The sequence below is a fragment of the Diadema setosum genome, chromosome 17 (genome assembly GCF_964275005.1).
Source record: "Diadema setosum chromosome 17, eeDiaSeto1, whole genome shotgun sequence".
Lineage (NCBI taxonomy): Eukaryota > Metazoa > Echinodermata > Echinoidea > Diadematoida > Diadematidae > Diadema > Diadema setosum.
In genome coordinates, this window is record NC_092701.1 from 602,397 (window position 1) to 663,344 (window position 60,948).

General features: G+C 37.3%; 1 protein-coding gene and 1 pseudogene across 1 annotated transcript; one reads left to right on the forward strand and one right to left on the reverse strand.

The window, feature by feature from the left end:
* Positions 1-25,361: 25,361 nt before the first annotated feature.
* Positions 25,362-56,713, reverse strand: LOC140241084 (uncharacterized). Its single transcript, XM_072320851.1, has 3 exons — positions 55,955-56,713; positions 28,454-28,615; positions 25,362-25,517 (listed from the first exon to the last, which is right to left on the reverse strand). Exons 1-3 carry the CDS (start codon positions 56,711-56,713, stop codon positions 25,362-25,364), a joined length of 1,077 nt encoding a protein of 358 aa, XP_072176952.1.
* Positions 47,385-48,176, forward strand: LOC140240857 (uncharacterized; annotated as a pseudogene).
* Positions 56,714-60,948: the final 4,235 nt, after the last annotated feature.

The window sequence follows — 60,948 nt, forward strand, 5'->3', positions numbered from 1 at the left end:
TAAAGAATGTTACTTTTGGGAGCCCTGGCCCATGTGTCACTCCCTTACATTTTATATATGTATACCCCTGTATAATGTTACGTGACATTGTTTTGTATTGACATCGCAATTGTATGGCCAAATAAATAATAACAATAAATAATAATAATAATAATAATAATAATAATAATAATAATAATAATAATAATAATAACAATGATAATTATAACAATAATAACGATAATGATGATGATAAGATTGTTATTACGGCGTTGTTATAAAGGGTTAATTCAGGTAAATATTGTTCATTTACCCAAAGTTCCCGATCCCGATGTTGAATCCTTTTTAATTGCGCCCAGATCATGCAGCAACAATGTCATTAATGATAGGTTTCTCGAACCCCATTGTACAAAGATGAGCTCAAAATTGTTTTTTGACCATATCAGCTCCGAACCCCCAACCAACGAAATACGAAATGATGAAATAGAACAATATATATATAAATGACGGCATAAGAAAATATACATTTTCAGTATATCTTTATACATGATTCCTGGGACTGTTTTTAGGTGCATATGGGATAAAAACAAACGGACCTTCTGTTTTTTTCTTGCAGCTGGTGTGATTTCTAATCTCTTCAAAAGATTTCGTGATCACAAAGACCTGCAAAGCTATAAATAGTGAAGTTGTGATCCTGTTGTTACATTGTGAAAATATTTCAATAACTGTGCATTGTTAAAGGATGTTATGCGCAAAAAGCGTAATGTTCATAGGGGAAAAAACAGTGTTTGATTGCAGCAAGCTTGGGATTATTTGTCAAAGAAAAACTGTCACCAACAAGTCTAATGAGATAAGTCATGATTCAATTTAATACCTATCAAACGTAGCTTATTTTCAGGCAGTCAGTACACTTTACGTGCTGTCAATCCTGTAGACAACTTCTAGTTCGGGCTGCCAGCCGGCATTTCTTGTGCATAACATGTGGCGTACGTATACGCTTATACGTACAATACTTATATGTGCGGGATTTCCGAGTGCGACGTGCGTAAATGTTTGGGACGAACATCTTCGGACATCTTGACTTTTGAGCGAGTGCTACATGTAGCTGACTGGTATTGACCCACAAAGGTACGTGACAAATGCTGTTAGTTTTCGACCCATTTTATAAATCAAATAGTACACAGGTTTAAATTCGTGACGTCTCGGGTATTTACAATGCAGTGCAACATACACTCGGCTTCGCCTCGTGCATGTTTCACAATTGTAAATACCCTCGAGTGTGCTACATCTCCACTAACGCACTCTCACCTGTGTATTATTTGAATATTAACGCTACTTAAAAGCCGCATTGGCAGAGCATTCCATTAAGTTTTCACGGTTAAATACTGCCAATCATATGCCAATCAACAAAAGCAGAAGGTACGAACAAAGTCTGTGTATACATAAATACAACAATAATGTTGTAAGATTATTCCTACAATTTTGTTAAGAATTGATGGAGGTAAATATTCCTCATTAAGTTGACCAAAATTCATGATCTCAATGTTCTAACCTTTTTAATTGCGCCTAGATCATAAATCCACAATGTCATTAATGAAAGGTTTGTCGAACCCCATCGGTCACATAAGCAGATTTTTTTCTATGAGCATATCAGCTCCGAACCCCTAATCACCTGAATACGAAATGATGAAATAAAATATAATACAGACAACGGCATAACAAACATTTTTTTTTTTAATATTCTTAAACATAATTCCTGGGGGTTTCTTATAAAGCTGTTCGTAAAGTTAGGAACGACTAGCGAGCGACTGACAATCAGTTCCTATGCTGAATTATGTACATTCTGATAAGTATAGCACATCAGAACTGATCACGAGTCTCCCATAAGTTGTTCGTAACTTTACGAACAGCTTTATGAAACAGGTCCCGTGTACTATTTTCAAATGCGATAATAATAACAAACAACAACAAGTTGGTTTTTTTTTCGGATCATGTAATACAAGATTGCTGTTACTATGTTTTTGGATAGATATGGGATAAAAACCAAGCGGACCTTCTTTTCTTTTCTTTTCTTTTTTTGGAGCTCGTGTGATATTCAATCTTCAAAGGATTCCGTGATCGTCAAGGCCTGTAAAGCTCTTAATAGTGAAGTTCTGATAGTGTTGTTGCATAGTGAAAATATTTGAATAACCGTGGGGTAATAAGAGATGTTCTCCGCAAAGAGCGTTCTATTCATGGGGGGGGGGGAACCATAACAGTGTTTGATTGAGGTAAGCTGAGGATTATTTGTCAAGGAATTTCTATCACCAACAAGTCTAATGACACAAGTCATGATTCAATTCAATACCTATCGAACGTGTTTTTTTGTTTTTTTTCTCAGGCAGTCAGTACACTTTCCAATGACAAAAATGGACGAATTATTGAAACGTTCGAGGCACTGCATTCCGGTGATTAATGTAGCCACATTCTTTTCTGTGCTTATAGTTAACAGTGAATTCGTAACATTTCGATGAAGTATATGACAAGAATATACATAATTTTTGTAAAAAAAAAAAAAAGAAAGCAGACTGCGAGTGACCAGAACTTAGTCGATTGAGTCAGTAATTAAATTTTTGCATTTCTAAAGATTATCTTCGCTTTCCCCGTCTGTCGTCTCCCTTCCGTCTGTTTGACAGTTTCATCTTCTTTTCTTGAGAGTCAAGACGAATTATGGTACTTCCCAAACTTTGACATAATATCTATACTATGCATTCAGCAAGAGCGAGAACATTTAAATTAAAAGGAAGGTTAAGTCCGTGGAGGACGATGGGTATGAAGTCAACACACCATGAAATAACCTTGTCATTGTAAACACTGCATACATGCGATGTTCACTCTTCCGCTATACTAACTCTAACAAGTATTCAACTATCGAATATTTTTGCTTTTCTGTTTCCTTTTACTTGAGGTCCCTTGTTGCGACACGGATTGTCGCCCCGACACGGATTGTCGCCCCTACACGGATTGTCGCCTCCTGCTGGGGGCGACAATCCGTGACGGGCGCTGGCGGCACGGATTGTCGCCCCCTACACGGATTGTCGCCTGGCGACAATCCGTGACGCTTGTGCAGTTCCCAGTTTTTGACCTCGAAGGCGACAATCCGTGTTGGCAAAAAAATTGTTGCGACACGGATTGTCGCCCCGTCACAGATTGTCGCCCCGGGCTCGGGGTGGTTCCTCCGGTGTTAAGCTTTGGTGGGATGGGTATGACTGGTAAGTTATGCGTATGTGTGTGTGTGTGTGTGTGTGTGGGTGTGTGCGTGCGTGCGCGTGTGTGTGTGTGTGTGTGTGTGTGTATTGTGAGCTGCATGATATGTGATGTGTATGATTTCTTGTTGTGTGTGTGTGTGTGTGTGTGTGTGTGTAAGTGTGTGTATGTGTGTGTGTTTGGAGTAAAATGATACAATATTATGTAGAAACTGTGCATGTGTGGTGGTCATAGTGGTAGTGGTTTGTTTGTCTGTCTGTATACGTGTGCCTGTATGCTTACGTGTGTATGTGGAATATAGCGACGCTACTGTGGCAATACAAACGCCTTCAGAGTGTATGAGCACGTGTTAAAAAAATTAACACCAGCGTTGATCTAAAAATAGTATGGGTGTGTGAACCAATATCAGCGGTGAGGCAGGCTAGGCGAGAGAGAGACCGAGAGAAAATACATACGAGGGACGTACCATCCCCAAATGTTATTTGTCTTTGTTCATTTTTCACTGCAGTTATTTTCTTCCATCAGTCTTATAAACTAGAACGTCCATGCCACTATTCTTTGTCCCAGAATAGGTTTGGCATGCTTTATGCATGAGCGAATAATTTCCACACGCCGTAAAAAATTTGTCAATCGTTAGTTGATTTTAGCACAAACGAACTGCCATTGCACACCGCTAATACATACGTAATACAAACAAACACTCAAACAAATCCTCATAATGCAAATAAACCAACTCAACACTTGTTTCCTTGATATGCATTGATTTCATTCAAATCATTCATAAATCGACTCATTCTGGGTGTAACATGAAAAAAAAAAGGTTACAAATGGCAATTCGAAACAGAAACAAATCCATTTGTCAATTTATACCACAAATAATCTCACTTCAACATAGATAACTCGATTATAGACCAACCCTACTAACAATTTCTTCACGAGAAAGTTTTGACATGTAGGGCCCTACCAAACCTATATTCCTTGAATACATTGATTTGGATCATGTAACACCTTCTTACTTACAAGGGCATACACATAAAAAAAACCCACAAATACATTACACGAATCTAGAATGAAATCAGTCATAAAAAACCCGACCACCCCTTCCCCTCCCCATTCGAAACAAATCTAGGGCCTACATCTATCCTAAATATTAAATCCTACCAACATCTGTCATACCATTTATAACTATCCTTCTTCAAATCCAATCCCCAACCCACCAACCCCTGATTAAACAAAACCTAAATCATCCCACCCCCACATTCACCAACCCAAATACACACACACACACACACACACACACACACACACACGAAGGTTCCGTTATTCCGAAGTTTCGTTTTTTTCCGAGGCTTCATTTTAATATCCGAAACACACAATTCCCTATAATACCTAGAGGTTCGTTGATCCAAAAATGAAATTCGGAATAACGAACCTTCGGAATAATGAGCCTCCGGACGAATGAGCCTTCAGAGTAACAAACTTTTGCAATAACGAAATGTAACCCCCTTCCTACATACCGACGCACACCCGAACCGATACCACATTCCTTCCTGATGAAACGATTTCCCAATGTTAATAAATAAGACATAATGGACCGTATGCAGAAAAGCAGCATCTGCCCGCACGCAAGCTCCACTCCGAAGTCATAACTATACAAATCTGCCAAACAAACTCATCAAATTCAAAGGTGCTGATAAAATCAATATCAACGTTTATGCCAGCAACAGCTTACTAGTTATCCCTCCCCACGCGCAGCTAAAAACACATACGCAAAAAACTGACATAATAAACACATTCTTCCATCACACACACACACACACACACACACGCACAAACGGACACTAAATTATCATGTGCACGCGCACATACACACTTCCTTGAAACCTCACCATGACTTTTTACATGGCATGTTTGCATGGATGTAGCCATGTAAGTTATGTGTTAGTATTTCAATGATTATGTCCAGAACGATATTACCCAGCAAAATGTGCTTCGACGGCGGGCGACAATCCGTGTAGCGATCCGTGTAGGGGGCGACAATCCGTGTAGGGGCTCGCCCCGAGCAGGAGGCGACAATCCGTGTAGGGGCGACAATCCGTGTCGCAACATTCCTCTTGAATCACTAACAAGTCTAATGACACAAGTTATGATTCATTTCAATACCTATCGAACGTGGTTTATTTTCAGGCAGTCAATACACGTTCCAAAGACAAAAATAGACGAATTTTTGAATCGTTCGAGGCACTGCATTCCGGTGATTAATGTAGCCACACTCTTTTCTGAGCTTATAGTTAACAGTGAATTCGTTAACATATTGATGAAGTGTATGAAATCACTAATCTAAGAATACACATAATTTGTGTTATAAAAGCAGACTGCAAGTCACCAGAACCCAGTCAATTGAGTCATTAATTTATTTCTTTTCTTTTTTTTGCATTTCTAAAGATTATTGTGGCTTGTTATTCGTCTTTCCCCGTCTGTCGTCTCCCTTCCTTCTGTTTGACAGCTTCATCATCTTTTCTTGAGAGTTAAGACGAATTAGGGTAGTCGGCAAACTCTGAAGTAATTATTATCCGTACCAGTGTATACAGCAAGAGCAAGAACGTTTACATAAAAAGAAAGATTAAGTCAATGGAGGACGATGGGTATGAAGTATATTGTATTGTCAAAATACCATGAAGTAACCCTGTCATCGAAAACACTGCATACATGCGATGTTCACTCTTCCCGCGCATTATTCCAATTCTAACAAGCATTTAACTATCGAATATATTTTGCTTTTCTGGTTGCTTTTACTTGAGGTCTATCTTGAATGACCGTACAAATAATATTCTGTTTTTACATAATGTGATCAAAAGTCTCAAGAGTGTCGAGAAAAAAAAAAGAATCAAATAAGGATCATAGGCATGGAAAATAATGAATTATGCATAGTTCTTGTTGATTATACCCGACATGATGGTGCTGAGTCAGCGGCTGTTGAGAAGAACTTTTCAGGCCACAAATCGCAGGTCAGAGTGAATGTCCAAAGGTATGGCAATGTACACACCCATTGGGCCAAGTCTCTTCCTATCGAGGAGGGATATTTACAATCTTTGTCACTGCTCTGAAAATGCAACGTCAGATTGGAAATCTGTACAAACGCAGAGAAATAAACCAAAACATGTCATGAGAAGCAACAATATTATGAAAATAAGGAATAACAAAGCAGTGTTATTTAAACATATTGGTGCAATACAAATGAATAAAATAGAAAGCGCCTTCCATATTCGTGAAATTAAAGCCATCGGTATATGAGATAAACCATTCACTCCCTTCAACTGTGAGAGTTCCTTTTCGTAGGCTCGTAGTTATGTTTTGAATTAAAGCTACTTAAAAGCCGCATTGACAGAGAATGTGAATAAGTTCAGATAGTTAAATGCGTTCCATCATATGCCAATCAACAAAAGCAGGTGGTATGAACAAAGTTTGTGTATATATGGATTCAACAATACCGCTGTAAGATTATTCCTACAATTTTGTAAAGAGTTAATGGAGGTAAATATTGTTCATTTAACCAAATTTCATGCTCCCAATATTCAAACCTTTTAATTGCGTCAAGATCATAAATCCACAATATCATTTATGAAAGGTTTGTCGAATCCTATCGGTGACATAAGCAGATGAATTCGAAATTGTTTTATGACCATGCTCCGAACCCCCCCCCCCCCAAAAAAAAAAAAAAAAATCGAAATGATGAAATGATGTCAATACAAACAACGGCATAACAAGCAATATGTTTTTATAATAACAAACAACAAAGATCATGTAGTACAATATTGTTGTTGCTATTTTTGGATGCATATGAGATAAAAATAAAAAGGACCTTCATTTTCTTCCAGCTTGTGCGCTTTTAAATCTCTTCAAAGGATTCCGTGATCATCAAGACCTGTAAAGCTCTTAATAGTGAAGTTCTGATAGTGTTGTTACATTGTGAAAATATTTTGATAACCATGGGGGATAAAGAGATGTTCTCAGCATAGAGCGCTGTGCTCATGGGGTAAGAGGACCATAGTCATAATTTGTTTGCAGTAAGCTGTGGATTATTTGTCAAGGAATTACTATCACAAGCAAGTGTAATGACACAAGTCATGATTCAATTCAATACCTATCGAACGTGCTTTATTTGCAGGCATTTAACACACTTTCCAATGACAAAAAGAGACAATTGTTTGGGTCGCTCGAGGCACTGCAGTAAGGTGATAAATGAAGCCACATTATTTCCTCTGCTTATTGTTAACAGTGGATTCGGTAACATTCTCATGAGGTATATGACCAATCCCTAATCTAAGAATACACATAATTTGTGTAAAAAAAAAAAAAGGAGACTGCAAGTGACCAATACCCAGTCAATTGAGCCTGTAATCATTTTTTTGGGGGGCATTTCTAAAGATTATCGTTGTTTGTTATTCGTCTTTCCCCATCTGTCGTCTCCTTTCCGTATGTTTGACAGTTTCATCTTCTTTTCTTGAGTTTTAAGACAAATTACGGTACAAGGCGAACTTTGACTAAACATTTATACCATGTGACTGGTATTCAGCAAGAGCAAGAACATTTACCAAAAAAAAAAAAAGAATAAGATTAAGTCAATGGAGGACGATGGGTAAGAAGTATGATATATTAACACACCATGAGATAACCCTGTAATTGTCAACACTGCATATACGTGATGTTCACTCTTCCGCTTCATTATACCAACTCTAACAAGCATTTAACTATGGACTATTTTTGTTTTTCTGTTTGGTTTTACTTGAGGTCTCTCTTAAACGACCGTATAGATAAATTGTCTGATTTTACATAATGTGATCAAAAGTCTCAATTATGGATCATAAGCATGAAAAATAAAAGCTATACATATTTCTTGTGGATGATACCTGACATGATGATGCTGAGTCAGCGGCTGTTGAGAAGAACTTTCCAGGCCAGAAATCGCAGGTCAAACTGAATGTCCCAAGGCGTGGCAATGTACACACCCATCGGGCCAAGTCTCCTCCTATCGAGGAGTGATATTTACCATCTTTGTCACTGCTCTGAAAATGCAACGTCAGATTGGAAATCTGTACAAACGCAGAGAAATAAACCCAAACATGTCATGAGAAGCAACAATATTATGAAAATAAGGAATAACAAAGCAGTGTTATTCAAACATATTGGTGCAATACAAATGAATAAAATAGAAAGCGCCTTCCATATTCGTGAAATTAAAGCCATCGGTATATGGGATAAAACAATCACTCCCTTCAGCACTCTGCCTTTCGTAGTTCATGGATTTTGTGAACGTTCCTTTTCGTAGACTCGTAGTCATATTTTGAGTTAATGCCAATTAAAAGCCGCATTGGCAAGGAATTCAAATAAGTTTAGATAGTAAAATACTGTCCGTCATATGCCAATCAACAAAAGCAGGAGCTACGAAGAAAGTCTGTGTAAATATAAATACGACAATAACGCTGTAAGATTTCCCTACAATTTTGTAAAGGATTAATGAACGTAAATATTGCTCATTTAACCGATTTCATTATCCCGATGTTCGAAACTTTTAATCGCGCCCAGATCATAAATCTTCAATGTCATGAAAGAAAAGTTGTCTCACACCATTATTCACATAAGCAGATGAACTCGAAATTGTTCTGTGGGCATATCAGCTTCGAACCCCCAACCAACCAAAAAAAAAAAAAAAAAAAAAAAACTAAATGATGAAATGATTTATAATACAAACAATGGCATTGCAAACAATATCTTTTCTGCATATCCTGAAACAGAATTCCTCGGGGGTGTTTCAAAAAGCTGTTCCTAAAGCTATGAACGACTAGCGAGCATTAGTTCTTGTGCTGAATTAGGTAAATTCTGATAAGTATAGCACATCAGAACCGATCACCAGTTGCTCATAAGGTGTTCGTAACTTTACGAACAGCTTTATGAAACATGGCCCAGATACTGTTTTCACAAACATTAATAACAACAAACAACAAGTTTCTCGAGATCATGTAGTTCAATATTCCTGTTACTGATTTCAGATGCACATAGGCTCTATTATGTGATAAAAACCAAGCAGACCTTCATTTTCTTGCAGCTCGTTGGTTTTTAATCTCTTCAAAGGATTTCGCGTTCATCAAGACCTGTAAAGCTTTTAATAGGGAAGTTCTCATATAGGCTATGGGGTGAAGCTGAAAAGAGGTTAAAAAATGGGTTTCGTTCCAGCAACACTGGCACTACTTTCTGAATGCGGAAATGTGATGTTTTGTACATCCTAAATATCCCGTAGTTTTCGCGCAAATCCATATTTTAGGTTTCCATATTAAACTGCGACCAGCAGCCCAATACGCATAGCGTAATTGGGCTGCGGATTGTAGCATTCAGGATCATGACAGAGTAGTATCGCGGACAAATATCAACCTAAAATCGAATAATTCTTCAATTGAAGACTTATAAGTAAAGTTGAAGTCTTGACAACAGGGTTCGTGCAAGGTTTAGTTCTACAAATAGTCCTTATCTGTTCGAATTGATGACTTAATGTGACTAGGTCGAGAGGAATCTGGGAGCTAGAGCTACACTAAATTGACTGCCAGCGCATGCGCATACATAACGTGCACACAAATTTCGAATCCACTGACTGGATAAGATGTCTATGTGCGCATGCCCTGGCCGCCACTTCAGTGTAGCTCTCCCAGGTTCCTCTCGACCGACCCACATTAAGTCATCAATTCGAACAGAAAGGGACTATTTGCAGAACCAAACCTTGCACGAACCCTGTTGTGAATACTTTAACTTTAATGGTAAGTTTTCATATTGAAGAATTTTTCCGATTGTAAGTTGATATTTGTCCGCGATACGACTCTGTCATGATCCTGTATGCTACAGTCAACTGCCCCATGACGCTATGCGTATGATGGGGCTGCTGGCCTCAGTTAGTTCCCATAGTGTTTCTAAGCTAAAATACATATACACATTAAAAGCACTGCTTTTAGTCATATACCTAGAAAAAAAAGTTTTGGTTTAATAGTTGCACTTTATCGGATGTTTTATCGTTTCCTGAGGTTGGCTATGCCAAGGAGGACAAGAGCAAAGTGCCTCGAGACCATGAGAGAGAGAGAGAGAGCACTGACTGACAGTCCGAGGTTATGCACAAGGCAAATGCCTCTGTTCAACGACATGCTCAATCAAATGACTGATCATTCAAGGCAAAAAAAGGGGGAAAAACAGTGTGTTTGTTTGCGTGTTTGTCCGCGTGCATGTGGGAGAATCTTATTGTACACAAACACACACAGACACACACACACACACACACACACACACACACACACCCATAGGCACACACATAGGTATGAAGATTTGATATACGCAAGTGTATTAAAATATTATTCTACATGCCTTGGCCATTTGTCCCATTATCATAAACATGAATACACAATGACATAATACATGTATGAATCAGTGCATTACACATATACAGGTGCTTACAAACACTGACATACATTATACACTCACACGCACACATACAAACTCATTTACACACATGAGACAGTACTATTGGACAGATCATATTGTTTATCAGTAAACGTGTTTTTTTTTTCTTCTTCTTCTTAAGAAGCTTTAATATATTTAGATCACATTGCAATCACATTGTTCATGAAATATCATACAGTTCTTTCGAAAATTTAATTTTCATCAAATGTCCTGAAGTGTCATTGCTATCATTACGACATGGTGGGACACTATACCTCCTTTCCTTACACGTAAGATAGCTCAAAATAATAACCATTCACATTTTCTAGTTTTAATAAACTTCCTGGAACATTCCATGGACCAAATATCCTTGAAAGGGTGTATAATTTTTGAAAATGCCGATATACAAAATAAAGGCAAAATTATAGTTTAACCATTCATGAGTGAAAACTGTTGGATTCTGTTTCGGAGGTAATGTGTACCTGAAAATCTTGGAAATAATCAAACAGGTTCGGCATTAAGAATTGTGATAACATTGCCATTAACTTTCAATATCAGAGGATGTGTGCAACCTGACTTAACTTATGCACAATCTTTATTTGGCTGGTACTAGTTTTTGCAAACTGATTTTGTACTCACACCTACTAAACTTTCTACCTGAACATTCTGTCTCAGTATTGATAATAGTAACATCTTTTTTTTTTTTCCAGAGTGGGAGAATTTTTTTTTTTATTTTAGTCACTCAGTTAAAAAAAAACACAGACACTTAGGGAAACATCTTTGTTATTAGCTCTTTATGTGCCATGGTGGAAACCCCCTGTGTGCCACGTTATTCCGAGACACGAAGTTAGTCATGCTTTGAGAAAGAATTCTATTTTTGTAATTTGTATAACCTCTACAAATTTCTGTTAGGATAGGCATAATAGTAGGCAAAGTTAAAGAGGAATGTCAAACTTTGTTTCGATATAACTTGTATGACGAATCTATTTCAAATTTCTCTTTCGAATGACCAGTTGCTACATTACTGTAAAGGCATGACTTCTGCACAAAAAACCGTGACAGAAACTTAAAATGTACGAGCAAATCTAGTTGGGAACACCGCGTGATAGTCAATCAATACATAGAATGCAAGCCGTGTATGAGAGAAACAAAAGCACGAAAAACACTTTCATTGTGCCGCGGGATTTAGCAGTGATTAGGGATTTATCGATCGGTTTTGTTTGTTGAGCAGAATATGCGAAGTTGGCATGCCGTCTACTGAGCTGGACGTGCGAACGTGGCACATAAAGAGTTAGAATACTTCAAACCTAATCAAATCATAATAGTGGGCAGAAATGTTTGCTACAGGGCGAACAATCACATACTGAGGCAAGGAGCCAAAACATATTGCATAAACATTGGCATTCAAAATACAGGATACAACATATTACAAAGATATTTCATCATGCACAACTTTGGTAAGATGTAAATTCTTGAATATTAATCACATTGACAAAAGCATTGGTGCATATACAGTACATTCTGTTGTTTTTGAACTTTGCACTGAAGTTCTGTGTGTGTGTGTGTGTGTGTGTCTGTGTGTGTGTCCTTAAACCATCACTTCAAAAATTTTGCTACTTAAAATATAGCAGAAATATATGGGTCTACTTCTTTCATGGACAACTCATGGTAACATGACGATGTATTCTTTCTTGAATATTAATCATATTGACCAAAGCATCAATGCATATAAACATAATGTTGTATCTGAACATGGCACCAAAGTTTCTTCGCATGCACACATGAACGGGTCTACATTAGAGCAATTACCACCTGGGCAATTACCCCGTACCCTCCCCCTGGCCCTAATCATAATCCTTATTTTGAACCTAACCCTAACCCTAAACCAAACTCCTAACCCTAAACCTAACCCTAACCCTAATCTTTACTCTAAACCTTACCACCAACCAGTAATTGGCCGGGGGGTAATTGCCCTCTGGGGTTAATTGCCCGGATACCACATGAATACCATCTCTTCTCAAAAAGAAGTTAAAAAGAAAATTTATGTTAAAAACTTCGCTACTTAACATAAAACAAATATATTGCTCCATTCGCCATGGACAACTTATAGTAACATGACAATGTATTCATGCTTGAATATTAATCATATTGACCCGTTTCCCTGAGCAAGTGATGAGCAGGTTGACTCTGTTGCAAATGATGCATTTTACAGGCAACACAGCAGAACCTGAAGAGCTTTCAGAAGAAAATCTTGATCTTGATGTGAGCGTCTTAGGGGAGGAAGCAGATGCTTCTGCTGACGGACCAGGCTCCTCCTTCAGCTTTCGTTTCCTAGCAACTTTCAGGCGTTTGCATTCTATAAATCTCTTGTAGCACATTTCATGGAATCCTTTATGATACAATGGAGAAACGAATAGGGATGATTAGTCGCTGGATTTTGTGAGGGAAAAAAAAAAGCTTAAATGCTAGGGGGAGGGTTGAACATTACACTCAATATATTTTTTAAATGTACGGTAGACTATTGACTGCCAATATTTGAATCTTGTATTTCCCAATAGACCCTAGTACTATACCAGGTATCAGAATATCCATACCAAATTAATCATTAATTACAACACTCATGATCATCGTCATCATCAACTACTTCAGCTTGTACTTGCAATCCAATTACTGATTTTAAATTACATCTTCAGCTTTTAGCATCTGATTACAATATCAATTATCATAATTATGAATACAACAACTGCCTTATCATCATTAATACTAGTAATCCTTTCACTATCACCACCACACACTGCTTTATAATATGGCACAACATAATGGTAATCATCTGTTTTAGGGAGTTAATTGCTGAAATTATATTTTTGCCATTGTTGTTTTTAAGACCTATCAAATATTGATAAGTTCATTCAATGAGACACTAAATGTGTGTTTTGAGGGGGTTTCGCCAATTTCGAGCTGAGAGAAAATAGACTGGATGGGGTTTTAATATTAATACCCCCATATGATTATGAAAATATAAAGTTACATGCAGTTTAGACCTTTTTCAATCCAGTCCTGTGTGTCAAGATTTCTACGATATCAGCTACAATGTACATCATTGTCATCAACCTGACCATGGAACAACATGTAAAATTACATCTACATTATAACGGCGCTATGCCATTGTGAAATTCAAGATATCCTAAAAGTAACAGACACACTAAGTTACTGCATTAGCGCCCATTTTATCATACACAAGCAACGTTTATAGCTAACGTTAGTCATTACGCAACATAGGCGAAGCCAGGCATAGACAATCGACTGTACGTAAGTAAAGTTTAAACTAACCTGTATGGGCTGTATGTCAGTTTGATCCACTCTTGGCACACAAAATAAATGTCGTCTATCTTAGGCTTGTCATAGCTGTGAAATTTTCAAACTTCATCGATGCTACTTGCATAACGCATCTTAAAAGTTTCTGCAAAGCAGACGACGTAGACGCGTCAACAGGCTCACAGGGGGCGGCCATTTTGACTCGTAATAAAAATGTAAACATTGATTCTCGATTCGGATTGGGTAACATACATCACATGATCGTTCGCGAATGAATATCGTACACAGCAAAGTGTACATAATATTGAGTGACAAAAAAAAAAAGTTCACAGTTTCCCCCCAAATTAACTTTTCGAACTTTTTCCTGTCGCCTCTTTTGTTATTTGTTTACACGTAGCTGTTGAGACATTTTAGTGCCGCAGTTGTCAGAACGAAACAAGCGAAAAAAACCAGCTCATCCCACTGCCTAATAGTGTTTTTACATTGTGAAAATATTTTGATAACCGTGGGGGATTAAAAGATCTTCTCTGCAAAGAGCATTGTGTTCATGGGGGGAGGGGGTATAACAGTATTTAATTGTAGTATTAAAGTTGAGGATTATTTTTCAAGGGCTTATTATCACGAACAAGTCAAAATTATTATGTAATGATTCAATTCAAAAACTATCCAAAGTGCTTTATTTTCAGGCAGTCAGTACACTTTCCAATGACAAAAATAGACAGATTATTGATCAATCGATGCACTGCAGTCCGCTGATTAATGTAACCACATTCTTTTCTCCTTGCATATAGTTAAAAGTAAATTTGTTGACACTCTGATAAAATTATAACCAATGACTATTGTAAGAATAATCATAATTTGTCCCCCCCCCCCAAAAAAAAAAAAAAAAAAAAAAAACGACACACATTGCCAGTGACCAGAACCCAGTCAATTGAATCAGTATCTACTTTTTTTTTTTCATTTCTACAGATTATTATCGATTAATTCGTCTTTTTCCGTCTGTCGTCTCCCTACCGTCTGTTTGACAGTTTCATATTCTTTTCTTGAGAGTTAAGACGAATTATGGTACTCGGCAAATTTTGACATTTCATTTATACCAGTGTATTCACCGAGAGCAAGCATATATACATAAAAAGGAAGGTTAGGTCCGTGGAGGACGATTGGTATGATGTATAATACATCAACACACAATGAGAAAACTCTGTCATCGCAAACACTGCATATGCGATGTTCACTCTTCTGCTATATTACTCCAACTCTAACAAGCACTTAATTAACTATAGAATATTTTTGCTTTTCTGCTTGCTTTTTACTAGAGGTCCCTCTTCAATCACAGTACAAATAATATTCGGATTGTACATAATGTGATCAAAATTCTGAAGAGCCCCCCCCCCAAAAAAAAAAAAAAATCAAATGAGGATCATACGTATTAAACTTGTATATTATGCATACTTCTTGTTGATTTTACCCGACATGATGATGCTGAGGCAGCGACTGTTGAGAAGAAAATTTTAAGCCAGAAATCGCATGTCAGACTGAATATCAAAAGGCATTGCAATGTACACACCCATCGGGCCAAGCCTCCTCCTGTCTATGAGTGATTTTGCAATCTTCGTCACTGCTCTGTAAATGCAACGTCAGATCGCAAATCTCGCTCAGGCCCGGTTGCGTTCATGACATTCAGTGTACTCTTTAAAAAAGATCGAGTGAAAATATTCCCTCTTAAAGGAGTGAATACAAAAAAAAAAACAAAAAACAAAACAAAACAAAAAAACAGCGAGTATAGCGGCTGCCCTCACAATCGGGAGGTCGTGGGTTCAAACCCCGGCCGCGTCATACCAAAAGACGTTAAAAGATGGGAGTTGCTGCTACCTTGTTTGCCGTTCAACAGTTGAAAAGGTTAGAGCAACGTCGATCTGGCGCTGCTCATTGGCTGCCGGGCCCACGATCAATTGGGCAAGAAGAATTTCCATTCTCGGACAATAAAATTCGGAGTTTGTATCTTAACAATTATTATTATTATTATTATCATCATCATCATTATTATTATTGGTATTATTATTATTATTATTTAGAGTGTAAATTGGAGTAAATTTCGAGTGAAAATGTTCATTTTCACTCATTTTGGAGTGATCCCTGAGGTCACTCCAAAACGAGTGAAAATGAAAATTTTCACTCGAAATTCACTCCAATTTCACTCTAAATTCACTCTCTTTTGTATTCACTCCTTTAAGAGTGAATATTTTCACTAGAATTTTTTTTTAGAGAATAAGAATTAATACAAGAAGTTCATTTTGATAACACAATTTTAGGCAAAGTGTTCAATAATTATCTACATCAAAAATTACTGGCACCTTTAATAAGTGGGAGTGTTTAAAGTCAGTAAAACACGCAAAAACATGCATCAAATTACACCATTTACAACATCGAAATGCAAATACTTCCCCCTTCCCCAGATAAGGGGGGGACATTCCCCTCCCACCGCTAATACCCCCCCCCCCCGCTCCCCCATTCAGGGCAGTGCTATACATTTTTGAAGAGTTGGGGGGGGGGGATTCAATATCGCCTGTCAGTCAAATGAGAAAGACAATCAAAAGCCTAGAGAAATAACAGCAACAAAGTCTTTTTTTCTTTTTAGGTGTGATTTTCGCCGAAAGTCGCCGGACAAGCAATAAAAAGCATTGCAAACAAACAAACAAACAAAAAGCAAAAACAAGAACAAAAATTCTTCATATTATTGCTGCCACTTCCCGCCCACTGCATATTTCATGCAAAAGAGTGGGGAATGCAAACATTCAATCCCTGTAAAGTGTGTGAGTGTGTGTGTGTGTGTGTGTGTGTTTGCGGGGGGGGGGGCAGCCATCCCCCCCCCCTCCTGCTCCGATTATGAGCTGATTGTGACTATGATGGTGACTATCGCCGAACATCCCCCTCCCCCACTCCTCAGTACGGATTTACGCCGTTGCTAATGACGCCAGTCATGATTCAATCCGATACCCATCGAACGTGCTTTATTTTCAGGCAATCAGTACACTTTCCAAAAATAGGCGAATCATTGAATCTTTTGAGGTACGGCAGTCTGGTGATTAATGTAGCCACATTCTTTTCTGTGTTTATAGTTAACAGTGAATTCGTTAACCTTCTGTTGAAGTATATGACCAATATCTAATCTAAGAATACATTCGTCATATGTGTTAAAAAGAACACACTGCGAGTGTCCAGAAACAAGTCATTTGAGTCAGTAATTAAACTTTTGCATTTTCTACAAATTATTGTCGCTTGTTCTTCATCTTTTCCCGTCTGTTGTCTCCCTTTCGTCTGTCTGACAGTATGATCTCCTTTCCTTGAGAGTTAAGACGAATTACGGTACTCGACAAACTTGTATATATCATCTATACCGGTGTATACAGCAACGCCACGGATGTTCGGATTAACGAACCCTTTTTCATTTTCAGATTAACGAACCTCTAGGTATAGGGAATTTGTGTGTTTCGGATAAGCGAACCTTCGGAATAACGAACAGCACCCAGTCGCAGTTATGGTCCAAGTTATGCAACGCACTCATCAAAGAAACTTTTTAGAGCGCATGCAACATTTTAACTTTTGATCTCGAGATTCTCCCAAACAACTTGTCATCCCGCAGAATCACGTCAGCCAATTAACTTTCTCTGGAAACTCTTTAGATATATAGTATTGCTAGCAAATATGAAAGGGTGCCAGACAAGTTCTTAAACCCTTACCAAAACTATGTTTTTCACTTAAAAAACTGCCCATCATATGCCAATCAACAAAAGCAGAAGGTACGTATGGATTTAGTGCATTCAACTCATTTGTGAAACAGCAGGAAGATGTTTCATGACCAAGGGAATGGCATATCGTCGCTCTGGAAAAAAGGCGGTTATTTGGTGTCGCATGTTTTTCACTAACACAAAGTCTACATACATATATATATATTATATATATGTATATACATACAATGCATATAATGTTTAACTAAAATATTGTAGGATTATTCCTATGTTATTTTGAGGTACAATTGGGTAAATATCGCTCATTCAACCAAAGTTCCTGACCTAAATGTTGAATCAAACGATTGATAAGAATGTCTGACCGGAGGGACAAACTAAAGGCAAGCTCGACTTCAAGTAGCTCCTAATTTTTGCTTAGAATTCACACTTCCGCTATCACAGATATGAGATGATGTGACACTCGATAGCCTTTTGGATGCTTGGAGAATCTTATGTGGTGAGTACGCTTTTTTAAATCGTAATTTGTGCACACTTTTACCTACTTTATACTTAGTAATCTGACAGCATATTTGGATTATGGACAAGCAGCAGTCCCCCCTCCTCCCCCCTCCCAAGAAAAAAAAAATAAAGATAAATAAATAAATATATATATATATATATATATATATATATATATATATTCATGTGGTCTAACTGGATTGTTCATCTATACAAGACCTGTGTTGCCTTATCGTGCCCCACTCATCCCATTGAAATTGCCTCTGCTTGCTCCGCTGATTCTAATGAAGTTGCCTAACTGGACTGTGTAGTATTATAGATTGTTCTTGACAACTGGTTTCCTTCTCAGCGATACAATGGCCGGTACTCGGACAACAAAGAACCTCATTAGATCCTCCAGGATGATGACCTGCTGAAGGTCATGAAAGAGGCTGTGATGCAAGCAACTGACTCGATGAACAGGCTGGGCAGATACTTGATCTTCAACATAAAGTAGACCCTTAAGAACGAGATCTTGCTATACTCAAGGTCAATGCTGAAAAAGATCGCCACCTGATCTCAAAACTACAATCTGACCTGAATAATCAGGAGCAGTACTCCCGCAGAAACAGTTTCCGCATTTTTGGAGTCCGGGAAGCTGATTAAAAAAAATACAGATGACGTTGTCTGTTGGATCGCCCACCAGGACCTCGGATTGGAGCTACGAAAAGACGACATTGATCGCAGTCAACGCTTCAACGACGATCTCCACCACCAGTCAGATCATCCAAACCGAGAACGATAATTGTGAAGTTGACATCATACCGACTTCGCCAACACCTGCTCACGAACAGAAAGAAGCTCAAGAGCACCGGGCATATGTGAAGACTTGACTGACTCCAATAATATTCGTTCTTTAAATAAAAATGTTGATGACATGTTTAATATGCATGCAGGTGTTATCGAGGCTGATGTTTCAGACCATCTTCCAATCTTTACTGTCTTTGATAGTATGTTTTATTTTAAAAATATCGTCCCAACTTTTGGGAAAGTTGTACGATCGTATAAACATTACGATGTCGAATTATATTGTTTAGACTTAGCCAATGCAAGGTGGGATTATGTGTGTAAGTGTAAAGATGTGAATGATGCATATTCTGTATTTTACAGTATATTTCGGGAGGTATGTGATAAACATGCTCCGTTAAGAAAGAACAATAGTACTAGTCATTCAAAATGTTACCCTAAAAATCCAAGGGTAACAAAGTTATAAAGGCTTTTGATACGATAAATCATGATATTCTTCTATGTAAATTGGCTCATTATGGTATTCGTGGAATTCCACTTCAATGGTTTGCTGATTATCTGTCCAACAGATCTCAGCTGCTATCTTATAGAGGAATGGTCTCGACACCGAAGACTATAACTTGTGGTGTCCTGCAAGGGTCAGTTTTGGGGCCTACACTCTTTTTGATATTCATAAATGATATTCCACGCTCTTGCTCTTTCTTTAAATTCAGATTGTTTGCTAACGATTCAAATATTTTTCATACTTATGCTGCTCACCAAAAAGAAATAGATGTGAATGAAGTAAATGAAAACCTGCACAAAGTTCAAACACGGTGTCATGCCAATAAAATTATAATCAATTTAAAGAAAACAAATTATATGGTAATCAGAAGGAAACGCCAGTTAGTTGCGATGAGGGGTGCAATAAAACTATCTGACACAGACATTGATGAAGTGAGTGTTGCATCCTCCATCGGAACTCAGATTGATTGTCCTCTTACTTGAAAACCTCACATTCAATTGGTAAATAAATGTGTTCGAAGGAAAATATGTGTATTGTATATATTAAGACAGTATGTTCCGCAGCGCATTCTTGTGCTTTTGTATAAATCTTTTATACAACCACACATATTATATGGTATTGAGGTATGGGGCAGTACTTATAAATTTTACTTAAATTGTGTACATATATCTAAAAAATGGCTCTGAGAGCTATAACATTTTCGACTTTACGAAAACATTCAGAATCATTGTTCCAATGATTCAAACTTCTAGATGTTGTTAGGTTACATACGTTCTCAGTCTTTAAAATTTATGTACGATCTCTGCAATGGAACTATTCCGCACCCTCTGTATGACTATTGCCAAATTGTACATCACACTTACAGGATAAGGACAAATGAAAAAAAGAGTGTTGTACTTACCAAAATTTAGAACCACACGGCGACAATTTTCGATTTCTTACTTAGGACCAAAACTTTGGAACACATTGCCACGAGAAATGCGTGAACAAAGCAAAAAATCTACATTTCGTAAATGCCTTGCAGATTTCCTTCTTTAAAAGATATTATAAACTGTATGAAGTATAATTAGTTTTCTATGTTAGAAAATAAATGATGTACATTGTATAAATATTAACAGCCATTTCAACTAACCATGTAATAGTTTTTCTTTTGTGTTTAGCTTTTAGTATGAAGATCAATGTTACCAATCTCGACTAGCACTTGTGCTAACTTTTGGTTTCCTTGTTAACAACAACAACTTTGTAGAATTACGCTACATGTATCATATTTATATCTCAAATGTCATTATTTAATCATGTTATTGTAAAGGAGTAATAGATAAAGTATTTTTCATATACGTATGTAAATACAATTGTATCATGATTGAAAATGTACATGTTCAAATGTTGTTGCTACTAAAACTTCAAAACTTCAAACTTCCATCGATCTCTTCTCCATGATGCCTTTCTTGCCAGTGGAACACAAAACAGCAAAGTTGTCTCCGCTTGTTCTCAAGATGGCAGAATCATTGTCGCAGTCAGGACATCACACAGAAAGACAATGCGCAGACGAATCCACAATAAAGCAGATCTGACAAGGTTGTAACCTACGTGTAATTGTCGTTTTCATAAACATAGCATTCTCAGTTTTATGTTAGGTTTGTGCAGTGAAAATGATATTAGTTCTCTTTGTAATTCTTATAATCTATTCTCATCCTCATAATCATTACTGAAATATGATGACCAAACATCATTTTACTTCTAAATAGTATATTACTTCTTTTTCTTATGTCCTTCAGTTTGATCTATTCACTTTATATAATGTATGTATGCAGGGCTCCACACTAACTTTTTTTATTTGGTGGCCCGATGGGGCTACCAAAATCATCAATTTCAAATTTTTGGTGGCCCGAGAGAAAAATTTGATGGCCCCCCAAAAAACAATAAAAACATTAAAATTAAAAATTATTTAAGTTTTATCATAGTAAGAATTGGAAGCTGGACATATCTACTCATAAATAAACCACAACAAACTCGCAACACTCACTCTAAGGCACTCATTCAGTCCTTTTCATCCATCCTTTAAACAAATTTAACTGCTGAATGGTAAGACTAAGTATAAATATTCATTCACAGGCACATGGGTTGCAACATCTTAACATAAATTAATGACATTTTTCAAAAAAAAATTGGTGGCCCGACTTTCATTTTTGGTGGTCCCGGGCCACCGGGCCACCGTTAGTGTCGAGCCCTGATGTATGTATGTATTTTTTTTTTTCATTTTGTGTTTTGTAAGCGTACATTTCTAGGATGTCTCCATGATATTTATTTGGATACTTTCAATAAATTTCTATCACCACCTGAATCTGAAATGTATAATTCATTTTAAACAAATTGTACACCTGAGGAGTTTAGCGCTTTTATTGAATATGAATATTCAAATATACAACGAATTATGTGATTACAAGTCAGCTGCGCCGAATTCTCCCTTATCTTGTTCTGATTGTGAAGAAGACGACAACACCGATTTTATTACATCTTTAAACGCAGAGTTTGATATAATTGATGTTTCAGTACATTTTTTTCTAACTGCCACTTGGAAAATGATATGAATTAGTTAATTTGTCACATTCCAACCCTAACGATCTTCTTATTTCGCATTTTAATATCATAAATTTGAACAAAAGTTTTGATCAAGTTCTTTTATTTGTTAATGAGCTACAATTTAAACATATTTTTGGCCTCAGTGAAACTTAGCTAAATAAATGTCACCTTCTTCTCAGTAGATCATTAAGGGTTATAAATTGCTATCAATAATAGGCTGGTAAAAGAGGTGGTGGAGTAGGCTGTTGTGTCAAACAAACTTTGAATTGTCAATTGTTATATGAATACAGCATCGCCTAAGAATATGTAGAGAGTGTATATTCATGGAAGTTATAACTCCAAACAAAGGTAACATTATCCCGGGGGAAATTTATCGACCTTCACATTCGAACCCTAATGAGTTCACTGGATTACTTCACAATCTCCTCTCTGATAAATACTTCGATAATAAGACATACATTATATAGGGAGATATTAACATATAAACCTCCTTAATCAAAACGATATTACAGTTTGTCAATTTGCCGATAGAATGGTATCATTTAAATAAAATTTCTGTATAATTCTTACACTGAGATGTCATGCAAGCGACCGAGCAGGGAATGGTGCAATATGATGCAAGTTTTTGTTTGTTTTATCGACTTGAGACGGTCCCCCTTGTTTATGGCAGCATTATTCTTAATGTAGATTGTTAATGAACAATTTGCCTATAGAATAGTATCTCCTTCCCACAGTGAAAACTTTTGCATTTTGATGTTGTAAATGGTGCAATTTGATGCAGGTTTTTGCGTATTTTATCGACTTGAAAGAGTCCCACTTAGGTAGCAGTACATTTTGATGTACATCATTATTATACAATTTGCCTATAAAATGGTGAAATTTAAATAAACTTCTTGTATTAATTCTTACACTGAATATTATGAACGCTGTCTGTTAAGTAAACAAAAAAAAAAAAACACGCGCACACGAGGGTGTACATAAGGGGTATTTCTCCTCCCAAACGAAGATGATTTTGTATTTTCAGACCTGAAAATCAGCGATCTGGTGCAAACTTTTGGTGCAAAACAACTGTAGTTTTTTGTAGCCCCCTCCCAAAATTTCATAATTAATTCAAACAAAATGCGATGTAAAGCGGGTTTCTGCTGCAACATTGACCATTTTGTGGAAAATTTTCCTGCCAATGTATTTTAAAGCTGGATATTTTTTTTTTCTAGTTGGTTGATCTAAACGTCCACTCCTTTTTATTTCTTTTTCTAATGGTGTATACCGTTGAATGTTTTGCGTAAAGGAAAACGAGACTGCTTTGACATTTTTGATATTAATGAAGAAGGATCTCATGCACACTTGAATTTTGTTTATTTTTTCACAAATACACACGCAAATACAATTAAAGATCTTGAAAAGCTCAGGGGTGAGGGAGGGCAACTGACTGGGTAATACCCTAGCAACTCTCCTTTTCCATCTCTCATAACGAATGTCTTCCTTTTTCCATTATCTGGACAACCTATACAATTAATTGGTCTAAAGGTGGACTTGGGACTTCTTTGCCTAGTGTCGGTCTCGTGAGCCTTTTAAGAGTAGTGTCGGGCTTGTTGAATTTGTCTGCGCAGTGTCGGACTCGTGACACTTTTGTGCGTAGTGTCGAACTCATGGGCTGTGTAACTCGTAGGCATTTTTTTTTTACTAAGATGTCGAAATCGTGGGCATTATTTGTTTAGTGCCCAACTCGTGGGCTGTATAACTAGTGGACTGTATGACTTGTGGGCTGTTTGACTCTTGGGTATCGGTCTCGTGATGTGCGCCCATTTTACGTGGTAGCGGGAAAACTACCCTACAGCAAAATGAACTCTTCCAGTCTCCCTCCAAACCAATCAACTTCTCTAAAGCTCCCACACCAGATAATCGAGTAAAGTTGCAATTTCATTATAAAGGATTTCCTAATCTTTTTCGTCACTTCAGCGAGTTCATTGGTGATCGTGATGCATGCACGTACCTGCGTATTGAATCTCTAACGTTTCCCATGCAAACCATTCTTTGCCTTGAATTATATGGAATGATTTACTGTTGTCGGGATCTTCAACATGCAGCGGCTCCGTATTAAAATAAGATTACATCATCCACCTTCATAATTGTTATTCCTCAGCACTCGGAAATCATATATATCATTTATGATGATGACCTAAATAATAGCCATTACCTTATTGTCTTGTTCCTTGTTTTCTTGCATCTCCTCTTCTATACTATCCACACATACCGACGTAATCCATCAAAAACTGTGCACCATATCTGTGACTTTAACTCTAATAAATTCCAAAGTTCCCCATCCTCTTTCAATTTACCTCCCCCCATTGGGTTCTTATCCTTTGATTTCGACTCTCCACACGTTTGGGATTTTTTCCCGAATATTCACAACAGTGTACATCTGATTGTTTTATGTTAATCCTAAAAATGCAAAATGAAGAAGGTGGCTATCCTCTCCCACACCCTCCCTTTCCACCTCACAACTTCCTTGCATCAATAAGTAGGCCTACACATGGGATGTCGCTCACGCTGGACACGAACCACAGTTTCGTCTTTATTATCTGTGAATATCTATTTTCTGACTCTTTCTAAAGGACAAGTTCACCTTCATTAACATAAGGATTGAGAGAATGTAGCAATATTAGTAGAACACATCATTGAAAGTTTAGGAAAATCGGACAATCCGTTCAAAAGTTATGATTTTTTGACGTTTTTGTGAGGTCACCGCTGGATGAGAAGACTACTGCAGTGTATGATGTCACATGCGTACAACAATATAAGGAAAATATAAAGAGAATTTCACAAAATTTAATGTTTTGAAAAAAGTACACATTCCCTTGACTCGTTACTGACATATGTTATGGGTAATATTATTCCCATAGCCTTTAGAAAGAGGCAAGTCAAGTGCTCTTTTATTATGCGAAAAAAAGTGAAAATATGTTAAATTTTCTGTACATTTTCTTTATACTGTTGTACTCATATGACATCACGAGCCTTAGTAGTCTCCTCATCCAGCGGTTCCAATACAAAAGTTTTAAAAATTCATAATTTTTGCATCGATTGTCCAATTTTCCTTAAGCTTTCACTGATGTGTTCTACTAATATCGCTGCATTCTCTCAATCCTTATGTTAATGAAGGTGAACTTGTCCTTTATTAAAAAAAAAAAAAAAAAAACTATTCGCCAAAGAGGTGCAGCAGTTCAGGTCTCAAATTTGCAAAATCTTGCTTGTCTGAGAGGGGGATCCTCCTCTTCCAGACCCCTCAAACCCCCCAACTTGGTTGCTCCGTTCCCTCGCACAGTTATTCCAACTCCAAGTCTCCCTCCCCAACAGTGAAACGGATCGACGCCCCTGCCCTTCTCATAGAATGAAAGGGAAAGGGGATTTCCAGCGGTTTTTCTACATCATTTTTTTGTAGAGTATACCCTGAAATCAGGTATGATTTAGAGGTCCCTTTTCATTTCTTGAAAATCCTTTGCACACTCTTCACTTTCAGCTCTAATGACTTTTGAGGGATGATGGTATTGACTTGGGGCCGAAAGTTGGCATCATGGGTAGAATGGGTTAATAGATCATGCTCAACTTCAGCTTAATCCGATAATCTCCCCATTGTTGTTGCTACAGTGGTTTACGATCTGTTTATTTTTCAACCCTTCATCGCTAGCCACCACTGTTCGGTATTAAAAGATTAAGCGCTTGAATAGACCCTGTCCTTCAAAGCCTGTTTTCTCGGTTCACACTTTACAGAGTGTGTGCTTTCATCAAAGTATTCAGATGTGTTAGGTGAGTCAATCTGAATTGAGTTATACATCATTCTAAAGCTTAGAGCCTGCTCTTTCAGCATGTTAAAAATCTATATCTGGCAATTTTTATTATGCCTCCGCCACGAAGTGCCGAAGGCATTATGTTTTCGGGTTGTCCGTCCGTCCGTCCGTACGTACATTGTATTGTACATCTTTTTTTGACGCTTTTTATAGCCTTTATTCAGACCAATCAACATTGTTACATTGTAGTGACACAAAATATCTATATTACACTGTTTGACGGACAACAAAAAGGTTTTGTACAAAATATAGATTAAACATTAATAAATTGTACACACTTGACATGATTCAGTCACCAGTCTGAATAAAGATTTTATCTAAAACAAATACAAGAAACATGAGAGGTTGCATTGTATTGTATTGTTCATGGAAGTGCGCCCTCTTAAGGCGACGCCATAACTGTGGGCCAAACAGGTCGGGTCGGCAAGCGCCCTGGGTGCTTTTACCACCCGGCGCCAGCCGGCCAGCTGTCTATCTCTGGCCCTGGCACCTTCGACGCACATGGCTTTGTGACAACTATAGAGTCTACATCGTTTTTTTTTTTTGTTTTTTGTTTTTTTTTCGCTAGCTAATCAAAAATAGATAAAATCAAACAACTTATACCGACTACGAGCGAATGGGTAGATGACATTCGGCTCTAGCCAAAACTTGAATTTCAAGGTAAATATCACTTTATAGTCAAATTCAGAGTTCCAGGCCAAATTTAATAGGCTTATGGTAAATTCAGTGCTGAACATTGAAGAAGTGAAAACAATATAAGAATTTAACGCATCTTGAAACATTTATTCAGCTGTAGTGTAGGCTGTAAAATGTTTGTGATAATAATAAAGTCTAGCCATGAAGTGTATTCTAACTTTGGCAAGTAGGACACCAAGGATTGAAAAACAAACAAATAGTGAATTATCAAATTCTTTGATCTACACTTGTCTTCTAAGATGAACAACATAGTTTACGAATATGAAGTGATAACCTAATTAAATAGAGAATATAGTAGACATAGTTTGTTTCGAAATCTGTGCATTTTTATACCGTTGTCTTTCACTTAATTGTCTTTAATTTTGCCTTAATTTATCATGCGTCAGCGGTGTCTGAATTTCATACACTGCCGTGCAGCTTCCATTTCCATTTTTTCTGTTATTTGTGCACCCAACTTTACTGCACAAAATTTTTTTCGTATCCTTCCTTTGAAGCTTTTATTGTAGATCAATATGTTTGAATCACTCAATTTGTCCAAAAGAAAAGCATTAAAAGCCGCTGAATGACTTTTCCCACAGTGAGTAAACAATCACAATATTAGCAAGACGGTCGCCGGCGCCGCCGCGGCTCAGCGGCCAGGCTCGGCTAACTATGCGCGATGGGTACGCTAGGCTGCTGAGCTGCAAGTGCAACTCGCTGGGTATAGCTAGCTCGCTGGAAGCCCCCGTTGGTCCCCGGTTATGGCGACCGTTATAGCGCTGCTAGCGGCGGTAGGTGAATAGGTCATCGAAATTGAATCGGTCTATACAGTGCCCAAAGGTGTTTTCTTGAAACTTGGTGTGGACATGTTCTAATCCTGCTTTGTTATTCAAATTCATGAATTTCTACCGTCGAGAGCAGTACCCGCTGCATGCTATAAGGATTAGAACCAGCACTTACTTTCGGGCGAAAGCTCGGTGGTCCAGTGGAGATGACGCCTGTCCGGTGATCAGGAGGTCGTAGGTTCGAATCCTGCTCGAGTATGTATACCCATGATTTTTTATCATGGCTACTACTAAAACACAGATCAATTCAGTGCTTATTTACGTCGATGTAGGGCAATTTGTCAATCAGTTGCAATTTCTTTATTAGTTTCAAAACTTAATACATGCATTACCTAATGGAGATTCTCCGGGAAATTTCGAGCCAGAAGGTCAAAGGTAAAGGGTTAAGGGTCAAAGGCCAGGTTTCAATACCCCCCTTCAAAAAAAAAAAAAATCTATTTTGTACCGTAATTACACTCTTTCTTCATACCTGGGAAATTACTCAATGCATAAACTTATAAAAAGGTCCGTCAGAATTCAAGTAAAAATTCTCAATTCCCAAAATGTGTACCTGCACTTTTAGAAAATTTTAACAAACCCACAAGACATTTCTGACAAACCTGACATTTCAATATTTTGCCAGTTATGTGAAACTGTCATGGATCACACATTGTAAAGACATTGTACTATACGCCTATTCGGAGAATCATGCATTATGGCGGAGGCATCAGTCGCCATAGCGACATTTCTAGTTTTTTTATGTTTTGTATGTTTTTGTGTTTGTTTTTTTTGCTTTTGTGATGGACTCATATAGCAACAGCAACAAGTTTGAGTTATCTTATTCACCTATGAAATTCTGTTCAAGAACAAGACCCTAGAATTACTATTTACAAATAATTATCATATAACACTTGAACTTGAACTGCATAGAATACCTTTAGAAATGAAGCTATTGCATAAAGGTCTTACCGTGCAATTTGAATCACTTGCGCCGAGGATTTTGAAGAAATCCATGTGAAATTTTGAGTGGAGTATCGTGAGTTTCTTCAACTCATGGCTTGAACAGATACTCTCCGCCAATTCGTGCGACGTAGTTCTTCCACAGGTCATGTCTTGAATGGACAGTGATCGCTGATGGGAATGAATAGAAATTGTTGCAAAATAAAAATTGATTATAAACCAAACATTTTTGCAAAAGATGACATACAGTTGCTTTGGAGTTGAAACAATGAATAATTAAATGGAAGACGTAACACACTGAATAAATTTCGATATTCACACTTCACAAGAGTTGCTTGCTAATATTAGAAATAGCTTCACTAACTTGCGAACGGTCTGCAAAATACAACGGATGAACGTCATTTCGAAAGTGTTTGAAATATTGTCATCATGATACGAAAAATATTTATTTTTTTTTTCTCAATGATGCTGCACTTGATACATAGCAGTCACACCTATTTGCAAAATTTTGCGTATTTATTTGTGTGGTTTTGGGCAGATTTTATCTATTCAATTTAATTCGATTCAAATTAGATTGTACTTTCAAAGGCACATTTTTGTTGATATAAGTTCAAGGAGAAAAAAAAAGTTCGATGTATTACAACAATATATGAAACTGATGTTCCAAATGATTGTGTCATTAGAAAAGAGAGGCCCACGTGAAAGACAAGTTTGTAAAAATATGGGCAACTCAAAAATAGAACTTGCAATGCAGAAAAAAAATGGGCAAAATCACTACACAGGCTCAAAACGCTCACTGTTAAAAAGGAGAAAGGACAAACAGCAAAAGAAAATGGGAAGGGAGATTAGAGGAAGAAAGGACGGGGAAACGATGAAGAAAGGAAGAAAAGGAGGACTACTTATGGGTAGCAGGGGTCCTGAGGGCAAGTAGGGCTATTGCCAGACACTATGTAATAAACATCGAAATAATTATGCAAATGAGATGAAAAATGTGTAGGCCTTCTTCAAGTGTTATCTAAGAACCAAACAAAGCTGTCCTTAATTTTCTCTTGAATACAGCTAGACTTTTTACGGTTTTTAAATCACCAAGTTGGGCACAAAAGCTTTGTCCTGTGTAAATCAAAATTGAGAAGATGGCTGGATTGCCAATATTCAGCTACGCTACGCTGGTCTTTAATGGGGTCCAGTTGGATGTGAGGTGGGACCACTTCACCGGGTTAAACATCCTGCTCTTTGCGATGAATTGATGAAGTGGGATCTTTTACGTGTATAAGTTCTGACTCTCTCATACACAGGACCTCCATTTTATGTCCTATCCGAGGGACAGAGTGTTTTGTATCTTTCTAGAGGGGACGGTATGATCAAACACAGCATTGCTCAGTCCAGACTCGGGTTCGAACCTGGGTGCTAAGGATCGTAAGGCAGACGCACTACCGACTGTGCCAACTCACCAGAATAATGAAAGGTAATCTAATTAATTGAATTTCCTTAATTGTTAGAAACATTATGATAATTGGCATTTTCAAGAAAAACACATCATCATATGTATAACAATTTAGGCTTTTTTTTTTTCTAAAATAAACCATAAATTGTCGTAATTGATATAAATATAAATCTTTAACTTTTAAAATAACCAATCGAAAACAATTAGCTATTTTAAATGTGGCCACATGGTTGTAAGTGGTAGGTTGATTCTCAAAACCTATTTTTTGTTTGTAACAAATACGATTTTTCAATCAAATGCTGATGAGTATTTACCCAAGCAAGATAAGGAATTTTAAGAATGTGATATAGATTAAGTAAAGTGTGAGTGGAGAAAAAATTCTTCTGCTTATTGATATACCAATATTGCAGGATACGATCCTACAACAATAATTAACATGATAATTTCAATATAACTCATTGTCAACATAAACACCAAAGAATTCAATGGATAAATCCACTCTTAAGGGGTGCCATCTAACATAACATTGCCTGGAAGCGTTTCAAGTGAATTACTAAAAGGAATAAACTTAATCTTTTGCAAATTGAGAAATGATTTGCTCGTTTCCGTCTGTCAACTTTCCTTTGATAGTTTGTAAAGGAATTTCGTTCAGATGAGGAAATTTAAGACTGCGATATAAATTAAGTAAAGTATGAATGGGAAAGAAAAACCTCAACTTATAGATTATACTAATATTCGAGGATACGATCATACAACAATAATTAACATGGTATTCTAAAGATAAATATACTGTCAACATAAACACCAAAGAATTCAGTGGACTAAAACTCTCCCATCGGATGCCATCTAACATTGGGAACATTGCCTGGAAGCGTTTCAAGTGAATAACTTAAAGGCACAAACTTTTTTTTTTTTTGGCAAATTGAGGAATAATTTGCCAGTATCCTTTTGTCAACTCTCCTTTGATAGTTTGTAAAAGAATGTCGGGGTCTCCTGGAAAAAAGAATAGAAAGATTGGAGTCTTCGCCAAATAGGATAAAAAAGAGCGTAGCAGAAGATAGATGAATATCATTGATATATTTCACAAGTTAGGCCAAAGTACGCCTTATTAGATATCGTATCCGTCTGCTTATACCCGCCCGCCTACAGTTCAATTTGTAATTTTCTCTGTCACTATAATGTGTGAGATTCAACGGATGAAAAACGTTTTATATCGCAGCAATTCACCTTGTAGCTTGTGTTGGTAAAATTATTCTCCTCAAAACGGTACATTTTTCATAAAAAATACCTGTTTTCATTGATGCATCTTCTTTTTCCGAATCCTATCTTGTTAGAAGATTTCATTATTTTCTGTGAATTTATACTAGTGTCACGCATTTTGGTTCAGATGTTTGATGTAATATTATAGCATTACTTGCTTTTCATTGTTTTCATGATTATTGCACAAGTCTACGTAAAGGATGTCTCGCTAGCGCTATCACAAATTACTAGTTTACCAAGCCCAATCCCAATTGCTTTGCATACAGCGGAGTACTCTCTTTGGCCATCTTCTTTGTTCTTCTGACCTTCACATGTCACTCTGTGCCTCCCTCGCTCTGACTTTGCTTTCACCTTCGGTACTTTCGCTTTGTCCCTTCTCACGTACTTGACTTTGCCTTGTCTTTCAGAACTCTTGCCTTGCTCTCCGCAGTCCAGCCTTGTCCTGACTTTCATAATCCTTGCCCTTACCCTTCGCCCTTGACTCTCACTGTCCTTCAGCCTTTTCAGCTTGCTCCCTTTTCCCCTGACTTTCACTGTCCTTCAGCCCTTTGTGCTTGCTTCCTGTCTTGACTTTTTCCTGTCCTTGTATCCTCTCCTTGCCTATGACTTTCAGCTCTTCATCTATGCGCTCACAGACGTCCTTCTCCTACATTCTCCGCAGCGCGATAAACGTCTTTCTCGTGACTTTCATGACTGGTCCTCGCTATCTCTCTCGAACAAGATGAGCTTGTTTGACAGCAGTATATAAGACAGACTTTGCGCTTATCTCAAAAAGAATTGACCTAGAGGAGAGTGTGTCCGCTAAGAGTGAAACCCGTGTTTGAACAGCGAGAGAGTAACCTACGAAAGAGACAAAGAGTCAACCAGTCCAGAAACGGTCTTCAGTCATGTTAGCTTTTCGTATTAATTAGTCTAAATCTTTCACCGCATCGCATCCCTCATGCCCGGCGAGACATCCTCACAATCCATCCTTGTAAATGTGTTCGAGTGATTCTCCATAAATAAACTTCTTTAACCGAGATTTCTGCCTGACAACTGTAATTTCTATGTGTCCCTCGGCATCCTTCGACAATGAACTTCAACATATAGCGGGACTTTATTTTGGGACATTCACAGAATTGGAATTAAATTCTGCCCATCTTCGACAAATATAGGTCGCCGTTACACTATTTCAACACCTTTGCAGATAACAATCCCCCTCCATATCATGTAAAGCAGGCGTGCACTGGGACATTGACCATTTTCTGAATTATTTTCTTGTAAACTTCATTTCACAGATGGGTGTTTTTCTTGGTTGTTGATCTCAATGTCCATATTTTATTTCTTTTACATGTCGTCAAACCCCCATTGGCAAACGAAGCTGATGGGGTGCTATACCCCCCCCCCCCCTATTAAACGAGTCCTCGTTTGAGAAGTGGGAGGATATGTATTTGCCCATTGAAAAAAAAAAAAAAAAAAAAAAAAACTTTCTACTCGGGTGTGGCAAACCTGGAGGCCAAGCCAGAGTTTAATGACTGCAACAGCTGTCATATTACGTAAGAGCATGATAAGGACATATGCCTGTGGCAGACCATTCAAAGTGAACTCAATTTTCTCTATTCTTTCTAAAGTTTTAAATTTTATATTCTATTGAGAAATTCTATGGTCAACGGTTTTAAATTTCGAACGAAATAAATAAATAACGAAAATACAGGAATAAGAAGGACAGCATTGTAGCAGTTTGCCGACACACACACGCACCATGGAGGTACATAGCCCATGCCAAAACCAAGACAATCTCCTCCTCTCGCGGGTGCCCCCCCCCCCCCTGTGGCGGTGATTGATGCTTAGATTAGGCCAGGGTCAAGAAACAGGTGTTTTGTATCTTTGGTTTTTAAGTCCAGTGATTGCCAAGATATACACTGGCATTATCTACAGGAGTGTAGCTTCTTCAAACGAGAGATTTGCCTCATGAGTAGGTGTATACCGATTTGTGTTTTGCTGAATGGGAAATTAGGGTGTTTGGGCATTTTCGAAGTTAATGCGGAAAGATCTTATGGAAATTTTACTAAATTTTGTTTATTTCCATGAACACTCACACAAGCAAACACAAGTAAAAATCTTGAACAGTTCAACTGGGTGAGGGAGGGCAACTGAGGGCGTAACACCATAGCAACTGTCCTTTTCCATATCATATCTTCCTTACGACATTATATGGACACGCTATACAGATTAGTCTATTGGTGGCACTGTTCACACTGTCGGTCTCGTTGGCCTTCTATGTCTAGTGTTGGTCTCATTAGCCTCGTTTGTCTTGCGTCGGTCTCGTGAGCTTTATTACGTAGTGTCGGTTCCGTGAGCCTTTTAAGCGTAGTGTCGGTCTCGTGGGCTTGTTGGCTTAATGTCGGTCTCGTGAGCATTTTGTGCGTAGTGTCGAACTCATGGGCTGTACAACTCGTGGGCTTATTTTACTTGATGTCGAACTTGTGGGCTTCATTGACTTAGTGCTGAACTCGTGGGCTGTATAACTAGTGGGCTGTATGACTTAGTGAGTTGTATGACTCATGGGTGATGATCGTATGGCGTGCATCCTTGTCGACAGATAAAAATGGGGTCATCCAAGTAGACCGACACCCACGAGTCATACGGCTCACGAGTTCGACATTAAAAACAGGTCCATGAGTCATACCGCTCACGAGTCAAACAGTCTATGAGTTCGACAATAGGCAATTAAAGCCCATGAGACCGACACTAAGTGAAAACAGCCCACGAGTTCGACCGATAAAACACGGCGCGTAATGTGTCGGTCTCATGGGCCTTGTTGGCTTGGTATCGAACTGATGGGCTGTATGGCTCGTGAGCTGTATAACTCGTGGGCTGTATGACTTGTGAGCTGTATGACTCTTGGGCTGTATGACTCGTGGGTGTCAGTCTCGTGACGTGCACCCAGAAAAAATTGTTGCTTGTCGGTTAGGTAACTTCATTTCATTACCATTTTCATTTTATTTCAACACGGTAATAAAAAGGAAACTTGCTCAGCCATCGGCTGTTATTCTGCAAGTCCGTGCATGTATGTAATATAACAGAATGATAACAGATATTCAGTAACAGCATAACAATTATAACAATGATTGAAATAAGAACAAAAAAAAGAGAAGAAACACAAAGAAAGAGAAAAGTATATCTACATATAACAGCACATAAAAAAATACAGACATTGACAAGATATTGACATAAAACAAATGTCAATATTAGTCATCGCGTAACATAAAAGGAAACGTTATGATAATTGATATGATGTGATTATGATATACAATGAAATGGATATCAAACTACAACTGCTGATGTTTCAAATGAAACGTAAAACGTCATAATCTTGATATCATACGGGAGATCATTCCACACTTTACATCCCCTGTATTGTAAACTCATACGTTTTAAAATTAGTTAAAAATCTACATAACTCAAATTTTAACATATTGCATCTGAAAAAATAATTTGTATATTTAAATGAAAACAACTCACACATACTTTAGGAGTAAACCTCATGAGCAATTTTATGCATTGCATCTAACATTCTGTGTTTTTGTCTTATTTCAATAGTAGAAATACTTAATTGATCATTAAAAATATCAATTGTGTTGAATACCTTCAATTGACTTTCAGAACTGCTGAATTGCTTAAAGTCCTTAAAACGGAAACCTCTAATGCTGTAACTTTTAAGAGTAACATTTCGTGATTAATCGTGAAAAAGGCCCTGGAGACATCCAGGAATATACCAATTGTATTTATCATGAAAAAAAAAATCTAATGAGGTGGTGACCTATTTCATAAATTACATAAAAGCATGGCTAATATGATATTTACCAAATCAAAATAATCAAAACTGAAACCAAGCCCATTCAAAAGAACGATTTAAAAATATTATATTTTTCGGAAACATTTTTTCCTTCTAAATAATAGAGAAACCACTGGGAACAGTGAAATCGGCCGTTATTTTCACTTCAATTTCAATTTCAATTTTCAATTCATTTATTTTTCATTCTTCTTTTTCCAACAAAACATAACACATAATCAATTTGGAATTACATCATAAACATAAACATTCGACTTTGCAAAAGATAAATGATACAGATAAACGAAAGAACACATACTGGAAAAAAGTACAAAGTTATGCTTCAGTTGAGAAAAAAAAAAAGAACTGAGAGGTCCACTAAAAAGCAAGCTTGTATGTTGTGAACCACTCAAAAATGAACAAACTTATGAATTACTTATTTACAAATACTTATCACACTACGACAGAACAGAACAAGACAGGAGAAATACAAAAGACATGACACGACTTGACAAAAAAGACGGAGAGAATGGAGAGAGAGAAAGGAAAAGAAAAAAGAGAGAATGCCTACACGCTGAACTAGGGAAATGGAACAGGGGGTGATTGAAAATGTGCTTCAGAGGGCTGGTACTGGACGCAGCTGTGCAATTATTTGATGGCTATTACATAATAAAACACGTAATCAATTATGCAATAATGAAGCCAGTGATCGAAAGATTGGTGGATGGATGATGAACCCTGAGGTTGATGAGATCTGACTAATAAAGAATATATCAGAGACGATTTAAGTGAAATGATTTCAACTTGCGCTTAAAAGAATGCAAAGAAGGGGAATTTTTTATTTCACAGCTTAATGAATTCCAAAATCTAGGACCGGTGTATATAAATGTACTCTGGGCTAATAAAGTTCTCAGGAGGGGCAAATGAAACTCATTAGATTGCCTAGTGGGATAATTATGAAAAAACTGGTTCCGTGGAAACATTGAATTGAAAATACTGGGAAGTGCATTTGCATTGTAATTAAACATAAACTGACCAAGCTGTAAAAAATACAAATCTTTAATTTTCAAAATCTTATATTTATTAAACAGTGGCTCTAAATTGGAACGTGGTGGGACGCCACAAATAATACGAAGTGCCTTTTTTTTTTGCAGTAACAGTAATTTATCTAGCAAAGTTTGATGGGCACTACCCCATGCTAGGAGTCCGTAATTAAGATACATTTCCCAGGTGTTTAAGGCAGTGAAGTCACATAATGAAATTCAAATTAGGTAATGAAATTCAAAGTAGGTAAAAATTCCAGGCAGTCCCAGTTGGCTATAAATACCCGTGTCAGTGAGCAGTAAGCATCTTTTCAAAGAGAATACGGCTTTAAATAGACAGCCCAGCAACACCATGCAGTATTGGGTGCAATTCAGACAATTAGCTCACTGGTCCTTCTCATCATACAGACAAGCAATAAACAAAGCACAATCATTGCTGTTCCAAAGGCACGGAGCATTCTTATACGTATGGACATCTCAAGTCAAGCAATTAAGCAGAACATCAGCATACAGTATAAGGGCCCACCATCAAATAAACAATGAAATAATATACAATTCATAGGTACAGGATATTTTTAATAATTGCAGAATATGATTTAACAAAGTACATTATGAAAATGAGTAGAAAATGAAAAAAAAAAAACAAACGCAATTATATCTTTATTTATATATACAGCGTGTCCCAGAAAAAACGAAACAGAGTTTCCTTGCAATTTTTTACTATCGAAATCATAAATTTTCTTTTTAAGATATACATCAATGGAAAGATAAACTTTTGCTCTTTCATTTGATGTACATCTTAATGTTCATCGTTCATGCATGACTGAGTTGTATTTTGTAACTTGAAGGTCAAGAGATACCCTTCTTGCTTTTATCCACTGGGCGACAATACTCTTAATTAATTGTATTAATTGTATTTATTGTATTTACAAGGTTGAGAGGATTATTGTGCGAAATAAAAAAAAACAGATTTGAGTCATCTGCAAAGAGTCATCTGCAAAGTGAGTAAAAGAAAGAATATTATATATTTTTATATTTTATTACTGTATTTTTTTTCCAAAATAACATTGGTCATAGAGGTGTGAGTCACACCTACTACGTATGTAGTTTATAAATTGATCAAATGGTTAACAGTAGACTACAGAAGAACGCGTTAATCATTGCTGTACCCACCAAAGTATGAGCTATAAATGGGGACGGGCAGTGATTTGTCCAACATAAAAGTGAATCCTCTGACTATAGGCTTCTTTTCAAAACTTCAGTTTTCCATGCAATGTAAATCATTTCGAGAACTACCGTGTTAGTTGATGCACGGATGGAAGCATGCATGCACATTTGACAAGTAAGTGGTGGGCTCAATGTCATATCCGTGCAGATAAGCGTAACTCTTAACGTGCCATGGTCGCCGAACGTCGACCTTAGTCCTTACGTGCCATGGAAAGAAGAGCGCGAAAAACATTGATCATTTAAGTTCTTGTGGTACCATAATTTGTTACACCAAGAAACTGACAATGATATGTACTGGTAGCTGAATAGCATAGCCATCGTTGCCACCAAAAATATGAGTATGCTTATATTGGAAAATATTGAGTAAATACGTGATTTTTCGGCTAGATGTATTTTTTTCGCGTCGGGAAAATCCGCAGCGAGCGCAAGCTCTGCGAGATGTGTATAGGTCAAAAGTCTCATTGGTAAACCACGCGTGTGTGTGCTAATGAATCTGCGTGTATTGTCTATGCGGTTCCACTTGTATTGTTCCGCTTGGATGCTGTCCGGCGGGAAGCTGCTTTGATTTTGTCCCTCTAAGACGGTAAGCTTTCGTTCGTCGGTCAAGTCTTTCATCCTTTTGTTTTGGTGAACTTCACTCATCATCCCCACGCTAGTATACAAAAGAAGAAGACGCTTTTGTTCTTGTCTATGCACGTGTGCAGTGAACGGAAGTACGACCTGTAAACTATGCCGCTTGGTACCACACGAAGTTCCTAGTTTGTTTTGGTGCAAATTCATCTTCTCCTAGTTCGAAGCGAAATGAAATTCAAAGTACAAATCTAGTATTTCGGAATTTCAGACAAAACATAGAGCGTAAAAGATGAACATTATTTTGCTTAGTTCAGTTTCAAAATTGTAGGCAGCGTTCACAAAGCGCGAATAGAGCTGCTGTTTTGAGCGACGACATGCAAAATAGTACAAATACTAATCAACACTGGTTTTGACCCAAAACCGATTTTTTTTTTCTCAAACTTACGAAAATGACTGGAAATAAACCTAACTAGTATTCTCTGTAATTTTGACGCAAACTGGCTGTATTGGTTTTACTCCACGGATATGAAAGTACATTATTATAGCGCCTGATTCTCTGTATGTGACGATGTGCACGTGAAAAGCAGTCAAACTATGTTGTTTTCCATGTACTAGTTTTTGTTTTGTGCTTGCGTCCATCGTTGCATTTTTTTTTTCTTTCAGGGTTTCTCTTCAATTGGTCTTCATACTGTACCTCTTTCGGCGTGCCTTTTCTCTTATTATGTTCCTTTTTCTTTTCCCTATACATTTTGAAGAAAACTAGTTTTCACGTATTGTGCGTGTCTCTGTATCCGTATAATATGTCATTGTGCTGCAGTATTTTGGAGGATGTTTTGGTTCTTGTAGCTTTCCGGCTATAAATAGCGTGTAAATAACCATGGCTTTGGGAACAGCAAATATCTGTAACTACGTACTCTCGAATTAGCGACCAAAATCGTTGCGAATGTCAAGAATATATATTTTATTTCTTTTGGCAAAACAAAAAACAAAACAAACAAAAAAGAACCTAGACAGTCGATTGGTGTATCATAGAAATTGTTTACTCAACCACGCAAAATTATTAATAATTATTTATCATTTCATGATGACAAAAAAACGAAGCAGTATCGCTTATCGCCAAGCGATGATGTAGACACAATCCCTACAGCACAGACTCGATAAAGAAGATCAGAATTCGATCAGTAATTCGTAGACAGCTAATATCAAATTCGCAAATGGGGTTTTCTTGTTTGATTTTGATTTCAAATGTTTAGGAAGCTCGAAACCTAAAATTTGAGAGGTTTCCAAAGATTCATTGCTCAGTGAGACACAGAATCAAAGTATATTTACGTAGGCCTATTTATGTTATTTGTTGAGCTTTGCTTATCGTTTTATTCCTACCTCTTATCATAGAAACATGTTACTTTCCCCGAGTCGGAGGTGAAGACGAAAATGTTCAAACTCAAGCAAATCCTTCAAAATTATTATTACGTAGAACTTTAGATGAGAGAGAGAGAGAGAGAGAGAGGATGCAAAGTAACGTCAAACTATTTGTTAGCATGCAGATTTTGAAAACTTCAAATTCATATCCCGCTGTTCAGTCCTTGGAGTAAATCAGTGTTGGAGATCACAAAAAAAAAAAAAAAATGTCGGATGATGCTGCTTCATGAAAACTGTGTCACAGCGCAATGAAGTTATAAATGATAGGTTTGAATTCAAGTACGGAACTAACATCCATCGTCTATTATAAACCAATGAAGGAACTTCAGCAGTAGAGTGAAGTTATAATTTCCATGAACGATCAAAATGATTCTGATGGTTACAAATCGCTCGGTATGAAACCTATATTGGCAGGCGCTAGAGATTTCCGACGCCATGAGAAAGTATGGAATGTGCCGTTGAATAATGTAATGTGTATTATTCAGATAATCAAATGTTTCATAGCGAATGAGACTAAAGACAATCAAAGACAGCAAACATTGAAAAAACATACCAGCAATGTAAAACTTGATTTTATATTTGTCGTTTACGTGTAGGTTATATCACCACCTACAGTTTTGTCTTCTTGTCACCAATTTTGCTATGCAGATCAGGCCTACTATCAGGAGACTTTTGATTCTCTCTAAGTGTTATTCTTTACCGTAATAATTTTGTTGAATATTGCATTGTTCGCCCCTTCATCATGATATGTGCAAGCTGCCTTTCCTTTCAATGTTTATCTGTGTCATGTTTCAGTGTCTTGTCACAATTCATTGTTATTTTCGCTGTTCTCATCTGGCTTTTGAAAATTTCAAATCTGACTGAATTTATTCGTTTGCAAGATTCAATTACTTCACAACTCTGGCCGCATAGTTCACAAGTACAGCGCTATTGAACTTTACTATTCCAAAGTGAGATGATCGTTTCGAGAATGAAAGGGCTCCGCCCAACGTAGTGCTATTTTACCGAATCATGAAATGAATGGTGAGCTTTTTCAGTTGCACGCACGTGGCTTCAAACACCAGCGCTGGTCATGCAAGCACGTGGTGTGCTGCTCCGAGCGACTGACCTCGTGGTGCTGAGATTGAACTGGTTTTCTAGCCAAACCCACTTTACTTTGATTTCTCTGGATTGGCAATAAACACGTAAGTGGTATACTATCGTGAATTAACTTTGTTATAATATTTTAGTAATGTTGTGATCGGAAGGACAATGGCTGGCGATAGGTTGATCGGATCAACATTCTTGATTGGATACGGCGTTAGAAAAATACAATCCGAAGGCGTGTGCACTTTTATCAGTCAGATTACGGCAGCATCTTCGCTTTCGATCAGGAGTTATGTTCATCCTTCAAGCCGCCCCTAGCAACCGCTAGTGTGTATTGTACTCAATCAGTACTCGGATTATCTCCGCCGTTACCAAGGAATTGCGCGCGCACAAATCCCTCGCTGACAAAGGCCTGCCGATTTCAATAGAGTACGCCCGCCCGCAGTCCACATAGACAAAAGAAGGATTAGAGGGTGCTTCCTTCTCGAGTGAACGAAAGACACTTTCCAGGGCCCGGGACAATTACTTTACTTTTGAATTCAGGATCTGGGACTAAAGGACTCAGATTTGGGAATGAATTACTGAGGCAGAAAGAGAAATTGCTAAGACAAAATAAACCGCTTGTATCTTTGGAATCATACAATTCTAGAAGACAACTTTGCTATCATTTGAAAGGGGAGATGTAGATCTAAAACTTTCTCACAGCGTCAAGGGAGCGTTCTATTGAAGAAAAAACACAACTGACTCTTTCTTTTCACACTACTCAAAAAATTGTAATATTTTTTTGATGATATTAATCATTTCTGCAATATTTCATGTTCAGATAGATATTACGGAAAACTGACTACATGGCACGAAAGAGCAATTATTTCTTGATATGTGTAGAACTCAATTCAAAACAGTCGATAGTTTCAAAGATATGGCAGTTTTAAATTACATTGTCAGTCCAGTTTCGAAACATTCTGGCGTTAAGTAAAAACCTCTGGCACGTTAGGGGTTTTGAGCTTGGCACATTAAGAGAAGCGAGAGCATGGTAGGGCTCACACCTGTAAATAAAATGGACTGTCCCAGACCGCTTCACAAATTCGTACCAAAGATACCAAAATAAATGAAGAAAAAAATAATAAAAAATCAGTGATGTAGTTTGGCAAAAAAAAAACTGAATAGCTGTAGATATTGAGTATGAATTCCTCTACAAACTGCATTTTGGTTGGAAGATGAAAGCTTTTCTGATGGAATTTGAGGGGACTATATTTCATTGGGTACGTGTACGGAAAATAGGTGATTTTTTGAGTGACAAGAACTCGTAGTCTGGCTTTGCGGACCCCTGGACAGAATTAGAGCAGAACAACCCACCCTGGCAATCTGATGGATGAAAGGTAATATCTCACTTATTCAGGTTAGTGAAGATGAAACACCTTATTTCTCCCAGCTATTTTACAGAATTTTTTGAAATTTGAATTTTAACACACGTCTCTATGGGGAATTATTTACCCTTGTGAGCCCGGTAGTGTACGATTGGAATGGCAAATAGTGGGGGCATGTAATGACATAAAAAAGTCTTCCTCGTAAGGAAAAAAAAAACTTGGGCTTAGAGGTAACACATGTGCCTGCTATTCACAAGGCGAATTTAACGAGCAAAATTTGGGAGACTAGAGGCAAATGTTCTTGTATTTTTTTATTACTGGAGTCTCTGGGGATGTGCGGTGGTTTGAGCTGGGGTTTACTGGTTTCTGTGATTTACAGTCATCCAGTAGTTGCTTATTTCAACTTACTTGTCGTTGTACGTGAGTGACTGTGTTTCATTTGAAAAAAAAAAAAAAATGAGGCTCTGGCAAACTACTGACCTGAATGTGCCACTATTCTGGGTCCCCGTCAAAGTTCGCGCAACATCGACATTTACGGCAATCTAAAAAAAAGGGGGGTGCTCCTCTTTTGTGGAGCCCCATATTACTTGCAACTCGTGTTGTGCATTGTGCACAGTACATACACCAAAAAGTAAGGTTTCAACCAGCCAAACTAGCGCTCGTTTCGTCTCTTAGTGCAAGTATCTATAGGTGTACGGATAACACAAGCAGGATGACGTGCAACGTGCACCATCACATGTGGCGAAATATCCTGCAGCAAAGTATGCGCCCTAATTTCAGATTTTTTGATTTTTTCAAAGAGATTTGAAAGTAGTCTCTCTTTTTTTGTACCCTATTTCAGAATTGTTTGGGAATGATTCGGAAAGTACTCCTTATAAGAATTATTGCAGGAAAAAAAAAGAAGTAAAAGATCCCGGCCCTATTTCAAGTAATTTTCTGGGAATTTTCCCGAGAACAGAGAACCCAAAATATACAACTTTCCCGAAAATCGGGAACTTGCAAGCTGTACCAATGACCATGAGTAGGGGGCGCTGGGTCAGGTCAGTATACACTGCCCTTGCATGCCAGTGTCGACTTTGTAGAATATAATGGAATTAATACAAAACACGGCACGATGAAGAAGTAAGCGTTTGTGCAATATTACGCTGCACTAATGTAATTAATCAAACTCATATAAACTGTACGTAAAGGGACCTAGTAACAGGCATTCCATTAACCTGTTTCTGACGACGAAAAACATTACACAGATCTATTGTACGATGAACTTTCAGAATATTAATGGTTGATAACGGTGAACCCCTCCCCGTTAGAAGAAGCACCACTTCCGAAACAGATCTTGCATTTCCCACATTTCCCATAAATTTTAGTAGAAGAAAAAGAATGTTTCATTTCAGTTGCCAAATGAGCATATAGTACAGTCTACTATGTCGAAATATTGGGTCCCGTGAGATTTTCCTGCCAAAATTGATTCTTTTAGCTAACTTTGTCAATTTGGGGTTGCTAAATCCAAAAAACTTTGGTTCCATTTTTTTTCCGACTACGTCTTCAGTCGCCATTTTGAATTTCAAAATGGCCGCCATGGCAAACTGTATTTTGACCCATATTTCATAAAGTGAGCATCATAGAAGGTTCAGATTTGATGCAAAAAAAAACATGTTTGTGATGTCAGACATTCTGATACACAATTTTCTAATATTGTAGATAACTTTGACACAATTTTTAGGCAGTCATCTTGAAATTCAAAATGGCCACCATAGCTAAATATATTTTAACCCATATCTCAGGTTGTAAGCATTGTGTGGAGTATAGATTTGGGGCAAAAACCATGCTTATGATGTCAGTCATGCTAATACCCTTATGGAAAGAACAAAGTTTTACCACACTATGTAACACAGTGTGCAACACAGTGTCGAACACAGTGTGGAACACAATGTGTAACACAGTGTCGAACACATGTGTTTAATATGTGTTTAATATGTGATTTTGGGACGTGTGGTAACACTGTGTATTTACCACAGTGTGAAACACAGCGTCACCACACTGTGCAACATAGCGTTACCACATGGTCAAAAACACATATTAAATACACTGTGAATCAAACCACAGTCTCACACACTGTGACCACAGGGTTATAACCACACAGTCCTTTACACTGTGGTAGTCACCACATAATCCACCACACTGTGGTATTAACCACATAGTCTACCACACTGTGGTAGTCACCACATAGTCCACCACAGTACAACGTGGTAGTCACCACATAGTCATCAAGTGTATCAAATACCACATAGTCATCAGGTGTATCAATATTTGTAATGCATGAAGGCACGGTTACTGACTAGATAACACTGTTATTGAATATGAAATAACCTTTTCATAACAAAATTTATGACATTGGGTATAACATAACATTATTAGACAATAATTCAAAAGAAATCCCTTCACAAATACTTCGAATTAAGAAGTATTTTATGAATTTTCTAAAATTTAGGTTGCTTTTAATGAATATTCACGAGCTATGCAAAATCTGTACCACAGAAATACCACAGTGTTACCACAGGAATACCATAGGAATACTACTGCTGCTTCCTGCAATATTTTGAAACAGTACCCAACAAAATTGTAAGTTATTCAGCAGCTACAGCAGCTACCTACTGTGTAAATTTGAGGAAAGTTAATTTCATCAATTTTTAGTTATTCAAAATAAAAAAAAATGTAGTGTTTTTTCCTAAACATCTTGTATGTGGATATTATTGTGTTAAATCAATAATCTGAAATCCCACTGTGTAACAACATTATGGCCACAGGAGTACACATATTTCAATGTATACCACACTGTGTGTTCAGTATGCCAAGTATGTGGAGATGATGTAGGTGAATGATCTGAAACCCACAAAGTGACAACACCGAGCACAGGGTTTACACATAGTTCAATATATACCACACTGTGGTAAGCACAAGTCACAGTGTCCGGTATACCAAGTCTGTGTGGATTATGTGGTAAATGAATGATCTGAAATCCCACAGTGTGACACTATCAACACAGGGTTTAGGCACCTACACATAGATCAAAATATACCACACTGTGTCAAACATGATTCACAGTGTTCAGTATGTCATCTATGTGGGGATTATGTGGTAAATCACTTAAACTGAAATACCAGACTGTGGTAGCATTATGAACACAGGGTTTACACATAGTTCGATACATACCACACTGTGGTGTTTGTGTCCCACTCTGTGTTCAGTACGCCAATAATGTGGTACACCATGTGATGTCAAATTCCACACCATGACAACGCTGTGACCACATGTTTGGCACATTGTTTACACATAGTCAACTATGTCGTAACACTATACCACACTGTGGTATATGTGTGCCACTCTGTGTTCGGTATGCCAATTATGTGGTACACTATGTGATCTCAAATACCACACTGTGACAACACTGTGACCACATAGTTAACACATTGTTTACACATAGTCCACTATGTGAACACACTGTGGTAACACTGTGTTTATTCCATAAGGGATATATACATTCTTTTATTTAATGATGGATCATTTTCCTTAGCGGCCATCTTGAAATTCAAAATGGCTACCATAACAAATGTAATTGGACGGGTATCTGATATCGTATGCATTGTGTAAGGTTCTAATTTGGGGCAGAGAGCATGCGTATGTTGTTAGACATCCTGAAACATCTTTTTCTGAAACGATGGTTCATTTTGATATTAAAGGTGGCCATCTCGAAATTCAAAATGGCCGCCATACCAGAATGTATATTTTGACCCATATCTCATGTTGTACGCAATACTGACAGTTCACATTTCGGGTTTAAACCGGGCTCATGATTTTGAACATTCAGGTGCACTTTTCCCCTCCCTAAACTTGCAGATCACTTTCAAGGCTGCTTTCTTAAAATTCAAAATGGCTGCTTTTCATCTAATATCTCTGGTTACAAGCAACTTTAAGACATATCAATGTTTATGGTGGCGTACAGTGTACATTCTTTAAAACACACACAAACATAGGGCCTATGCATTCTGTAATAATGGATTATTTTTATTGATCGCCACTCTTGAAATTCAAGATGTATTTCGACCATATTTTGTGCTTTAAGAAACTGCAAACCCAAGCATGGTGAAACACTCATGTATAAGTCAATCACTTCATTGAATATTGCGTACGCGGAAGTGTTTCCTGTCCTGTAGGTACACTGTTGTGTTAAAATGCAAAAAGGCTGCCATCTGAAATTTCAAAAAAAAAAAAACACCTCTTAATAACTGTGTCTGAATGACTAAATAATGCCCCATTTAGACGATTTGGTTGTAAGAATTTACAATATTAGCCCTATATACTCTATTAATTCGTGGGATGGTCACTTAGATAATTAAATGTTTTCTAGGCTCATTCCCTGCACGTCTTTTTTAAAGAAACAGCACTCTAAAGCTGTACACAGGGGAGAATTAGTTTTAAATTCTTCCAGAAATAATGACTTTTGCATTTCTTGCTGTTGAGCATGATAATGAATTCTGCGGCTACCGGTGGTGTAGGAAGCTCGAAGCATTTTATAATAATTGAACAATTTATGCATACCCTTTGGAAATATCTACAATCTAATATATCATATTTATATGTATCAGAGGCACAAATTAGGTTGTGAGAGTTTACGAGGTTAGTTCTCTATTGTATCAAGTATCTACGAGGGTAAAGCGGGAAATTGTCCGGGTGAAGTCATACACGCCAAACTTCTGGAAGGCATGGACTGTGTGATAGCACATTCTGCATGATTCAAGATGTAGATACTTCATGGTCCATCTGCTCGTGGAGACATCCTCAAATTTTCAACTTCAGCCAGCACCATGAAAGGCATGAAAAAGCAGACCTTTAGTTGTTCCTGTTTTTTCGCAACAAATTGCAGAGCATAATCTCTTAAAATTGTCAATTGTACCTTTATCATTTCCTTTTCCAGTGATGGAGCAGACAACATGCAATGCAGTAAGTGAATCAAACCTACAAGATCCATCAGGATAATCGAAATGTTATAGAGTCTACGTAATAATCATCAATATCTCTCATTTTCCCGTTGCTCTAATACATACAACGGAATGAGGCTATCTGTTGTGAGTGACGGGTGACAGTAACTCCCATGGCATCTTTGATGAACTCTTGGTTTTTTTTTTTCCTTTCCATGATGTGGTCTCTGTGTCAGATGGAATTGACTGCTCAGTATTTCAACTTTCAGGCTGATTATATGGCTCAGTTTTGTGAGTTTTTAAGGTATGGGTAGGAAAAAATGAACCTTTAATAGTGAGAATGAGGAGAAGGCCATGAAACAATGAGATGAAGAGTGATTACTTAGAACTTATGCCTTTCAATACTGTATCGTTGAGGAATCCAAGATGGCGCTGTGCGGTTAGGACGTGCCTGAGTGGTACGGAGGCATTAGGAGGAAATAAAATTGCAGCTCATTTCGCCTATTACAGTTTGAAAAGTCAAAATGACATCGAGAAAAAGAATCTTAGACCAAGGAGTCGTTACAATCTCCCATTATTTCCAGGAAAAGGAGGATTCTGACCCTAAGATGGATTTTAGCGACGCTACTACGGAGAAGGCTATACGCAAGAACACAGTGACAGTGATAATGCACACGGCTTAACTTGACTCTGCAGTGCACACGGTAGTGAATCCACTTTACCGAGATATGGAGGGAACCAGCCCGGGCGCGTCGGCGGAATCACCTCCACGCTCCTCGCTTGAGAAAAAACGACGAGTAGACGGAGAGAAGTCAACCACAGATGAACTACTCGCGACCCTTATCCACAAGATAGACGAAATGAACTCCAATCTGAAATCCAGGTTGGACACAGCTCTTGGTAAGATTGAAACAAATGAGAAAGAAATCAGTAACTTGAAAGAGGAGCAAGAGTCGTGCCGTTTTGATATCAAACAATTACAGGACCAAGTAAATAAGCAAGAAAAGGAGAATATGAAATTGAGAGAGCGTCTTGTTGACCTCACTGCGAGAGAGATGAGGAATACGGCTGTGTTTTACGGGTTTCCCGAAGGTGTTGAAAACGCTGGGAAGTGTGAGCAATTGATCAAAGAATTTGCCAAGTGAAATATACAAATGGAAGGTGAAGTGAGCATTGAAAGAGCTCATCGCACAGGCCGCATCAAGCCAAAACCCGGCCCTCCTCGCCCAGTTGTGGTAGCTTTCAGTAGATACACAACCAGACAAACAGTGATCAGCAGTGCCCGCAGATATTTGAAGGAGAGGCCTTTTCAGCACAACGGAAAGGATCACCAGATATTTGTCGATGAGATGCTGCCGGTGGAAGTGCGAGAAAGCAGGAGGAAATTGCTGCCACTGAAACGAAAGCTGAAAGAGGAGGACCGAAAGTGAAAGGTGTACTTCAAATATCCGGCGCGAATGTTTCACAGGGAGACTGAGAGCGGAAAAGAAGTGGAGTACAAGCAGCACACCACAAGATAGAATGGATATTGGCAGTTTGCTTTTACACAGTAGACAATGGTCTAACAAAATACGACATACTTTGAAAAGCTCTTGACACGACTGCCAAAGCTCAGCAGTCAGCACCCTGTCATGCCAGCAGTATATTAACAGTTGATATCTCCGAAGACAAGATACACTATTCATGTGATTAAGTGGTAGGGAAAATCATTTGTTTTTGCCAACCTGAGGAAAAAATAACTGTGAAGATGCCCAGGGGCACTTGGATTCCTTGTGATCATGTTTTACTCGATTTCATGCAAATTGTATGTGTGTTCTTTTCATTGCCAATGTTTTTTTTTTTGTCTGTTTTGTCTTGATCATGGTGGGTCATAAGAATTTTCAAGGTTACCTACTTGTGAAATATGTATATGGATCTGAAGTTAATGACCCATAATGTTAATGGGTTAGGGGACTTTAAAGCCAGGAAAATATACTTTTGTTTTTTATCCAAATTGAAAAAGGATATTATTTTATTACAGGAAACCCATTCGACTGATAAGGATGAAAGTTTATGGAAGAGCCAATTAAGAGCCGATATTGTATTCAGTCATGGAACCTCCTCTAGTAGGGGAGTGTGTATCATATTTCGGAAAACCCCACATATAAAATTGACAGAGACAGTGAAAGATTCTAACGGGAGATTTTTGCTGGTTAAAATGGAAGTATATGGGAAAAAAAATTATGATATGTAATGTATATGCACCAAATAATGAAAAAGACCACACGCATTTTTTTTTAAGCTGTAGACTTGACTATACAAGAATATTATGATGCGGAACAGACAATATTAATAGGGGGAGATTTTAATTTTATTCAAAATTTGGCATTTGACCGAGAGGGCGGTAATATGAAGTCCACTTGGAAGCACTCTTGTGAAATAATAGAAAATATTAAAAACGTTTATCATGTAATAGATATCTAGAGAGACAAGAACCCGTTATTAAGACGATTTACTTGGAGACGCTCCAATCCTTGTGTTCAGTCAAGACTGGATTTCTGGCTAATCCATTAGTCTGTACAAAATATGGTGACAGATTGTGATATGGTCCCCTGTGTTTTGTCAGATCATGATTTTGTGAATTTACATCTGAGAATTAAAGAGTACACTGTGGGCCCATCTTATTGGAAGTTTAATAACAGCTTACTTAATGATGTCGAGTATGTTGAAAATTTAAAGGGACATTATGAGATGTGGGTAAATGAATGGGAAGATAAAAATGATAAAGGAAAATTATGGGATTGGTTAAAATTCAAAATACGAGAATTTACAATCACATTTTCTAAAAGGAAGAAAAATATAAAAGAAATTAGAAGAAAAGAATTAGAACAAGAATTGAAAATAATAAATGACATGGACCCGACAGAAATGAATGAGCAAAAATGGGAAAAGAAAGAGAAAATTGAACAGGAACTTAACTGCATGTACAACTATTTAGCAGAGGGGGCCATATTACGTTCAAGATGTACCTGGTACGAGAAAGGAGAGAAGAGTACAAAATATCTTTTATCATTGGAAAAGACACAAGCACAGGGTACAAACATAGATGTATTAGATACAGGTGAGGAACTTATTGAACATCCCGATCATATACGAAATTTTGTGATGAAATCTTTTGGTAAACAGTTTGAAAATAGGGATATAGTGTCTGACAAAGTGAGTTATGATTATATAAAAAGTTCCTGCTTAAAACACCTCACGGAAGATGAAAAGGCCTCTTGTGAAGGCCTGATAACACATGAAGAGGCAAGGGAAGTCCTCCTTGGGATGTCAAAAAATAAAACACCGGGTAATGATGGCTTATCGGTGGAATTTTATGAGACATTTTGGTCTTTGATTTCTAAAGAACTAATAGGATCATTTAATCATGCTTTTGAAAAAGGAAGTATGTCCGTGTCACAGAGGCAAGGAATAATTAAATTGATTCCTAAATCCCATAAAGATAAGAGATTATTGGGTAATTGGCGACCAATCACCTTAATAAATGTGGATGCAAAGATACTTTCTAAATGTCTAGCGAAACGTATGTCCAAAATCATTGGTAATTTGATAAATCCTCAGCAAACAGCATTTATTAAAGGCAGATATAAAGGTGAAGGTATAAGACTGATTTCAGATTTAATGTTTTATGCAGATGCCAACAATGTATCTGGAATTGTGTTAGCATTAGATCTTACCAAAGCATTTGATTCACTCAGTCATAGGTATTTACTACAGTGTTTAGAATGTCTTAATTTTGGTCCGTCAATGATACAATGGGTGAGAACATTGCATGCAGGTATAAATAGCTGTGTATTGATAAATGGCTTTACCACTGGTTATTTTGAAATTGGAAGGGGTGTTAGCCAAGGCGACCCCCTTGCCCCCCTTTTATTCACATTAGGGCTCGAGATATATTTAATGAGATTGTTAAATAATCCAAAAATCATTGGAATGGCGATGCTCGGAAAACAGATTAAATATATAGCTTACGCTGATGATATAACATGTTTTTGTAAGGATACAGAATCATTATCAGTATTATTAGAAAGCTTTCAAGCATTTTCTGATATATCAGGCCTTTGCCTCAACCGAAGCAAATCAGAAGGAATGTGGATAGGAAATGATAGACTATCTAAAGAAAAGCCACAGATGATAAAGTGGTCAGACAATGGTCTAAGAATTCTTGGAATCTGGTTTTCATATGACAAAAAAGAAGCAATCCGAAGAAACTTTGAAGATCGATTGGGTGAGATTAAGAGAACATTTTCTATTTGGAAAAATCGTAATTTAACGTTAATTGGTAAAATTCAAATTTTGAAAACATTTATTATGTCTAAAATAATTTATTTGATGTCAAACATTGAAATTCCTCAAGATTTTGTGAAAGAAGTAGAGAAGTTAATGTTTTCCTTTTTATGGAATGGTCCAGATAAGATTTCAAGGTCAACTATGTATGCAAAATATGCTGAGGGTGGTCTCAAATTCCCCAATTTACAATGTATCATTGATACGCAGTTAATTAAGTGGGTAAAAAGATATTATGGAAATCGTAACCATCAATGGGTGCTATTGGGAGATTATTTCTTAAAAAGGCTTGGTGGAATTCTAGTGTTCCAAAGTAATTATTCCCTTGAAACTATTGATAAGAGGGGTATCCCTCCATTCCATGAGAATATTCTACGAATATGGTTAAAGACAAACATACATGACGATTTTATTGGTGATGAAAATAGCCAAGCAGACATCCTACAACAACCAGTATGGAATAACCAGAATATTTTGATTGATAAGCACTCAATATTCTGCAGGCCGTTTTTTGAAGCAGGTTTATGTTATATATATCAAATATTTAGTATTGATGGACGGCTCATTGATTTTGAATTTTGGTTAAAGAAAGGAGTGCCAAGCAAATATAATATGATGTATATGGCAATTGTATACTCTGTTCAAAAATACTCGAAATGTTCCTTCAATACACTCCTATTGGAGATGTTTTGGAAAAAAGAAGTGGCTCAAAAACAAAAGGATCTTATTATCTCACAGTTACAAGATGTGAAATCAAAACCAATATATGAGGAACTTTTAAAAGAGATTAAATCAAGACCTTTTTCCGAAACAGTTTTTGCTGGCAAGTATGGAATTCAACCAGAAGATTGGACACAAATATATATGTTGCCATTTACATGTACAATTGAAGTAAAATTGAGAGAATTTCAGTTCAAGTTGTCGCATAATATACTTTACACAAATGAAAGATTGTTTAAGATGAAAATATCAGAATCAGAGTTGTGTACGCTTTGTAAGTCATGTGCTGAGACCCCTGTACATTTGTTTTTTTTTTTTATTGTAAAGCTGCCAAAGAATTACTTCAAAAATATGTGGATGAAATTGGTACGATCTTTCATGTCAAATTAGAAGATTGTACAAGAATTAGAGTAATGTTTGGATTCACCAAAGACTGGAAAGGGCCCCACAGGAATTTATTGAATCACTTAATATTGTTATAGAAAAGGTACATATATATTCAGAGATACAAAGATACAGGTGTGAAATTTCATGGATTGACAGCATTTATTGTTAACATCCGATATATAGAATCCAACATTGCAAAACGAACAAACAAATTAAATTTTCATTATAAGAAATGGTCCCCTGTAGAACATATTTTGTAGGTCATTGTAGAAGAACATACAGTCGACTCTCGCTATAAAGAATATCCATATGGCAGAACCCCGACGTGATGGGGTAGTTGTTTTTTTTTGTGGGGGGCCCAGGGTTTGAAAATTTTCCTATTCAGAGGTATTTTGCGCCCTGGATATGGCAAGATTTCAAAAGTGACAAGATCACGGTGGTTTCGCTGGGCCCAAGGAGTTTATTGTAACGAAAGCTGACTGTATCTTTAGGATATTGTTCAATTGTTGAAGAGTTTGATACCAATCTGTTATTGTTGTTGTTGTTGTTGTTGTTAATTTGTTAAACAAAACATGGTTTGTAATATGATTTTGTATGTTATGTTGTATAATGAAGAGGAAATAAATAACTTTGTAAAAAAAATTTATATATATATATATTGTATCGTTTAGCAATGACTGGATAATGACAGGTCTATCAGGCTGTAGAACCAGTAGAAATGATATGAAGAATTGGTGATCCCTTAAGCTTAATGACTTTGGATCCAATCTTACATGGTGTGTTTTTTTTTTTTTTTTTTTTTTTTTTGCACGAGCTGAATGTCTAGCCTTTCTCACAATATTCCAGAGATTAATATATTCTAATTCTCTCAGATACAAATTCTTTGTACAGAACATTAAAACTGCCCTTTTCATCTCTTTCTAGAGTATCTCCCTTGAATGTTTCTGATACCTGACTACCAAACACCACATTCATCAGCTTCAAGGCAGTGACAATTTCTTACATTACCTTCGTGTTATGATCTTCTAAGTTGTGGAGGAATTCTGATGGATGCAAGCGCCACAGAACTGACCTATCATTACTCCTTTGTAGTTTTAGAATCATTGGCTGTACAGCAGTAAGCATCTTGGAAGTCTTGATAATTGAAGATGACCCACTCAAGGTCAATCAGGAAAAAAGCCTACTTATTCCTTCTTCATTCTGTGTTAGTCCAGAAATATATCTAGCAAACCTTAAAGGGGAAGGCTAGTAACTGATCAGTGGGAATCAGTGGAAATGCTGGGAGATGATTGTTCCAATCATTATGGGATTCATTCAAGAGTTCATTGTATATCTATTGTCGTGTGAAAATGATTTGCTTCAGAACGGTTTCATATTCAAGTAATGTGCAGTTTAATGCTTCCAGGTTAGCGTCCCTGGTCAGTGACGGAGCATTAATCTGCACATTACTTGAATATGAAACCGTTCTGAAGCAAATCATTTTCACACAACAATAGATATACATTGAACTCTTGAATGAATCCCATAATGATTGGAACAATCATCTCCCAGCATTTCCACTGATTCCCACTGATCAGTTACTAGCCTTCCCCTTTAAGTGTGTCAGTTTATGGCCAACAAACTAAGCTTGCGAATGGGATGCCTGGTAGGGTGACCATAGCCTTTCTTGCCATTGCGAGACTTTTCCTTGCTTGCCTTCATTCTCTTGAGGCAGCAACAAGTTTTTGAAGATCACCTTCAATTGCATCAATGCTTTTGTACAAATGTTAAATGTGACCCTGCACCTCAAAACAAACAAAAAGTCGCCAGACATGAATTTTTAGTTAAGACCATATTCTGAAAGAGCAGACTTTAAGCTTTAAAATGATGTATAACTCAAATCAAATGGACTCTCCTAACCTATCTAAATATTGGAAAGAAAGCACAAACCCAGGAAAAGTGTGAAGTGAGAAAAGAGGCTCTGAAGTACAGTGTCTATTCAAGCGGTTAATCTTCACCAAACCGTGCTGGCTGTGCGATGAATGGGACAAAAAACAGGAAGTAACCCACCAGAGTAACAACAATGAAGGGATTATCAGATTAAACTGAAATTAAGCATGCCTCATTAACACATTCCGTCCATAATTAATGCCAACTTTCAAAGCAGTAGCACTATCCTTTCAAAAGCTATTAGAGTTGAAAGTTAAGAGTGTGGACAAGGTTTTTTCAGAAATGAAAAAGTGATTCTAAAGACACACCTAATCACACTATTCTACCAAAAATGTGTGAGATAAACTGCTATAAAACACACTTTCCTGCGCGTCTTATGATACCAAATTTTAGCATAATGTAAAAGAAGACCCGCTCTTTCAGAAAATATGAAAAAGTCAAGTTCGGCTAGGTTGTCCCATTTCACTTATTTCCAGTCCTCACGCAAAATCAGTGTGTGCGACTTTATGTTCGTTTTGAGGTGCACGATCACAAATATAATCGTTAACGAGGTTCCACAACGCAAAAAAAAAAAAAAAAAAATGTGTTGCCTGAGAGGCAAAAACAAACCGTTTTAGCAAGGAGGTACTAGGCAAGTACCTCCTTGGTTTTAGCGCGCAGTTTGCGAACCGCATACCCGCATGGTTATATGGGATGAAACACGCTTGCCCACACTCTCGGACAGTGGTATGCCCCCTACCCCCCCCCCCCACGTAGTTTTTGCCCCTCAGCATCTCTTGATGAGGTAATTAGAACCTCATCCTTACATTTTGAATTGAGAGATGGCTGTCATTCTGCGTGAACTGGAAATAAATTCAGTCTAACTAGGACAATTTTGGCACATTCATCTAAGGTGCTTACCACAGTATTATAATTATGTTTTCTATGGCGGCCATCTTGAATTTCAACATGGTGGCCTATCTAATGATCCACAATTAGGAAACAGCTGTACTGGACCGTTGGACACCACAAGCAAGTGCATTCTTGAAAATTTGATGCTTCTACAATAATTGCAAACTGAGATATGGGTAAAAACGCTATGGCGGCCATTTTGAATTTCAAGATGGCGGCCTACAAACTCTACAAAGCAATCCACAATATCAGAAAATGATGTATCAGAGTGCCTGACATTATAACGATGTATTTTGCACCAAATTTGATGTTTCTACAATGCTCACTTTATGAGATATAGGTAAAAATACAGCTTGCTATGGCAGCCATTTTGAAATTCAAAATGGCAGCCTACAAATTGTATCAAAACAATCCACAATATCAAACAAAGATTTATCGGAGTGTCTGACATCACACTCATGCATTTTGCACCGAATTTTAAGCTTCTACAATGCTCACTTTATGAAAAATGGGTCAGAATACAGTCTGCTAGGGCGGTCATTTTGAAATTCGAAACGGCGGCTGAAGACGTGGTCAGAAAAAATGGAATCAAAGTTTTTTTGGATTCAGCACCCCCAAATTGACAACGTTAGCTAAAAAAAAAAAAATCAATTTTGGCACGAAAATCTCACGGGATTACATAGTAGCCTCTACTAATAACATTGAGAAGGCTAAGTACTGGCCAAAATAGGTCCAAATTCCGCTCACCATGACCCTCTTACTGATAACCCCGTATTCTTGAAGGTGATTGCAATTATTTCAAATATGCTTGCTCATTGACGACTTTGAATGACGGAAGGAACGGAGATTTTAGACATGAAGGAATTTGAATGACTATTGACGAATACCGTGGATCGATCTGATTTTAGTCGAGTGTAAAGCATACTCTTTCCTTATCTCCTCTTGAAATGTAAACATTTTCACATGTAAAAAAAAAAAGCAAAACAAAACCTTGCATTACCATCTTAAACTATTTGTGGCTATTGGAACAAGTTGTATCACTCACCACTTTGTCCCAGTGCACCATGAACGCAACTCCTAAGTTCGTATGCTCTGACGAGTTTGGCGATAATGTGTATTCTTTCCGTAGTTTTTCCACTGCCCTGGTCGCCTCCTCAGTATGACATTCGAATGCAACGTCAATGCATAAATCCTGGTTACCTTTCTTTATCAAGCCATGAATGATATGAAGGCCAAGTTCCTTTTTTAACGCTGAGGCGAAGTAGAGTAGGTAACGGAACTCCTGAGATCGAGGAAGAAGCTTGTACTTCAGAAGGTCATACTTTGGACGGTCCTTGGAGAATAGATTCGTAATATATACCCCAGCAGTATATTCCTGGAACAATTTGTGTGGAAACAAAACAGTTGACTCAACAAAAGATGAAATGTTGGCATGTTGCCGACGCTCTCTACCGATGACTTTTTTTTCTGTTGTCAAAACTCCGACCATGACGCACGTTTGCATGGCATCCCAACACTCTCTGAATTGTTCTTCAGGAAATGAAAAACGTCTGTCCAATAAACCGTTTAGTGCTATCTCACTTACGTCTTGAATTGCCTTACTAGCTTCCTTTACTTTCTCAACTATGTCCTGTTTCTGCAAACTTTCACACGATTTTGTTGCGTAATGTTCTTTCAGAAAAGAGATCATTGCTCCAAAAATCTCCGAGAAAGTTTGCATTTTCATCATTTCTCGTCGCCTCTCTTCACTGAATTCCTCCCACATAAGGCAAAGCATTGCGCTGTAAATTGGAAACGGGGCCATGTTCGATCGGATGACATCATTTTCCTCCATAAAGCTGATCAAGTTTTCAGCAACAGCTCCTTTCTTCCTACTATAGAAGTATTTCCTGATATATGTCGATAAGTCCTCTTTCTTAAATCCTTCGACGTTAATAAATGTGTAATCATCAGCAAGACTCTTGGTCAGTGTGAATTCATGTATACGCCATGGCCTTGAGGTCACAATGACCTTGCAAGACTTATATTGTTCCGATACAAGAATGCGAATGACGTCACTGCTGCTTCCGTGTTCTAGGTTCCCGCTGAACTCGTCAAACCCATCAAACAACAGGAGAACGTTATGTAGATTTTTTGAAATGTAGTCGTCTATCAGGTTTGGTGTTGTTTCATTTGAATCAGAGAGATATCTTTCCACAATACTACCAATACTTTTGTTGACATCAATAACATCTCGAAGAGGAACTAGAATCACCATATCAAGATCCTGGAGAATTTTTCCCTGGCACCAGTCCCAGGCAATCTTGGCACAAAGTGTTGTTTTGCCAGCACCTCCGTCGCCTTTAATCAGAAGGCGCTTTCCCTCATTGGTCAAAAGGTCCTTGTATGATAGTGGCCTTTTCTGATTACTACTTAAGTCGATCAGACTCAGATTGGTATAAATATCATCCAAGTTTAAACGTTCCATGAAGTTAAGGGGATCAACAGTGACCTTGCGTCGCGTCTTACGGTAATACGCCTTCAGATCTTCTTTGCATCGTTTCACTTGCTTCTTTGTCAACGCCGAGTTTACTGATCCTTGAATGCAATAAAGGACAGACACAGGTAAATCATTTAGCCATGTAAGTTAGTTAAGGTTCATCCACCCTATGCTCTCAATTACGACCAAAAACAAAATAATTTCGTGACTTTATATGAAATACCAAAAAAAAAAAAATGTCGATAAAGCGTGATTGTGACTCTGCACCTCAAAACAAACAAAAAGTCGCCAGACATGAATTTTTAGTTAAGACCATATTCTGAAAGAACAGACTTTAAGCTTTAACCCGTTCCTTCCGCAATTCTCTGAGTGACTTTAATGCCCCCAAACGAGATTCTTTTCGCCCGTCGACAGAGAGGCACACAGGTTGGTAATCCAGCTGTGTGAAGGCAGTCAAGCGGTTCATTGTGTCCGCCTTTCTACGGTCAACTACATGTGCCCGTGAACAATGGAAATATCGATCGGGTGCGAGGTATGAATAGAGCGTGCGCTGATGAGCTCTCAGAATCTTTTGTTCTACACAAAACCAGGTACCTGAATGAGGTGACTGGGGTCAGCGAACCCGCATTTCTAACTGATCTCAGCCTTGATCATTATGTACATGTTCGTACGAGTTTACAGCAGAATAAGCAAAAAACTAAATCAGGAAAAGGTACATAATACTGTAAAACCCCCTTTTTTAACAGCAGGTAAACAAATCCTGATAGAATAAACTCTGATCTTTTTATCAAACCCACTTTTCTGAGCATTTTAACACAAAGAAACATGAATTTAGGCCACTGAAGAAGGCACCCTTGTCTTCATTTTGGGAACCTGGTAAACCAGGTTCCCGTATATCAGTTGCTCCCACGGGAACCTGGTAAACCAGGTTCCCGTAAGGAATGGGTTAAAATGATGTATAACTCAAATCAAATAGACTCTCCTAACCTATCTAAATATTGGAAAGAAAGCACAAACTCAGGAAAAGTGTGAACTGAGAAAAGAGGCTCATGAAGTACAGTGTCTATTCAAGCGCTTAATCTTTGCCAAACCGTGCTGGCTGAGCGATGAATGGGACAAAAAACAGGAATTACACCACCAGAGTAACAACAATGAAGGGATTATTAGATTAAACTGAAATTAAGCATGCCTCATTAACACATTCTGTCCATAATTAATGCCAACTTTCAAAGCAGTAGCTCTTTCTTTTCAAAAGTTATTAGAGTTGAAAGTGAAGAGTATGGACAAGGTTTTTCAGAATTGAAAAAAAAGGATTCTAAAGACACACCTAATCACACTATTCTACCAAAAATGTTCGAGATAAACTGCTAAAAAATACATTTTCCTGCCCGTTTTATGATACCACATTTTAGCATAATGTAAAAGAAGACCCGCTCTTTCAGAAAATATGAAAAAGTCAAGTTCGGCTAGGTTGACCCATTTCACTTATTTTCAGTCCTCACACAAAATCAGTGTGTGCGACTTTATGTCCGTTTTGAGGTGCACGGTCACAATTGATCTGTAAATCACATGCTCTGCAAATATCTTAGGCCAGTTACCGTTTCGCGAAACCACAAAAGTTGATTTGAATGGAAGGCTCAGTCATTATTCTTTTTATCAAAAGAAAATAGCGAAAACGAATATTTTGTTTTTCATAACACCGAGAAAAAAAAAATGAAAATATAAATATGTTATTGACAAGTTTCTGTTCATTTTTCAAAGTCAAACTTAATCCAAGAAACTCTATGTTATACCGATATTTTCATACAAAACGTGGATGAATTTATAAGATACAAAAGAACAGAGAGGATATAAAAAAAAAATATTATTTTCAACCCACTCTTTCCCAGATTATGAAGTCCCTACAGACTGTAATAATTAGTAGAATTCATTGTAACCACTTTTGTGTGGCACTGGGGATACTTTGTCACTTTTCAAGTGGGTTTGAGCTGTGAAATATACATCTAGATCGTAATGCAGCTTAACAAGAAGCTTCAGAACATAATTTATCATACTTTGGAGGAAAAGAGCCTTTGAATATAAAATGTAGAACTCAAGCATAAGAAGGCCTCATCCAAGTATACTGAGTTAAGTACGATCTAATGTTGTTTGCTAGATAAAATGAATCGAATAAAATGGAATACACTACCACCCTTTCCAAAAATCAAACAAACAGAAACACACACACACAAGCAGAAGTAGTACAATTGTTGTCGATTCGTGCATTCAATGACTGACTTTTTTATACACTCTATAGATGATTATGAAATAAACAAATAAAAGAATAGCAATTTATTGTGGTTGTTACCGGAAATTCTAAAGCCAAATTCCTCTCTTCTCTCTTTTTCTATTTTGATTTCAACCAAAAATTAGATCACAAAATAAGAACAATCGTGTTGAAGTATCTCATACCCATCACCAATCCTTCCACGCCTGATCGCTGTGTTCTGGCTTGTCCCCTACAGCAATTCCAGCTGCATCCTGTTAGAAATAATAACACACACACACACACAAAAAGCGACGAGAGCATCAACAAAAAATCAAAACCCAATGTGAATGGGCAGGGGGGAATCGAGAAATTCCGTATGGGGGAGGGGGAGCAAAGCAAGGTGCCATTTCATCCGCTGATAAGCAAACAAAAATGGCTTGAACTTAATTCTCTGGTGTACACTTTAATAAAAAGTAATATATATATATATATATATATATATATATATATATATATATATATACATATATATATACATATATATATATATGTGACCCTGCACCTCAAAACAAACAAAAAGTCGCCAGACATGACTTTTTAGTTAAGACCATATTCTGAAGGAGCAGACTTTAAGCTTTAAAATGATGTATAACTCAAATCAAATGGACTTTCCTAACCTATCTAAATAATGGAAAGAAAGCACAAACTCAGGAAAAGTGTGAACTGATAAAAGAGGCTCTGAAGTACAGTGTCTACTAAAGCGCTTAATCTTTACCAAACCGTGCTGGCTGTGCGATGAATGGGACAAAAAACAGGAAGTAAACCACCAGAGTAACAACAATGACGGGATTATCAGATTAAACTGAAATTAAGCATGCCACATTAACACATTCTGTCCATAATTGATATCAACTTTCAAAGCAGTAGCACTATCCTTTCAAAAGTTATTAGAGTTGAAAGTGAAGACTGTGGACAAGGTTTTTCAGAAATGAAAAAGGGATTCTAAAGACACACCTAATCACACTATTCTACCAAAAAATGTTTGAGATAAACTGCTTAAAAAACACACTTTCCTGCCCGTTTTATGATACCAAATTTTAGCATAATGTAAAAGAAGACCTGCTCTTTCAGAAAATATGAAAAAGTCAAGTTTGGCTAGGTTGACTCATTTCACTTATTTTCAGTCCTCACGCAAAATCAGTGTGTGCGACTTTATGTTCGTTTTGAGGTGCACGGTCACATATATATATATATATATATATGTATATATATATATATATATATATATATATATATATCTAATATATATATA

Bases quoted from the DNA above. Each gene is read 5' to 3' on its own strand.
- LOC140241084 (XM_072320851.1), bottom strand. From the start codon at position 56,713: ATGGCCCCGTTTCCAATTTACAGCGCAATGCTTTGCCTTATGTGGGAG. The intron at 28,616-55,954 runs GTGAGTGATACA...CATTCCCATCAG, and splicing joins TGGTGCACTGGGACAAAGTG to CGATCACTGTCCATTCAAGA. The intron at 25,518-28,453 runs GTAAGACCTTTA...TTCTATGAGAAG, and splicing joins CAAGTGATTCAAATTGCACG to GGCAGGGGCGTCGATCCGTT.